The sequence below is a fragment of the Lepisosteus platostomus genome, chromosome 5 (genome assembly GCF_059453375.1).
Source record: "Lepisosteus platostomus isolate fLepPlt1 chromosome 5, fLepPlt1.hap1, whole genome shotgun sequence".
Lineage (NCBI taxonomy): Eukaryota > Metazoa > Chordata > Actinopteri > Semionotiformes > Lepisosteidae > Lepisosteus > Lepisosteus platostomus.
In genome coordinates this window covers 17,285,430-17,357,518 of record NC_142615.1, presented here as the reverse complement: position 1 = coordinate 17,357,518, position 72,089 = coordinate 17,285,430, and the positions used below count along the sequence as shown (strand labels likewise).

At 42.0% G+C, this 72,089-nt stretch overlaps 2 protein-coding genes and 4 non-coding genes across 7 annotated transcripts in view; 1 reads left to right on the top strand and 5 right to left on the bottom strand.

Annotated features, from left to right (window-relative positions):
* Window positions 1-4,459: 4,459 nt before the first annotated feature.
* trnal-caa (transfer RNA leucine (anticodon CAA)) lies at window positions 4,460-4,572 on the top strand. Its single transcript has 2 exons — window positions 4,460-4,497; window positions 4,527-4,572. It is a non-coding gene; the product is annotated as a tRNA-Leu (tRNA).
* A 14,137-nt stretch (window positions 4,573-18,709) lies between these two features.
* On the bottom strand, window positions 18,710-18,791 carry trnal-aag (transfer RNA leucine (anticodon AAG)). The gene has a single exon. It is a non-coding gene; the product is annotated as a tRNA-Leu (tRNA).
* Window positions 18,792-38,341: 19,550 nt separating this feature from the next.
* LOC148664291 (uncharacterized) lies at window positions 38,342-43,093 on the bottom strand. 2 transcript variants are annotated; one of them, XM_088631482.1, is made up of 7 exons: window positions 42,797-43,093; window positions 41,720-41,787; window positions 41,307-41,393; window positions 41,005-41,067; window positions 40,280-40,396; window positions 39,008-39,376; window positions 38,342-38,562 (listed from the first exon to the last, which is right to left on the bottom strand). In XM_088631482.1, exons 2-7 carry the CDS (start codon window positions 41,759-41,761, stop codon window positions 38,377-38,379), a joined length of 864 nt encoding a protein of 287 aa, XP_088487608.1. In that variant the 5' UTR covers window positions 41,762-41,787; window positions 42,797-43,093; the 3' UTR covers window positions 38,342-38,376. The 2 variants fall into 2 exon arrangements, with proteins under 2 accessions (XP_088487608.1, XP_088487609.1); XM_088631483.1 differs by having other exon boundaries at window positions 40,304-40,396; window positions 42,797-43,091.
* Window positions 43,094-47,081: 3,988 nt separating this feature from the next.
* On the bottom strand, window positions 47,082-67,540 carry LOC148664290 (GTPase IMAP family member 8-like). The gene is made up of 4 exons (XM_088630907.1): window positions 67,261-67,540; window positions 60,968-61,078; window positions 58,695-59,687; window positions 47,082-49,678 (listed from the first exon to the last, which is right to left on the bottom strand). Exons 2-4 carry the CDS (start codon window positions 60,996-60,998, stop codon window positions 48,402-48,404), a joined length of 2,301 nt encoding a protein of 766 aa, XP_088487033.1. The 5' UTR covers window positions 60,999-61,078; window positions 67,261-67,540; the 3' UTR covers window positions 47,082-48,401.
* A 4,362-nt stretch (window positions 67,541-71,902) lies between these two features.
* On the bottom strand, window positions 71,903-71,975 carry trnav-uac (transfer RNA valine (anticodon UAC)). Its single transcript has one exon. It is a non-coding gene; the product is annotated as a tRNA-Val (tRNA).
* Window positions 71,976-72,084: 109 nt separating this feature from the next.
* trnal-uaa (transfer RNA leucine (anticodon UAA)) overlaps window positions 72,085-72,089 on the bottom strand; it is a 73-nt gene continuing 68 nt past the window's right edge. The window contains exon 1 of the tRNA in view: window positions 72,085-72,089. This exon is cut by the window's right edge and continues 68 nt beyond it. This is a non-coding gene — a tRNA (tRNA-Leu).

Sequence of the window (72,089 nt, the reverse complement as noted above, 5' to 3'; positions counted from 1 at the left end):
TATTTTTGTTGTTCAAATTAAAAGTAAAAGACACAACTTTCCGGATGCGGCTGCTGTAAAAATAAAATGACATCAAGGGTGCTGTACGCAGAGGTCTGAAACCTGCTCCACAGAAGATCTTTATCCAGAGGTGTTAAAGAAGTCGAGATCTCGCCATGAGAGGGGAAGCATCTCAGAAAAAGCAGGTGCAGTTGGTTCCATGGTCATAACGCCACTAAGTCGGGCGACAAGAGCAAAACCCACCCGGCTTCCTCCGGGCAAGTAATGAGCAATAATATTTCAAAATTACAGTTCGGATTTATTAGAAAACTTCACAAGCATTATTAGGTTAGGACTGTAAAATTGTTTTTTAATATCTTGGTATATTTACCTTCATTTTAATATAGATATAACCATAAATTATGTTAAGCATATTGAACTTTTGTCGAACTTTTTAAAACATTTTAGCTGAGGACACACGGCGACTATTATACCTTGTGATACATGCAAGACATCTGTAAACGAAGATGTAATTACAATAAAATTGGCAATTAACAGAAAACCACAATTTGTATAATATTATTCCTCGATATCAATGATCAATTGAAGGATTTGAAGAAACTATCAAAGAAACAGCAGCAATAGCAGATGATTTTGGTTTTGAACCCATCTTTACACCTCAATAATCCATTTGTCCTCGAAAAAAGAAAAGACAGGCATATTTTGAGTCTCATAATTATCCTCTTCTCGATCCAAAAGAAACGTTGATTGCTTCTGTACTTTTTTGGATTTTCTTACGAAGATCTCACGAAGTATTGCCAGGATCTATATTCAGCGTTCGGTAGTGATAACACTGCTGATATTGATTGAGTAGAAATCTATGATGTATTGACAGCTTTATCTGAAGCGAGAAGTCCTAGAACGCCATCTATGAAGTTTTAGGATTCATACCAAGAAATGCCTTTTGTTTCCCACCCCAACTACTGCTTTTGCATTACACATAATGTGAACATTACCAGTTTTGGTAGCTTCTGGGCACGATTTTCCTAAACTAAAACTTATTACAAAATTCTTTAAGATGAACCATGTCCAAAAATTGTAAATCAGGACTAATTTTAATATCAAATGAAATTACTACAGAAGAAAAGGCTTAACTGAAATATGAATAAGACTATGCAAGCCTGAAAAATAGAACAATTCAATATTTATAACTTATTTTTTTATTTTTTGAGAAATGGGCTCACACACCGGAAGACACTAACGTTTCTCTTCGTTAGAGTATGTGAATAACAGTTTAACCCCAAATGTTTGTAATTGTGATTCTGTTCAAATTAAAAAAAGCATCTATCAATAGTAAGAAATTATTAAGAAAGTAAGAAATTGTGTTATTTCATAAACTGTAAGACATGAAGACATTTACAGGTTATATCCTTTGCTTTGTCTTTTAACGCAAGCGGTCAGGATGCAAGCCCATGTTCGGACGGTTGTGTTTCTCTTGTACTCATCAAATGTCATTGTTTTGTCCGTCAGTTCTTTCCCGAGTTGTACCATGGATATTTTATACCATCAACACTTTTCATGCTCTTTTGCATTTTTCTTCACATACGGAAAAGAACTCAAGGCGTTCTTGTCACTGTGCTACACAGTACAGGACACGCAGTGAGGAATTCGCTAACATAAGAGATACTCACATAAAGTGCTTTTACTGACCATATTACAAATCACAGGAAGTAAGGTCTTAAAACATTGGGCAGTAGTGGGATTTAAACCCACACCCCTGAGAGAGTGGAGCCTAAAATCCAGCATATTAGACCATTCAGCCACACTACCTCTGGCCCCCTCTCCTTTCCTCTCGTTGCTGAGTATAGGTGCCTTCATGCAATTGAGCCAGGTTTGAATCCCAGCCAATGCATCTCCAAATCTTTTCAAATGAATCTGTGATCTTGTAGCACATCCTCTGAAACCAGCAATCGAAATTGGAAACATCTTCTTCAACACTGAAAAGCTCAATTAGGATGAAGCAGTTGTACACAGGACAGCAGTACCATATGTGTTCTTGATTGATTCAGACTCGTTCTCAGTGGTTCTTGCTCACCAAAAATCTTAAAAGCTAAATGAGGCCCCATCTCACTCTCCCTTTCTGTGGTGCAGCCACTGAGAAAGTATTCATGCAGGCTGATTTAAGATGTTTTCTTTTGATAAGGGACAGCTCTTAAACGGAGATGCACTTAGCTAAGCCTAACTATCATGATCAATGGTCATCCATTGGCGCCTATCTGTCTAGGGAGTGCCGAATGGACATCTGGACTGTATTCCTAAGTGTCAGGAGTAAGTGACTCATATCTCACCTTGATCAACCAATCAGGGATTGGCAGGGTGTGGTAACACCACGTGGGTCTCCAATGCCCGCCAAACTCTCAACCAATCAGCACACATCTGTGTCTTGGTCAAAAAGGGAACGCAAGCTCAGATCGGGGCGCTCCTTGGCCATTTCCGCGCATCCTCAGAGACAATCACGTGACAACTGCTGTTGTCTGCACTGGGACTTGGACTTTGTTCTAAGCGCGAGGCCGAGGATCCCGTACGTACTCAGAATTCTACCAACGTGAATGCTCTGCTTGATCAACGGCAGCCTACAGTTGGACCCTCGTCAACAACCTGAATAGCTTATTCAGAAGCAGCGCTGGTCCGGGAACGAACCAGCTTCTTCCCGGGCAAAAGAGTGACTTGTGAGGACTTGCGGTCACACTCTGTGCATAGATACTTTCTACTAGGCAGCCGGACTGCTGGTAGATCCCCTCGGAGCAACAACTGCCCTGCGCGCCCGTCCAACTCCGAGCTGCACCTCGACTGGTTGGCCGGTAGCCAGAGGACGCCGGGACAACGCCCATTGGACAACCGCTGGAACCGAGGCTGCAACAGAGCCTGACAGCTGGTTTGGTGTTCGTGCCGGGAAATTTCAAATCCATACACAGTGGATAAGTAAACCCCATGTTCTACATTGCGTCTCGAGAATTCAATTGTACCTCAACACAAGTTGTTATCAATTTAATTCATGAGTATTGCATTTACTTCCGAGTTTAGAGTAACAGTGGGGAATAACACTGATTAGAGATTTGGTAACCGAACGATATATATTGACATATATTCTCTGTTGTCTATCTCTTTGTGTTTGCATCTCTTCGAGATTATATACCTTGTATATTGATAACCCTCACAGTAAGGTCTGCTGCTTGTATCCAGGCAGACTGGTATATGTTTGGTGCACAATTTATATTAATCACTGTATCTCGTGTATTTAACCCGTGTGTGTGCGTTGTTAGTTGTTCTGACGATTGATTTTCTAAAAGCCACAACGAACCACCTCGTGATTACTGCTACAATGAATAATTGTCTCAGTAAACCCATCAAACCTCTACACAGCTAAGGAAGAGTAGCTCGGAAAATACCCAACTCAATAAGCGAGAGCGTTGGTTGCTCTTGCTCTTAATGCAAGGAGCTGTTTTTTATTTCGCATTAATCATTATTAACCAGAAACAGCTGCACAACTGGTCGCATTTGTGATTATGTCACTTCTCTGCTTCAGCAAGGTCAATAAAAGACTCTGAAAGTAGTAGAGAAAAACTGAATTAAAATCATATTAGCAATTCTGAGTGATATCTGCATACAGGCAATCCAATAAGAACGTTGAAATCTTTGAATATCATCTCTCTATATATTGCGCTGCTTTTTACTGGGAGTAAAACTATTGGATTGAAGGGTTAAAATGTATTGTTGTTATTTGGAGAAATCAATGAACTCGTGATTTTATATGTTTTAAAAGACGGTCATGCGCACAGAAAAAAGACAGTGCTGATTATTTTTCTGGAGACGGAGCACTGATGACCTATCCGAGCCAATTGATAAAGCCCACCCAGTGGATACTCTAGCAGAACGTGGAAGAACGTTCACCATTGTAACCAAGGCAACCACAGGAACAACATCAAGAAGCACAATCAATTCCCCATTTAAATCTTTCGTGTAAGTTATGCCATGTGAAAGCATGAAGTTAATCCCCTGATCTCTTTTGAACATGGACAAGGTATTTTTGATGGAGCGCTATGAGCAAAGATTTAATAAGCTACTCCTGCCAATGATTCAGCTTAAAGATACGTAACGCTACGTAAAGCTGAAAGCGCCAAAGAGCATTTCCATTGAGAAAAAAAATCTTTCTTGATGTTAAACATAGAGAGCCTGCCTTTTAGAAGTTCTCCCTCTAAACACCTTGTGCAGCCTCCCGACAGACTAACAAAAAGCGCCTTTTCACCAACTCAATTTATAATACGCCCCTCAAAACTCACAACCGAATAACAATCCATCCGTATATTTGATTTCCAAGATCCATTCAAGGCAACTTGGCTCTTCGCAAGCAAATAATTTCAGGGAAGAAACTCAGTTTAGTCAACTACTGGTGCATTCAGCACACCAATTGCTCTCGCTTGTCAGGGTGGCCGAGTGGTCTAAGGCGCCAGACTCAAGGATGTGTGTCTTTCCAGCTGGCTTGGGAGTTCTGGTCTCCCAATGGAGGCGTGGGTTCAAATCCCACTCCTGACAGCTTCTGTTTTTACCTCTCTTGAATTGTTCCAGTGCTAGCTGATAGTGAATGACTGAAATATAAAAGCAGCAGAAGAAAGCAAGCAACTCAGTGCATTTTGTGAGTATTCGCAGGCGGTGCTTTCCGAGTCTGCTACTGCTACTCCTTCGTCCTCGAAAAAAGAAAAGACAGGCATGTTTTGAGTCTCAAAATGATCTTCTGGATCCACAAGAAACATGTAAATTTGATTGATTCCGCAGTATTTTGGATGTACTGTACTTATAACTTCCATCGAAGAGAGATTTCATCAGTTGCATGAAATTGAAACTTTCGACTTTTTGTCTGGTATTGAAAATATGTTTAAAAAAACCATAAACAATTTTCTAACAAACAACTCATGAATTATTGCCAGGATCTATATTTAGCGTTCGGTAGTGATAACACTGCTGATATTGATTGAGCTGAAATCTATGATGTATTGATAACCTTATCTGAAGCGAGAAGTCCTAGAAAGCCATCTAGGAAGTTTTAGGATTCATACCAAGAAATGCCTTTTGTTTCCCACCCCAACTGCTGCTTTTGCATTACACATAATGTGAACATTACCAGTTTTGGTAGCTTCTGGGCACGATTTTCCTAAACTGAAACTTATTACAAAATTCTTTAAGATGAACCATGTCCAAAAATTGTAAATCAGGACTAATTTTAATATCAAATGAAATTACTACAGAAGAAAAGGTTTAACTGAAATATGAATAAGACTATGCAAGCCTAAAAAGTAGAACAATTCAATTTATATAACTTATTTTTTTATTTTTTGAGAGATGGGCTCACACACCGGAAGACACTAACGTTTCTCTTTGTTAGAGTATGTGAATAACAGTTTAACCCAAAATGTTTGCAATTGTGATTCTGTTAAAATTCAATAAATCGTCTATCAATAGTAAGAAATTATTAAGAAAGTAAGAAATTGTTTTATTTCATAAACTATAAGACAATGAAGAGAGTTTACTTCACTTTTGTTCTTTTGACTTAAGCGTTCAGGATCCAAACCCATCTGCGGACGGTTGTGTTTCTTGAATCTCTTGAAATCATCAAAAGTCGTTGTTTTGTACTTCAGTTTTTTCTCGAGTTGTACCATGGATATTTTATGTGATCAATACTTTACATGCTTTTTTGCATTTTCCTTCACATACAGAAAAAGTTCAAGGTGTTCATGTCACTGTGCTGCACATTTACGCTGGACCACCTGTAACAGTACAGGACACACAGTGAGGAATTCGTGCAGCTTTCAGCTCAATGCCATGTCCAGAGGGAGGACTCGCTCGCTGAATGATCTCTCAGGAAATCCTGGGTGAGATTCAAAAGGTAAACCTGGCTCTCTATGAACATGAGCAAAGAGTTCTCACTCAACAGAAGATTGTGATGTGAGTACAGTAATATAAAACACCTGAAGATGCCAGGGATTGAACCCCGGACCTGTGGAGCAGTAAGTGACTTGTAACACTGACATAAGAGATACTTACATAAAGTGCTTTTACTGACCATATTACAAATCACAGGAAGTAAGGTCTTAAAACATTGGGCAGTAGTGGGATTTAAACCCACGCCCCTGAGAGAGTGGAGCCTAAAATCCAGCATATTAGACCATTCAGCCACACTACCTCTGGCCCCTTCTCCTTTCCTCTCGTTGCTGAGTATAGGTGCCTTCATGCAATTGAGCCAGGTTTGAATCCCAGCCAATGCATCTCCAAATCTTTTCAAATGAATCTGTGATCTTGTAGCACATCCTCTGAAACTAACAATCAAAATTGGAAAAGTCTTCTTCAACACTGAAAAGCTCAATTAGGATGAAGCAGTTGTACGCAGGACAGCAGTACCGTATGTGTTCTTGATTGATTCAGACTCGTTCTCAGTGGTTCTTGCTCACCAAATATCTTAAAAGCTGAGGAAGAACGCTACGAAAAATACTAATCAAAATACAAAATAATAATCATTATTAACCAGAAACAGCAGAAAAACTGATCACAATTGTGATTATGTCGCTTCTCTGCTTCAGCAAGGTCAATAAAGGACTCTCTGAAAGTAATAAAGCACTAAAGCACTGCAAAACTGAATTCAAAATCATATTAGGAATTCTGAGTGGTGCCTGCCTTTTCCCTGGAGTGAAACTATTGGATTGAAGGAATTCTTATGACAGGTTTACAAGGTGCTGTTGATATTTGGATAAATCTATGAACTCGTGATTTTTATATACTTTAAATAACGGCCATACGGCCAGAATAAAATTACTGATGATTTTTCCTGAGACGAAGCACAGCTTATCTTTCCAAGACAGCTGATAAAGGCAAGCCAGTGGATACTCTAGCAGAACATGGAAAAACATTCACCTTTGAAACCAATCAGGTATGCTTTGTGATTGCTTGAAGTGAAACCCACAATCTCTTTTGAACTTAGACAAGTTATTTCTGATGGAGCGCTATGCGGAAAGACTTAATCAGCTCTACCCCTGAGGATGACTCGACTTGAAAATGCAGAACATTAACGTTTCACAGATAAAAGGAGCACAACCGACATTAAAATTGAGGGCGCACTGTGATTTGCACTGACTCAAAATTGATCTTGGTAGACAAACTTCCCTGCTGAAGGTGGAACAAGAATTTGTGTTGAGAAGAAGAAACACTTTTTTCTCCCTGCTTTGATGTTAAGCTGATAAAGTAGCTTTTAACACATTGCTCCACTTGGCGGTTGTAACACAAAAACTCTTAGCAGCAGTGGGATATAAACACACACCTCCAACGAGACTGGAGCCTTAATCCAGCACCTTAGACCACTAACCACTGTGTCCTGTCTCTTTGTCTCATTACTTGCCCGGAGGAAGCTGGGTGGCTTTTGCTCTTGTCCGACAGTGGCGTTATGACCGTGGAACCGACTGCACCTGCTTTTTCTGAGATGCTTCCCCTCTCATGGTGAGATCTCGAATTCTTAAACACCTCTGGATAAAGTTCTTCTGTGGAGCAGGCTACAGACCTCTGCGTACAGCACCCATGATGTCGTTTTATTTCTATAGCAGCACCCATCCGGAATTTTTTTTTGTTTTACTTTTTATTTGAACAACAAAATAGATTCAATATAAACAAGAGCACATATAACGTATTAATAGACTCGTGAGGGGCACATAAATAATACAATTAGACTTTATGGAAAAAAAGATTAAACAAAGTAAATAAAAACAAGGTCCACACAGCTTTCATGTTCCTACATTTCGAAAGAGTCTGTAAATATCCATTTACGTCTATTTAGAACTATTCAAACGTAGAACTCTTTGCTGATTTAGGTGGTATATTTCCTCAATTACAGGACAGCACAAACAGTTCTTAATGCAGAAATGGAAGCCTGTCTAAATTTTCCTTTCTGTTAAAGACATTTTGGGAAGCACTTTTTTTGGGACACTGATTTTTCTCCTTTGGGGAACTAATGAAGACTATAGGGTCTGGCACAGTGGTAGTGTAGCTGATTCTAGCTCAGAAAGTTGTGAGTTCAAATTAGGTTGGGGTCAGCTAAGAGTTCTTTACCATCTGCTGGTGCTGAACCCAGACTTCTCACCATGTAGTTGAGTTCTTCTCAGCATCTCCAAAACATCATTTCCAACTTTAGAGACAGCTACAGATGCAGCCATTCAAAATGGGTGAGGTATTTTGCGGCATACCATGACACGCCCACCGGGGTATCACACAGTTCACGTGTGTCACGTGACTAACTATCCGGCGTCGCCTTGTAAAACCGCCAGGGGGGGCTTAACCTCTCATGTACAGCATTTGAGCCTTTAATTTTGAACTGTGTATTACAGCATGTTAATCATCAGTCATTAAAATGTTGGTATATTTTATGAAAGCAAGATTGCTCAGTTGGACAAAAGTACACAACCTACCTTTATCAGAAATATTTATGCATCAAAGCCTTTACGGAAGATATTACTAATAGTATTAATAATGGATGACTTTGGACAAGCTGTATACTCAAAGTATAATTTCTTTAGCACATTTGCCATACTTTGTCAGGCATTTTGTTTTACTTCAACGGGCATAAAAACTTCCTTGCTTTTAACAGGGCGTTTCATAATTTCTAACTACGAAAATGATTTAAAATGCGACACCTATCATTCAACTAGAGCTTAAAATATCACAAGGATCCTCAAGAGCACAGCAAAGAGTGTATTAAAAGACACTTGTATTTATCAACGCTTTCCTTTCCGTATACCAGATTTTATGGAACCACTTCAGAGGGGTGTTCCAGGAATCGGCACTTTAAAGAAAAAAATACACACCAGTATTCCATTTCTCCCTAAACATTGTAAGCTTCAAAGTCTTTAACTAACGTGATACCGGAGTCAACAAGCATACTTTTAGAATTTGATTAAAAGGGAATATAATATGGAATCGCGTATCTCATGAATTTAATAACGGTATGATTATATCCGTGTACTGCGGTAGGGCTGTTTCGCCTGCCTGTTCGTGCAAGCTGTCTTGTAGCCTACTGGTCTAGGTGCGTGACTACCAACTGGCAGGTTGTGTGTTCCAATCCAGCTGGTGTTGGACTTTTCATTTTTATTTATTTATTTTTTAATCGTGTAACATAAACATATTACCGTATGCAAACTGTACTGTATACAGTATGTATATGTATATTTAATGTCTTAACTGTGCCCGTTTAAGTATTGAATATTCATATCTAATTTTACCACTGAAGGGAAATCTTAGTAGCTGAGCATAAAAAATAGGAGCATACTGTAACGCGTGTGAAGGCCATAAACGATATTAATTTTGGAACATACAGTATATGGCTGGTCTCGGTACTTTAAAGAAAAAAATACACACCAGTATTCCATTTCTCCCTAAACATTGTAAGCTTCGAAGTCTTTAACTAACGTGATACCGGAGTCAACAAGCATACTTTTAGAATTACTTTTGAGCAACTAATAAGAAGCGAGAAACGGTATGCGTTTTAGTTTCGTTTTGTGCTGGGACCCGTGGATTGATTAGAGATATCAAGTACATACAAGTCATTTTTTAAATGTTGTAGTTCGTCTTGAAAAAATGTTACGAGTACATCATCTATCAACAATTACACAGGTTCTGTTTCCATATTGCGGATTTTGGTTACGTAATATTATTTTCTAGATTTCACGTTGTGAATATGATGGGATGTCTGATGGGATGTTTCTAAAAATCCATCCTCTGTAAAACGTCTTCTCTAGTTGTCCTGCATATGTATTCGCTAATGAAGCTGTGTGTTCTGAGCCTGGATCTCTACATTTCTGTATGAACCAGCTTAGAGGGCTAAAGACAGCTTGTGTTTAAATTGAGTGTAAGGCAATTTATGCTTCTAAAGTCATGGTCAGCATTTATTTTTGTACTGTGCTGTAAACTTGTTCTGTGCCAAGTCACATTATTTTATAGCGTTTTTATAGCGTTATCAAATCTGGTGGCGCTGTGTGTACTGTAGTTACCTGTAGTTTCCTGACTCCCATGTCACATGGTCTGTGATTGAAACCTGTAAAACCGGTTTAATTCATCACAGCCAGCACTCTTCAGGTGTGAGGGTCTTCTGCTCAGAATGAAACGCTAAAATGTTTGTGTATATTCTAATGGTAGTGGGGGCAGGGTGTGTGGGAACAGGTTTGGTTGAAATTGCATTGGAGATCTATGTTCTTCACACCTGAAACATTTTCTCTGAAAGTATTTTCTTCGCAGTTTAACCGATCTTGTTACAGCATGTTACAGTTTACTATTATTAACCATATTAATTTTAAGTGCTGAATGTAAAATCTTGTAAAAATATATTTTCATTGTTCAAATATACATTAAGTCTGACTATCATATAATAAGTTAAATACAAAACTAAAGAAAAAATAGGGTTAAATATAATTCAAAATATTTTGCTAACAATGTTAACTGTTTATGAATAATAAAATGTATTAACTAAGGAGTAGGATGGCAAAGCTGTTAGTATGTTTTTTGTTTTGTTTCTTTTTCATAAATACAACAGTAGTACCTGATGTCTCAGTGGCTTTCAAAATTAAATTATGCATGCAAACCTGTGAACTAGAAAGATAACTAAGATATCCATCCATTATATTCCATAATATCCATGAAATATATGGCGCTGAAATATGTGTGACGCAGTGGTGGCCTGACACGGAGAGGTGCCCTGGCAGCTGTATGATGCAGTGGTGGCCTGGCACGGTGAGGTGCGCTTGCAGCTATGACACGCAGTGGTGGCCTGGCACGGTGAGGTGCGCTGGCAGCTGTGTGATGCAGTGGTGGTCGGGTATGTAGAGGTGCACTGGCAGCTGTGTGTTGTGACGCAGTGGTGGCCTGGTACGGTGAGGTGCGCTGGCAGCTGTGTGGTGTGACGCTGTGGTGGCCTGGCACGGTGAGGTGCGCTTGCAGCTGTGTGATGCAGTGGTGGCCGGGCACGGTGAGTTGTGCTGGCAGCTGTGTGGTTTGATGCAGCTGGTGGCATGGCACGGTGAGGTGCGCTGGCATCTGTGTGATGCAGTGGTGGCCTGGCACGGTGAGGTGCGCTGGCAGCTGTGTGATGGAGTGGTGGTCGGGTATGTAGAGGTGCACTGGCAGCTGTGTGGTGTGACGCTGTGGTGGCCTGGCACGGTGAGGTGCGCTGGCAGCTCACCGTGCCAGGCCACCACTGCATCATACAGCTGCCAGGGCACCTCACCGTGTCAGGCCACCACTGCGTAACACCACATAGCTGCCAGCGCACCTCACCATGCCAGGCCATCACTGAGTCAGAGATTAAATAAAACCTCACTCGCACCAAACAAATTTATATTTCTAAATATCACATGATCGAATTTAAGTCATTTTAATAACAATGAATAGTCACCTAGGCGTTACAATATAAACATTTATATTGATTTAAATAACGTTTTGATTTAAATCGCAAATGCGGGTTTAAATATATGTGTTTTTTGATTCACAATCAGACAAATGCAACATAAATTGATATCTTTGTCTTCTAAGTATCTTAATAAACTTTCAGCATAGCTTTCTCCCCGTTTAGATTTATTTTGGGATCAAACGTGGAAAGATTAGATTGTAATCGTTTTTATTTTTTAAATACATTTTAGAAAAGTGTAATCTATACTAAAAAGCTGTACACCACCTGCTATAAAGATACATATTGTAATACTTTCGGGTTCGGATAGGACAGACACAAGAACTCAGACTTGCGGAGTTAAAGCAAGTTAAAGCCTTGATTTTATATATCACCTTTAAAAGTGGCATCTCAAAGCAAAGTAAATACCCAACACTGATTGTACCCATCTGTCTGCTAATAAAGCAGCTTGAATTGAACTGAGAGGGGGGGGTATATTTGCTTTGTGTATAAAGTACATTGTGAATGTTTTCACAGCCTTCACTTTGTCGTTTTTATGCCATTTTTTGACCACGCACGAATATTCCTATGTCCGTATCTTCGCAAGGGAATCAGTGTGAATTTTAATACTAATTAAATGACCGCGGGCACTTTCCACCCCCTCTACATTCTCAGAGTAGAACAGACTAACCTTCTAATGAAAGACAGTCCACCCCCCACGGACAGGAAAAGTGCCCACAGGCACTTAAACTTAATATAGTCAGTAACAGTAAACAGTAACATGGTCAGAAGGAGCACGTACAAACGTTTCCGAAATAACCACATGTAAGACTCTGATGCTTAAAATGTTTAGGGAGAAAGTGGAATACTGGTGTGTATTTTTTCTTTAAACTACCAATACCAGCCATATACAGTCTGTAACGTAGGGATTTCTATATGTCTTTATTTAGTGGTTACATTAGTGACAAAGGTTAAGCTTTTAGCTTCAGTAACGTGTACATATCTCCCCTTTTTATAAAACGACTTGGTTGAAAACTGTTCCAGAGCCACTGTTGTTTCATCAGTGAAAAGTACATTATGAAATGCCTCTCCCTGTTCAATCCACTGGAAAAAAGAAAAGGAGCATAAAGCTTCTGATGGTCATAAACGATATTCATTTAGGTGCAGCATCAGAGGTTTGTTTTTAACTGCACTGCATTGGAGAGAGTACCATAGTGTGTTTTTTTTTTACTCCCCGGCGGAAACTGGCTTCCAGAAGAATCAGTATGGCTCAGAGATTAAATAAAACTTCACAGACATTAACGAAGAGCATAACGCGTGTACTGTATACACTGCAAGTACAACCCCCCTCTCTGCAGGAGTGCTGGCTGTGACGAATTGAACCGGTTTCATGGGTATTTTCAAAGTAGGAGGCGAGATTTCCAGCGAAAGACACCTCCCCGCCCTCAAAAACCCAGTAAGTACAGTACTTACTAGTTAAAGGCTAGGCTCCCGACTACGGCGAAAGGAACCCTTCTTTCATTAGAAGACAATGAACATATTTTAGCCCTGAATTAATTAATAGCAAACAAGGTTTACATAAAAGACATTTTTCCAAGAAAGTTTAGCCTTTGTCACTAATGAAACCACTAAATAAAGACATAAATAGAAAAATCTTAAGATTTTTAAAATACATGACTTTGCTAAAATTTATTTGAAAATAAAAACAATTACAACCGCCAGGGGAGAGAGAGAACAGGGGAGGGATGTTGGTTTTGCATAAGGGGCGGGGCTATGGAAATTAGGTCTGTTTGGGAATGTGTAGTTACATGTTCTGGCTGTTTGTGAATTATCGTTGTTGAGTATGGAGTGTTGAGGTATTGATTTTGTGTAATGCTTTATGTTGAAAATTGAGGTGGATTTTGTTTATGATAAACAGGATAAACTGGGATGGGAGTAAGGTTTGGTTTTGCATAAGGGGCGGGATTATGATAATTGGAAGACTTTGCGAGAGTAAAATGGTTTGATTATTTGATTTTGTATTGTGGTTGTTATCTATGTTTTTGGTTGGTATTATGTTTATATGGTTGTTTTTGTTGGTTGGTTGTTATTATGGTTATTAATAATACGATCTATAGTTGAAATCTGAGCCTAAATAAAAAGAAAAAGCAAGTGATTAGGTTTATGAGCAATCTAATTACTTATTCGTTTATTATTAATTTGCTGGACAGAGCGGTGAACATTATTATGCATAAGACAAAGATAACGATCCTGATCAGTTTAGAAATCTGTGTACGCTGTAAGGTTTTTACTTCTTAAACTTTTAAAATACACGTTTTGAATAGAAAGAAATCCTCTTCCTGGTACAGTATGTATAGCAAACCAGCACGTCTTTTTTTCTCCAATCAGATGGGTGTCAGATGGTGTCAGCCAATCACCATTCTGAAGCCCTACCATAATCTCTGGTATGGGGAGACCCCAGAATTCTGTCCCATAGTTTAGACAGATGATAGATACTTTTATTGATCCCGTGAGTGAAATAAAGTAAATCATTTTCATTTTAGGAAATTATTAAACGCTCGGTTAAAAGCAAAGGAGATTGTCTGTTATAGTGGACATAAAAACAAGAGTTCGCTGGCATTATATCCTGGAAGACACAGACCGGCGCCAGACCGGTAAATGCTTGATGAACTAGGGATTGGACAGTTTCCAAGTACTTGTACAATCGATGGAAATGTTCAAATAAATGTGCAAAAGAAATAAACAAAATAATCATTTATTTCTTTATCATATTGGGTAGCTAATGTCCTCTCTTTGCTAGTTAGTGGCTGTGTTTCTGCGTTGGGTAGCAACGGGTGACTGTTCTCAGGCGGAAGATGTAAACAGCTCAATGTTCGTGTTAAATATTTTTTTTAAATTCAATTAAACGGGCACAGTTAAGACATTAAATATACATATACATACTATATACAGTACAGTTTGCATACGGTAATATGTTTATGTTACGCGATTAAAAAATAAATAAATAAAAATGAAAAGTCCAGCACCAGCTGGATTCAAACACACAACCTGCCAGTTGGTAGTCACGCACCTAGACCAGTAGGCTACAAGACAGCTCACATGAACAGGCAGGCGAAACAGCCCTACACAGCCCTGCCGCAGTACACGGATATAATCATAACATTATTAAATTCTTGAGATACGCGATCCCATATTATATTCCCTTTTAATCAAATTCTAAAAATATGCTTGTTGACTCCGGTATCACGTTAGTTAAAGACTTCGAAGCTTACAATGTTTAGAGAGAAATGGAATACTGGTGTATATTTTTTTCTTTAAAGTACCAAGACCAGCTATATACTGTATGTTTATGTTCCAAAATTAATATCGTTTATGGCCTTCACACGCATTACAGTATGCTCCTATTCTTTTTATGCTCAGCTACTAAGATTTCCCTTCAGTGGTAAAATTCAATATCTACAACGGGCACAGTAAAGACGTTTACAGTAAGTCTTTCTACGACAGACCAACGGACCACGAGTGCCCCTGTCGGTCAACCAATCACGTACCGCGGTATTTTGCGTCATCGCGCGTCACGATGCACGACGCCGTAGCCAATTACCTCTGGTACGTGTCTGTACCGCGCACTTTGAATGGCTGCATCAGTACATCAGACAATGAAAGTTTGAGACCACTTTATTATTACAGGTTCTAGCAAACCTGAAAGCTAAGGCATTTCAGGTCACTTTTTTAATTAAAAAATTAAGCTTTTTTAATTGTGTATGAAATTCACTCCCATGGGCTCTGAAAGGGGAAATATACTGTTGGGATCCTTGCAAGTTAGGTGTCTCTTCTTGTGGTGAAGCACAGTCATACCTGACTTGTTCGGAATGACCCAAGACAGACTTTATCCAGAAGTGACGGCACCACTCCAAGTAGAATGAAAGAGAAACACAGCACGACATGGGGAGTCAAGAGGCTCCCACAATTCACCTTTCCTCACATTACTGATTTCTTCACTAACATTTTGACCGTTTTACAATCACAATGACCGTTTCACATTAAATAAGTTTTTAAACCATCAATATTTAAGAAAAAAAATAGTACTTTTTTTTCCAATTATTGAAAAAAAAACATTAAATGCCTTGATTGCATAAAGTTTCACAGACAGAAGCAGCACGCCAGCACAACCAACATTAAAATGGAGGGCACACTACGATTTGCATTGACTCAAAAGTGATCTCGGCAGACGTTATTCCCTGCATAACGCAAAAGGTGGCAAACCGCATTTGGTTTGAGTGGACGCAAGAAAGTTTTTCTTTTCTGCCTTGATGTCAAGCTGACAAAGTATCTTTAAACACTTTGCTTAGTTTCTCGAGAGACTGCCAAAAAGCAGCTCCCTCCCTTTTGAAGTCAGTTGGAAGGGGTCTCAACAGAAGCACCTAACAAGGTGAAATTCAAACCCAAGCCCCTGAAGGGGCTGGAGCCTTAATCCAGCATTTTTCACTGTTTAGCCACAGTTACCACTGTACTGTGTCTCTTTGTCACATTACTTGCTTAGAGAAAGCCAGGTGGCTTTCGCTCTTCTGGTCCGACTTAGTAGCATTACGACTGTGTAACGAACTGCACCTGCTTTTTTTGAGATGCTGCCATTCTCGTAGTGAGATCTCGACTTCTTTAACACCTCTGGATATAGTTCTTCTATGAAACAGGCTTCACACCTCTGCGTACAGCGCCCTTGATGTCATTTTATTTTTACAGCAGCCGCATCCGGAAAGTTGTGTCTTTTACGTTTTATTTGAACAACAAAACTACATACAATACAAACAAGAGCACATATAACGTATCAAGAAAATCGTCAGGGGCACATGCTATAATACAATTACACTTTATGAAAAACGATTACACAAGGTAAATAAAGATAAGATCCGCACAGCTTGTTCTTACATTTCGAATGAGTCCGTAAATACCCCTTTACGTCTATTTTGAACTGTTCAAACGGACTCTTCCCAGACCATTTCACTTTATACCACTTTCCTAAACGAGGATGCATCTCCTGTTTTAGAACTATTTTGGGTGGTATGGTTTATACAACACACCACAGTATTCTAATGGTGGACTGCAGATCTGTGCTATAGTTCAGTCGAATTCGAAGGATCCAGCAATCGTCCTGGATTGGACTGGGATTCTGAAATGTCTCTTGCAAAAGTATTCGGGTTTGCTTGAACCTTTGATAAAAAAAGTGATCTGATCTGAAACTACCCAGCTTACAGTCTCTGAGGTAGTTGTCACTAAAGTCGGACGTGATGTGGCACACATGTGCCGTGTGCCTTTACTTTTGTAAAAAACTGGTATCGGGAAAAGTTTCTTAATATTTCTTTTGATTAGCATGCAAGAAAATGTGATCATTACCTATGGAATTTCCCGCCAGCGTGGAGCTTGAAATCACAACCTTGAGACTCAGTGTTCAAGAGTCACAGAAGAGGTCAGCCTGGTCTTCAGTTTGCCAACGATAAGCTCCGGCAGTGCTCCTCTGTAAAGCAGATTGTTCGGATCGGTTATGTGGGACGGCACTTCGATACTAAGATCGTTTGCAGCACACGCATGGTTTCCCCCTTCACACAAAAAACATAGACGAAGGAAGCTCTCTTGTCTTGGGCTGCTGACTCCCGGATTTAAAGCGCTCTGGGTGCCAGCTAAGTCTCTAACAAGCACACTATAAAGACAGGAATGACACTTTGCTCACCTCACGCATGGAATGGCGAGGCTACTTGTTCCAATATTATCTAGTCTCACCTCATATGGTGCCGATTCCTGGTTTTCATTTAAGAAAGAGCACTGCAAACACCGTAAACAGTGCAAAACGTGTGATGAAAGAAGTTTTTTCCCCCCTTTGTCTAAAGCAGAACACAGCGGAGTAATGCCGATGGTTGTGAGATCAAGATTTCAGTGGAGCACTGTCGTCTACGTCTTTAGCTACATGAGTTGGACATCCTCTTGTACACGGAAAGCAGATTGAGATCCTCTGACATGAAAAGTGCCAGATAAAAGCCATTTCTCATCCTTTCTCTTAGTGGTGGAGCTATCGCATGTAAATGAGGCAACTTGCAAGGCGAGCAGGCTCGGTGCACACCGAACGCAGATGTCTCAGAGCAGTTGAGACGTGTCCAAGTGGCTGTCAAAGGACAGCACTTTGCCGGCGCCTTGGCTTAGTTGGCTAAAGCGCCTGTCTGGTAAACAGGAGTTCCTGGGTCCGATTCCCAGCGGTGACTTTCTTCCTGTCTTACTGTACAGAATTTATCCTCACGGGCAAATCCCATGCCTTTTAATTCAGGTGAATGCAAGTGTCCGTTTCCTTTCTGGAACAACTTGTTTTGAAAGAAATCTATACAGCTTGCGAAAGATGAAACACAAATCTTGCTTATCAGTGAAGAAGAGGTACTCCCAGCAGGCCAGCTAATACCAGCAAAGTTTTTTTTTTCACCCTAACCCAGAGAATGGAGAAAAGCGAGGCGCCTGTGGCTCTGCAGTGTAATCAGTTCGCGAGTTCGGCGGTTAGCTGAAAGAGTGGTAAATGGAGCTCGCCCCAGCCCGTCCTTATTCTTTTAAAGAGGATAAAAAATTAACTTCGCCGCCATTACTACCAGCTTTAAAAGACTGCCATGGGCACGGAAAAAAACACACTACAGAGGACTTTTCTGGAACCGAAGCAGAGATTCCTTTACGAACCAACTGATAAAGCTCAGCCAGTGACTACTGTTAACAGAATGTGAAAGCACGATCAACTTTGTAACTGCAACCACAGGAAAAACAGCAAGAAGCAGGCTCCATTCCCCATTTAAATCTGTCGTGCGAGGCATGCTTTTTGCACGCATGAAGTAAATCCCACGATTGCTTTTGAACTTGGACAAAGTACTTCCAAAGGAGCGCTATGCGCAAAGATTTAACAAGCTCAACCCCCGCCGACGATTTGGTGTGAAGAAGCAGAACATTCAAGTTTCACAGACAGAAGCAGCACGCCAGCACAGCCAAAATTAAAACGCCGGGCACACTACGATTTGCATTGACACAAAAGTGATCTGGGCAGACGTCGTTCCCTGCATAACGCAAAAAGTGGCAAAGCGCTTTTGGGTTGAGAGGACGCAAAAAGGTTTTTGTTTTGTGCCTTGATGTCAAGCTGAGAAAGTATCTTTAAACACTTTGCTTAGTTTCTCGAGAGACTGCCAAAAAGCAGATCCCTTCGTCTGAAGCCAGCTGAAAGGGGGTCTCGACAGAAGCACCTGGCAGCGGTGGGATTTGAACACACGCCCCCGAAGAGACTAGAGCCTTAATCCAGCGCCTTAGACCGCTCGGCCACGCTACCCGCTGTGCACTGTCTCTTTGTCTCATTACTTGCCCGGAGGAAGCCGGGTGGGTTTTGCTCTTGTCGCCTGAATTAGTGGCGTTATGACCGTGGAACCGACTGCACCTGCTTTTTCTGAGATGCTTCCCCTCTCATGGCGAGATCTCGACTTCTTTTACACCTCTGGATAAAGATCTTCTGTGGAGCAGGTTTCAGACCTCTGCGTACAGCACCCTTGATGTCATTTTATTTTTACAGCAGCCGCATCCGGAAAGTTGTGTCTTTTACGTTTTATTTGAACAACAAAACTACATACAATACAAACAAGAGCACATATAACGTATCAAGAAAATCGTCAGGGGCACATGCTATAATACAATGACACTTTATGAAAAACGATTACACAAAGGTATTCGGGTTTGCTTGAACCTTTAAAAAAAAGTGATCTGAAACTACCCAGCTTACAATCTCTGAGGTAGTTGTCACTAAACTCGGACGTGATGTGCCACACATGTGCCATGTGCCTTTACTTTTGTAAAAAACTGGTATCGGGAAAATTAAAGTCGAAACCCAAAACAGTAACATATTTAAGAGTAAATGCCTCCTAATAGCTAGCAAGCGCTCCTAGTTAGTAAAGTTGTTTGTGTCCCAGCCTGTCACGCGGGAAACCGGGGTTTGATTACCGACGGGGAGACAGCTAGTTTTTTTATGATCAGATTCCAGTCTTTAATGCTGTGTGTGAGAGTTTACGTAACTTTCCTTTTCTCACATTTTCTGACGACTATTCCGAAGGAGCGCCCTATCAACTCCTAATACTTTTCAAAAATCTGCCTGCATGTTTGATTAGTTTTGTTTTACTTAGAAAAAGTTCAATATTGATCATAACTAAATAAAATTATGATCAGAAACAAAAACAAAATGTTGAAGATGCAACTCGATCTTGAATCAGAGCTGGGTGACATGGGCTTCTGTTCTGATATGGTTGTACGAGAAACAGGAGGAATCTCTTCTCTCCTATGGAACATGAGCTGAATCAGGAATATCAACGCATGACCTACATCGTAAAACTAAAATAAAAACTAACATTAAGTTATCAGAGACATCCATTTATATACAAACAAGAGACAGACAAAGCAATAATTCTACATTAACTTGTCCTGCACTGATCAGACTAATTGAAATGGTCTGATTCAGAGCCTGTGCAGCTCGTGGTAATACAACAACGACAGTATTGAACCCTCAGCACCATACTGACTACTGAGCACAAGTTCAGCTGCTCTCCAGCTTTGTTACGCACGTTTTTTTATTGCAAATGGAGCTGATCTCCAGACAGTACAGTGTTAGTCAGCAGCCTCTACTAGTAATACATCGCCCCTGTCCAAAATCTCTAGGTAAAAAAAACACATTTTATACATTTGTCTGTTTAAAGATATAATCTCTTTAAAAAAGACAAAGGGTTTGTGTGTCAATTGTTTCGAATTAATTTCGAACGCAAAGAAAAGTAGTTTTCTTCCAAGAAATCACACATTTGTCGCATCCTCCATACTATACTTCTCTCTTGTAGTAGTAAAGCATTTTGATTTAAACTGAACAATATATTAAATGTTTCATCTATACACTTACGATTAACATAGGCAGCCTTGAACGGATTGCGGAAATCAAATATACAGATGGATTCAGAGTGTGCTTTCCAACTTTTGTGTAACATTTTCCTTTGATAGGTCGGAGTTGTTTTTAAAATCTGGATTAAATAAAAAGGAGTGACGTCAGTGTAAAACAGCTTTCCTTCATGGGGAACAACGGTTGTGTTCCATATTTCTAATGATTTTGGTTTCAAGATAGCAATTTAGTATGAAACATAAAAGCCAGCTGGATAAATCTGTTACACGTCATTTACAATGGTCTTTCAACTAATAGCCCGTGCAGGGATCAAACCCCAACTGTTGGTATGAGTTGCGTAAGGCTCTGCAACATGCAGATTAGAAACTAACCTCCGCTTCTTCATTATATACACAGTGAGCTATATATGCGGGCTTACTGCCCCCTACGGGCTCTGTATTTGATTGCGGTACAAGACCGGCCATGGAGAAATGAAGTGAAGAGGGTGTGTTCATTAAAAGGCTCATAGCGTCCCAGGGAGGTCTCAAACCACCACCCTTTTGGTTAACAACCGAGCCACAAAGACTCATGTACAGCTTAACACTTCTCGGTCTCAGTGAAAGTGATACACTCCATCTTAAAGGAAAATCGCCAACAGTGGCCGATATCTATTGGAGTTTTTTTCATTCTATACTGCAAAGAGATGGACATATAAGGTCAGCAGGCTTGGGGAATTGGACCTTATGGTGAAGGCTGCGGGCTCAGCATCAGCAGAACCTGATCAGTATCGGTTGACTCCGATATACTTTGACAACTTAACTTCTGGATTTAGAGACATTTACCTTAGTGTCGGTATACTAAGATGTTTTGGTAACGAGGAAGGAGGGACAAAGCAAATTCGCAGAATGTGTGCTATTTTTAGTCCTCACATGCCAGAGGGTCAATATTAAAAAAAAAAGTAACAGTATAATCTCTTGTACTTCACAATTTAATAGTGTCTGTTACATTGTGTCTCACACCTCAGTGTCAGAATTGTGAGACAAGTTTGTAATCAGGAGGGAGGGCCATAGCAATTCAGCAGAAATTGCATTCATCTTTTCCCAATGCATTCTCACATGCCATTTTCTCACATGCCATGCTCAGAGGGTCATATTTTTAAAATGGTATCATAAAATGTCCTGAAGTTCAGGATTTTGACAGTCTGTTATATTGTGTCTCACACCTTGATGTCAGAAATATGAGACGATTTTAAAATCAGGAGGGAGGGCCCTAGAAATATAGCAAACATTGCATTTACCATTTGACAATGTATTCTCTCATGCCATGTTCAGAGGGTTGTATTTAAAAAACGGTACAGTACAATGTCCTGAAGTTAAGGATTTTTATAGTCTTTTCCATTGTCTCTCATACATCTGTGTCAGAATTTTTAGACATTTTTATAACCAGGAGGTAGGTTCGATCACCCTCTGCTCATCCTCAGTTAACCATATAGTCTCATATACCATGTTCTAAATGTCCAATTTAAAACTGCTATATTAAAATTTCTTGTAAAATGCAAGAGTTTGAGTCTTTTTATGATCAGAAGGCAAGGTCGTGGAAAATATGCAGGAAGTGCCGGTGAATTTACGTTTTGCCTTTGTCTTATTTACTCGTGGTATAACATGCCAGTTTGTTTTATTGTGAGTTGTGTTTCTGAAATGTGTTTCATACAAAAATGCAATTTGGACAGTCTCTACTTACATATTCCCCTTTACTGAGGAAATATACAGCAATACATCGGGATAAGTATTTTTAAAAATGACTGTAGAGAGCCATCTACAGGCGAAAGACGACATAACATCACAGCAGCAGCATTTAATATGGAACGAAAAACGCAAAGCAGCAGCTGGCGAATAAGAAGCCAACTTCAGCCTCGTTAATGCAATAGCATTAGGTGAGGTGGAAAAATATTTCTTGCTCTGAATCTTAACATTTTTATAGGAGGTGTTCTAGGACCTCTTACCTCAGAAAAAAAACTGCCAGTACATCACTTATTTCTACTCCATCAATAGCAGCAGAGTTATCAGTACTGAGCCCTAAATGTAGGTCCTATCATCATATAAAAAGTCGAAAGTATCGACTGCATTCAACTGATAAAATGTATCTTCTATGAGAGTTATATCTTATCCAAAATACATCGGAAACAAATTTGCACGTTTTTTGGGGGGGATCCTGAAGACTGAGACTCAAAACTTTTTTTTTCCTTCTTTCCAGGAGGAAGGATTATTCAGATGCAAACATTGTCCCAAAATCGATGTACTCTTCAATGATATTCAAATCCTCAAATTCTTCATCTGAATGTCGATATTGAAATATGATATCGTACAAATTGTGGTTTTCTTTTTAAAGCAAATTTTATGCTTTAAATTAAATTTTATTTATTATGAAAGTGCCGGAAATTTTTCAGTACTTTAGAGGGTTTTGCCATTTTAGATGTTATGCAGTTCCTGTCTGATTTATCAAATGTGTCATTTAAATCTCCAGTCATTTCTATATCAGTCTGAAGGCCTTGTAGTAAAGATTGCAATTCATCCAAAAATGCCAAGTTTCCCACTGGTGATACATACAAGGAAATGAATGTATATTTTCCCCCAAAATCAACAAATTTAAAATCAAATACCTCCCTCATCTGCAGGTGGAGAGAATAATGTCAGAATAAATACAGGTTTAAAAGTCAGGACCATTGATCGTCCTATTTTAAAATGACACTAAAATGCTCACAATATATTAAAAAGCTCTGTAAAATGCAAAAATAATAAAAAATATTAAAACAAGGTAAAAAGAAATAATACACAGTTATAAAGCTCAGGAATTATCAATGTGAAGTTACAATGGGTTGATTGTGTTTCATGTGATTTAAAAAATAAAATGTTTGCAAAAAATCCACTTACAATATGCTAAAAATGGCAAGAATACTTAACCTTTTACTACCAGTGACATATTTAGCCAATGTCTGCCTGGAATTTCCTCCCCCTTAAACATTTGTTATATCTCTGCAGCAGAACATAGCAGGAGCCTGGTTCAGGTCTTAAATTGAAGCTAGCCCCCATGGCTTTGAGTGTGAATAGTCAAATGTCTTGTATTTCTTAATGTGTCCACTCAGCAGACAAACATATGAAAAAAAAAAAAAAGCTGGCGAACATTTTTTTTTTTTGGTCTTCAGATGTCAGATTTTTCAACTATATGCATGTCAAGGGCCTGGGAATGATTTGAAAACCTTGTTCTAGGTGGCTTCTAGCTTGGATAAAATTTGGGACAAATTGATCAATTAGAAAAAATTCTACATCATGTTTTGTGAAGACTGGACCTGGAATGAAATTTCACGCCTATAATAAAAAATCATAAAAATATTGAAAATAATAAGAATAAAAACCATTGCAATTGCTATAAAAACCTTAAGACACTGCTAGAGAGCCTTTATCTGCTGTTATGCAATGAAAAAAAACCTCAGAGTTGCCTTCTGGTGTGAAAAAAAGGAGCACTGATAAGAAACTGATAAAAAACTGATTGATTATCCCTTCTGAGTCAATGATTGACAGCTAAAAATGCAGCCTGAAGCTTCTAGAGGAAGTCTCACCCCCTAAGGGCTCTGAATGCCTGAAAATACAAAGAATGACAGCGGTTTTTACCAATCAAATCGCCTTATTTCTGGCGCTCGTTCTTCAAACATTTACTATGTAATCAGTAACGTTTACTAGTCTCTAGCTCTTGAGATAAACTAGTCTGGGTTATTTTGGATATATATCATGCTCCAGAATAAGGTAAAAACATGGGATATATATATATATTTGCTGGTTTTTGCTTTTGCGGTTTTGTTGGTAAAAATGTATGATATTGACATGCTGTGCTTGCCGGGTTGCCATGTGTTTTGGGATTCTGCTAGTTCATTAATTTATTGGTTTATTGCATAATAGTGTCATGTCTGTGGAAACAAACTTTATGGTTTTGTTGTGGTGATATTGGAGAATACGTGCATGTGAGAAAATTTGTGGAGCGGTTTCAAACAAACGTTTATCTCGCGTTTATCTTAAAAATAAAAAGTGTCACCTGGGGAGACAGGAGTGGTCCTCGGTGACCGCGATCCGGACTACGTTAACAGGTGTGTAATTTAAAAAAAAATAAAACAAGTTAAAAATAAATAAAAATAAATAAATAAATAAAATAAATATAAGACTAAATGGGTTTAACATTCAGCAATGTAATTGGTCAGATGCTTACGATAAGTGATGCTGGTGTTTCGTGTGATTTAGCGAATTCAAAAAAATATTCATTTTAAAAACAGCAAGAGCTCGTATGAAAAAAAAGTTCGTAAGTATCTTTGTTACAACAGCCGCGCCAGAACTATTCAGATACTGTACATCAGAAAAGTACCTGAACTGTTCTGTCCTATATAACCGTTGAGCACGGACACACAGAGTCTCCAGCCAGTGTTGGAGATTTATGATTTCAATGTTTTTTTTCCTTTTGAGCAGAAGCTGGGTTTCTTCCTCTAGTTAAAGTTATTGGAGTTGTGGTTACTATCAAGCAGTCTGTTGTATACTGTACGTGAAATAAAGATAAGAGTGCTTTCTTGATACTTCACAAGAGTATACATAATTCATGAGCTGTATTAAAAAAAATGAACTGGAAGAAAAGCAATAGGGCTGGAGTTTATAGACTGTGATGCAAATACGAGAGTAGGAGAGGAGGGGACTAGTTCAGGAGCACAACCGGCCCTCTCCTGCCCATTCTCCCACCAGGGTCTGTTGTAACCCAGTGTGAAATTCAGCTCCTTGCAGTTCAGCTTTGGATCACTCAGCTGCTTTGCCCTGGGAATATAGGGCAAATAAAGGAGATAGCAACCAGACTAGAGGGAGAGTTTTTATTCCTAAGGGATGACTTGTTTTACAACAGCAGACAACTTAAAGAAACAAAAACCTCTGTTCTGCTGCTCCAGGTTGGTTCCACTGGGAACAAGTGTGGCCAGGAGCTCATGAACAGTAATTAGGGGTTGTTTCCACAAGGGGGGCTGGAGTAAGTTAGATGTCAAGGGCAATAAAACTCATTAGTGTTACGATCCCTGCCTCCCGGCAACGGAGGAGGCAGAAGTAGGCGTAGCCCCTATCCATCAGTTCACCTATCAGTTTTCCCATTCAACACCACACCCCCGTCTCATCCTACTTAAACACCTGTCCTTCCCTACCTCATTGCTCAGTATTGGTTTTCCCTTTCGAGCTTCCTGGTTGCGCTACTTCTACTCTGTGTTCGTCTTGGCTTTCGGTTTGCGGTTTTTCCCTTTGGACTTCGGCTTTTCGGATCTCGGCTTGGATTGGTTACTTTCGCTCTGTTTGGATTACTGGCTACCCCTGGATTCTTGGATTGCTCTACGGACTACGACTTCAGATCTCGCTTCGGCTTCGGTACTCGTTCCCTTTCGGATTTCTGGCTTCCCCTGGACTCTCGGCTCGTTCCTACGATTATGGTTTGCTTTCGGATTACGACTTGGTTTTGTTCGCTCCTGCAAGTGGGTTCACTCACTGGTTCGGTCCCTATTACCGAACCCATAACAGAATACTGAGCCACTTAACAAGGACCCAGCGGAGCAAGAGGAGATTCGCTCGGCTTTGGATCAGCACGGACAAGCCTTACTCCAGCTCCAGGCTTCTGTCCAACAGATCTCTGCGCACCTGTCTGCAATGCCGCCCATCGGCAATTGAGGAAGCAACGCTGGAGCTGCCACTTCGGCTCCGCCTCCGCCAGCTCCTACACCTGCCCCTCGACCTCTTCCACTAACTCCACCTGACAGGTTTGACGGCAAACCTACGAAATGTTGGGGCTTTTTAGCACAGTGTGCGCTGGTTCTCAGGCTTCACCCGGAGACTTTTTTTTCTCCTCAGGACAAGATCGCCTTCATAGTTTCACGGCTAACCGGCCGCGCTTTGGAATGGGCTATTGCTCTGTTTGATCGCGGGGCTCCTGAAATTCAGGATTATGATTTTTTTTTAGAACAATTTAAGGGGGTTTTTTGTCGTCCCATAGTTGGCCAAGACTCTGCCTTCCGCCTCTCCTCCATCCATCAAGGCCGTCGGTCTGTACATGATTATGCTATTGATTTTCAAGTAGCAGCAGCAGAGACTCACTGGGACGATGAGGTCTTTATTTTTTTTTTCCGTCAAGGACTCAGTGAAGAAATTAAGGACCATCTGGTAAATATGCCGCAATTGGGCAATACCTTGGAGGAAGTTATTTCACAGGTACTGCAATTAGAACTCAGAATTCGTCATAGGAGTGCTGAGAGATCTCGGTCCCCTATACTAGAGGCTCCTCGGCTATCACCTTTCAGATCTGCCGACTCAGAACAACCTTTGGAAATAGCCCGCACCCGGGTAACCCCTGAAGAACGTGAGAGGCGCCAAAGAGAGGGTCGCTGCCTGTACTGTGGGAAATTTGGACACTTTAAAGCGGCCTGCCCTGCTGCATACTCATCCTTGAAGCGCCGCCCACCTTCTCAGAATCCTAAAGTGAGTGAGAATACTCAATTCCCTCACCTTTCCTCAGGATTTTTTATTTTTTCTACACTATTCTGGGGTAATGAAAGGAGACCCCTTCTTGCTTTTATAGACTCAGGGGCGGCGGGTAACTTTATAGACGCCGCCGTCGCTCGAGCTTGGAAACTACCCTTCACCCTTCGTGTCCAGTCTATTGATGGCTCCCCCGTATTTCCAGGACTTATTAGGTGGCAAATGGAAATTATAAGCCTGCAGATATGCGCCACCCATGTGGAAGACATCTGGTTTTATCTCCTTGAGACCCCAAGACATCCTCTGGTGCTAGGCTTTCCTTGGCTACAGCAGCATGACCCACACATTTCTTGGTCCCGTAAAGAGAAAGTAGCTTGGGGACCCAGATGTATTAGAAAATGCTGTCGCCTACCAGTGAAGATTGCACTCATGGCGACGTCCCCTTCAGGGGTTCCTACCATACCCCCTCAATACTCTGATCTACAGGAAGCCTTTAATGAGCAGGAGGCCTTGGCCCTCCCCCCTCATCGACCTTACGATTGTGCCATTGACCTTTTGCCTGGTACTATCCCTCCCAAAGGTCGTATTTTTCCACTCTCCAATTCTGAGTCTGAGGCCCTGAAAGTCTATATACAAGATTCTCTGAAGGCTGGGCTTATACGTCCATCCACTTCACCAGCATGTGCCAGTTTTTTTTTTGTGGAGAAGAAGGATGGTGGGCTCCGTCCCTGCATCGACTATCGTGGCCTCAATGAGATCACCATCAAGAATCTGTACCCTTTGCCTCTAATTCCAGCAGCTCTTGAGTCTGTGCATGGAGCCAAGATCTTTACAAAACTGGATTTACGAGGGGCCTATAACCTAATCCGCATTCGGGAGGTGGATGAATGGAAGATGGCATTTATGACAACCCATGGACATTACGAATATTTGGTCATGCCCTTTGGTTTGGTTAATGCTCCAGCAGTGTTTCAATCTTTTATTAATGACATCTTTCGTGATCTCCTACAAAGATTTGTCTTGGTTTATCTAGATGACATATTAATTTTTTCTGATTCCTTCCAGGATCATGTTCTCCATGTCAGAGAAGTACTCTCCCGGCTCATTAAGGAATAAGCTATATGTCAAACTAGAGAAGTGTACCTTCCATGCTTCGAGGATTCACTTTTTAGGGTACGTCATCTCGCCGGAGGGGGTGGAAATGGATTCGAGTAAAGTCTCGGCGATTACTGATTTGCCCACTCCCAAGAATCTAAAACACATTCAACGATTTCTCGGCTTTGCTAACTTTTACAGGAAGTTTATTCGAAACTTCAGCGCGGTGGTCACTCCCATAACCTCTTTGACCCGTAAAGGACCTAAACAAGGCAAATGGACCCCTCAAGCCGAAGATGCATTTCAGCGTCTGAAACACCTGTTCACTACAGCCCCCATCCTAAAACACCCTGATCCAACTTTGCCCTTTGTGGTCGAAGTGGATGCTTCTGGCCATGGTGTGGGTGCTGTTCTCTCCCAATGTCATGGAGAAAAACAGGTTCTTCATCCCTGTGCCTTCTTTTCTAAGAAGCTATCCCCTGCCCAAATGAACTACGACGTCGGTAACCGTGAGCTCTTGGCCATTTAGCTGGCATTGGAGGAATGGAGGCACTGGTTAGAGGGTGCTCATCACCCTTTTTTAATTTACACTGATCATAAAAACCTGGAGTATCTGCAGTCGGCCAAACGTCTTTGTCCTCGCCAGGCTAGGTGGTCCCTTTTTTTTTCCAGATTTAATTTCTTGATCACCTACACTCCAGGTTCCAAGAACATCAAGGCAGACGCCCTTTCACGGATCCACGACCCCCCTGAGGCCGAATTGATTCCAGAACCCATCATCCCGTCTGGTAAGTTCCTGGCAGCGGTAAGATGGGACATTGAGGTAATTGTCCCACGAGCCTTGGTAGGGCAGACGGTACCTCCTCAGTGCCCTCAGGACAAGTTATTTGTCTCTAATTCCGTCAGATCGGCAGTTTTACAATGGGGACACGACTCCCGCTTCGCCGGACACCCTGGATTCCACTGTACCTTGGATTTCATCTCCAGAGACTTCTGGTGGCCAACTATGGCCAAGGATGTCAAGGAATATGTCCAGGCCTGCTCTATCTGCTCCCAAATGAAGTCTTCCCGGATGAGGGCAGCGGGCCTTCTTCAACCCTTACCCATCCCGGACCGTCCTTGGACCCACCTCTCAGTAGATTTTATTACTGACCTTCCACCCAGCCATGGACACACGACTATTATGGTGGTGGTAGACCGTTTTTCCAAATCTACCCATTTTATTCCACTACCATCCTTACCTACTGCTCGAGAACTAGCAGAATTGTTTGTACAACATATCTTCCGACTGCATGGCATCCCTAAGGATATTGTTTCTGATAGGGGCCCTCAGTTTGTCTCCCGATTTTGGAGGGCCTTCTGTAAGTCACTGGGCACCTCAGTCTCACTTACCTCAGCTTATCACCCTCAGGCCAACGAATGAATCAGGAACTGCTAACCTATTTACGGACTTATATCTCCTCTACCCATGATAATTGGGTGTCCTTGCTCCCATGGGCAGAGTATGCACACAATTCTTTGTATACCACATCTACTGGCATGTCTCCCTTTAAGTGTGCTTTAGGTTATCAGCCTCCTCTTATCCCTGACTCCCATCCCAACACAGAGGTACCTTCGGTTCAGGACTACATCTCTAACCTGAAGACCTTCTGGAGGAAGGCCAAAGCCACCCTTCTTCGCACCTCAGCTCAGCAGAAGAAGGTGACTGATCGGCGCCGTTGTATCCCACCCAGACTTCGACGTGGTCAGTTTGTTTGGTTATCTACTCGTAACCTTCCTCTTAAGCAACCTTCTTCTACGCTGTTGTGTGCTGGGGCAGCAGCATCATGACTAGAGATGCAAATAGGCTCAATAAACTCACCAAGAAGGCTGGCTCTGTGTTGGGGCTGAGTCTTGACCCCCTGGAGATGGTGGCTGAGAGGTGAATGCTGACCAAGCTCACAGCCATCATGAACAGCACCTCTCAGCCACTTCATGGGACTGTTATTGGGCAGCGGATCACCTTTAGCAACAGACTGCTCCAGCTACAGTGTTCAAGGGAACGTTTCCGCAGGTCTTTCCTCCCGGTGGCTGTCAGGATGTATAACACTGTCCTAGGCTTAGACTGTTAGCCCTTCATATGCTCGTCTATGGATAGCATGTTGCTCCATTGTACTTTTTGGACACTCAATCTGTATATACCTATGCATATACCTATATATTTATTTTATATGTATGTTGTATTACTGTACGTATTTTAATTTTTTGTCTATTCTGATGTCTGTTTTTGCCTGTCTTGGGCTGGACTGCTGTAACACATCAGTTTCCCTTTGGGATCAATAAACTCTTTATCTATCTATCTTTATCTCCTCTCTTCCTCTCACTGTATCTCCTGTCCTGTTGTTGGTGTTTATTACATGGAGATTCTGTGTTTTCTTCTTTCAGTGTATCTTCTGACCTCTCTCCCTGGTGAGACTCTTGGCTCTGTTCTGCCTGCTGTGAAGGATCACTCCTTAAAAACTCAATAAAGCTCCAAGCATTCAAACTCCTGGTCTGCAGTAATTACTGATCTGTAGTTTATTTCAGTCTTTTAACTGGCTATCATGAGGTTCAGAAATGCAGAAGAGACGCTGAAGAAGTTTTTTAATGACTTTTGTAAATAAACTTTTATATCATCAAGATTATACTGAATTTTAGATTATAATACAGATTTGGCCCACGACTCTACATCTGTTTTGTGAGTCACTGGAGAATATGATGTGGACACGACTTAAACTCTTTAAAATGCAGAATTAGAGATTAAATTTGTCCCTGACCAATCACGTCAAATATTGTGGCCATGTACAGTATTGATGCGCTGATCACTGCTGGGGGCTTTTTGTTAAAGTGTAGTAAGAAGCTACAGTTTTTTAGGTAGTCAAACAAAATCTGTAAAATGATTGAGCTTTATCTTAATTTCCATACTATTAAACCGAGTTCAGGGGAGCGCAGTGGCATAGTGTTCAGTGTTGCTGCTGCCAGAGCCTGGCCTGGGCCTGTGTGTCCATCTGTCTTGAGCTGGACTGGCGTCCTGCCATGGGGTGCCCTGCCTGGGGCCCTTTCTTGCTGAAACAGGCTTGGCTGCACCCACAGCCCTGGACTGGATAAAGCAGACTGCAAATGGATGGATGAAATAAGTAACATGATTTTTTTTTCTTTGTTAATGTAGTTTAATATTGTACTGTAGGTAAAAAAAAAATTGAAATTAAAGTTGCTTGTATATTTTTAATTTGTGATTCATAGTTTTTATTGCAGTAAAAGCGTCACATGGAACGTGAGACTGGGCTCTTGTGGTGCTGCAGCTCTGGACCACTAGGTGTTGCTGTGCCCAAACTCTGTCTTTTTACAGTCTTTACAGGACAATCTTGATTATAGTGTAAACAATAACCCTGCAGCTCTTTAAGAGTTTTAAGATGGGGTAATCTTGTTTTCTTTGCATTTAGATATGTGAAACAAGCACATTTATTTGAAAGGAATCGCATTAACACCTGGTAAAAATCTTAAATTCAGCCCAGAGCCGGACTGCAGTGAAAACTACCGACAACACTTGATTTCCAGCTGTTGCTTTGCGTGTCATGAATTATTTAGTATGCACATCGCCCCACGAATCTAATGGTCCAGATTCTCTTTAGTCTTGAACTGTGAAAACTGCGGAGATAGAAAACTATGAGGGATCACGGTTCGAAATATCCTAAATCCTCAAAAACACTGACAAAGTCAGTCCAGCGGACTTCAGAATCAACATGAGCCAGAGGACACACGTTTCAGTATATCTGTGTATCTGACTTCCTGTGATTGGCGTGTGTGGAACAGCGGGAGGCGAGACCCGCGGGGGGCGTGTCGTCCAACTTTCGGAATGATCAAAAAATAAACCTTTGTGCACGAGAGACAAAAGGTACCTTTAGAGAAGTCGTGTACTGATTGCAAAGTAGCTGATTTTGACAAACAGATAATTTTGTTTGAAGAATTAAACATCTGTCTGTTATGTAGCTTTATTTTTTATTTACGTGAGCAGAAAGTCACCTTGCTCTTGTTTTTTATTATAATGGGGTGTGAAAATTGCCTGAACACCGGGGCGCACAGTGAGATTACTGAGATGGATAATTTTAGTAAATTTAGTAATGTTGATATGTCTGGATTTTGTTTATATGTCTGGATTTTCGGTTTCAGGAGGGAAGATAAAATTGTATCCAGCCATGATTTAGCTACGTGACGCTGCCCCTGTGAAGTCGCGGTGTGGTGCCCATAGAGTGTTAGTTTTATTATATCAGTGGATTACTGTGATCTTGCACGTACGGTTTTTAAACGTCTGTAATTGCTATTCTTGCAAAATACATCCTGTATTGTTATTCGGTTTGTCTGCGTGCTGGTGGGCAAACGTTCGGCGTGAAAATTCTTCTGCGAGGACGGTACCTTTAAAGCAGAGAAAACGGCACCAGACCTTTTCGGCTCTGTTCGGCTTATAGCTTAAGCCATTCCTCTTCGCACTTTAGTCATAGAGGTTACATTTACAATCATGTTATATTTTTATGTTTTTTGAGAGACTTCAGAAGGCTTCAACTAATGCATAAAAATGTAACATCATGTGTTCTCACGTTATGAACTCACTTTATTCAAACTAAGTTTTCTAAATATGCAGCCAGGTACTGGATATTGTTTAAATAAAAGCTGCGACACTTTTCACAAATCGCGATCTCTTAAACGCGTGTGATTTAGTTATTGACATCTGAAAAATAGTGGTCTCAAAAACAGTCATTTTAATAAGCGAAGGTTATGAAAACCGGAGAAAACAAATGACTCTGAACTACAGTATAACAGGGTTTCCTGTCTCCTTTTACAGTTGGACGATAACATACCAGATTCACACTCACCTTTTTTCTATACTGTATACAGATACAGCCATTGAAAATGCACAGTACGACCCCGTACTGTGGAAATTTTCTACAGTTCACCGAGTTGTACCGCAGTAAGTGATTGGCTGGCCAAAATGACTGACAGGCAGCACTCATGATGAATTGGTTGTTAGTGAAACGATTGCTTCATTTGATCTCTTTACTGTGCATGTTTAAATCCGCTTAATATTGAATATTAATATGGACATTTTACAACTAAAGGAAAATTTTAGTAGCTGAGCATTAAAAGAAGAGGAGTATAACGCGTCTGAAGGTCATAAATAATATTAATTTAGGAACATAAACATATTATGTAAAATGTATATGTCTGGTTTTGGTAATTTAAATAAAAAATACACACCAGTATTCCACTTTCTTCATAAACATTTTAAGCATCAGTCTTTCATTCGGTTACATACTGTGGTTATTTTGGAAAAGGTTTTACGTACTTCTGACTGTATTAAGTTTATAGACAGAACTTCATAAAATGTATATAAAAGTATATACTAAGTAAAAGTATAAGTATTAACTTCATTAATATTTATTCATATTTAATTGGGCTCGATATCACAGTAAAAAACCACATACGTTTTATAATTTGATTAATAGGGAATATAATATGGAACCGTGTATCTAAATAAATTGATAACAATATTATTTTATTCATATAGCTCAAAATATTACAGTAGTAGACTTTCTTTGTAAACATCTGCATCAATTTGACTCATTCACCCGCGATTACTTGGAAACTTTTGGCCTGCCCTGTTCAGTTATAACTTGAACTGTCAAGCAGTGTGTTGGTATAATGGCTTAGGCATCTGACTTGTATGCTGTAAGTTGGAGGATTGAACCCAGCTCTTGCCATGAGTTTTCTTTAAACAGATAAACATTTCTTTGAAAAACTAAAATAGTAAATATTATTGAAAATATATTGAATTTGATGGTATTTCTAAATATCACAACACATTTAAAGTTAACTGAGTTAAGTGATTAACCTTTTCTATGAATACTTGTGCTCGTTATCGCAGTAAAAAACCTCATACTTTTTAGAATCCGCTAAATAGGAAATATAAGATGGAATTGCTTATCTAAAGAAATTAATAATGATATTAATTTACTGTACTCCACATTCTTTGTAAACATGGTTTATTTTTAATTTGACTCAATCGCGCATGATTACTTTCAAAACATTTTAAAACTGTTCGTCTCAGCTGTGTTTTCGAGGAGCCCTTGACAATCCAAGTTCAATACCTGCTTACGGCACAAGTTTTTCTTCTAACAAATACTGAAAAAAAAAAAATAGTAAGTATTATGTACACTATATTAACATGTTTTTATATATATATATTTATATATATTTATCATAACATATTCAATGTTAATTTATATTAATAATGAAATAAAAACGTGAATTATCAAACGGGAATACTGTCAACTGTTCAACCGATTTGATTCAAAACACTTTTATTCAGTTGGGCAGTTAAACAGACGCCTCAAGCCTTAAAATGAAGTTGTATATATTGTAATTAGAATCGAGAATAACAAATTAAAAATACCATTGAAACTATAATAATGTGTCTGGTCATTATTAACAGTATTAATTTAATAATAATAATTTCAAGTATCTTTTTCAGAGTCATTTTTTTCTTCGGTTTTCATAAGCTTCGCTTATTAATATACCTGTTTAAGAGACACAATGTTTCAGATGTCGATAATTTTGTGAACAAATGACAGAGCCTGCAACCTACAGTTTTAAAGATTGTGATTTGTGAAAAATTTCACAGCTTTATTTTAAACAATATCTAGTACCTGCTTGCAGTTTTAGAAATCCTAGTTTGAATAAAGCGGATCCCAGGTGCAAGTGATAACGTGAGAAGACATTATGGTATATTTTTTATGCATCACTTGAAGCATGCTGAAGTCTCTCAAAAACATAAAAATGTAACATAATATTGTGTGGCACGATGGGCAACCGATTCTTTTAATTTTAAAGAAAATCAAAAATAGGAAACAATAAAGTGTGTGTCTCAAATAGACATTGCATGGTTTTAAAACCCATAAAAACTGGTTTAGTTAAAAAAACATTTTTCTTTTGTGTGATCAGCTTAGAATCTTTGTGCAAGCTGTACATTTTTAAAACTTTTAAATTAAACATTTTAAAGACTTTAATATTGTAAACGCAACACAAATTTCTTACAGATACAGAACAATCACAATCTCCTGTTTTCCCGTGGTGTGAAATGAATTAGCAGGAGATTGAGAAAACGGTGCACCCACTGAGCTCAGTCAGAGAAAAGGAGGGCGCCGTAAGGACACCATTCTGCAGCGCAGTGTTTTTGGCTCTGAGTGCGCCTGCCTTTAAAACTTAATAATAGAGTGTAAATAATTTATTTTAACTTGAAATATTTTACTATTAAACATAGCTTTCTCACCAGTTCGTTTTATTTTTTAAATGATCTTTAAACAAAACAGGGACTTATTGTACTTTCTAATGACATTACACATGGAAAGATTATACATTTTAATCATTTTTAATTTAAAAATATTTTAGAAACATTTAATCTACACAAATATCACATATTATTTTATTTCTGATTGTTATGACAACAGATTACAATCTAATCTTTCCATGTGTGATGCCATTAGGAAGTACAATAGTCTCTTGCTTTGTTTAACGATGGTATGAAAAATAAATCTAAATGGTGAGAAAGCTATGCTTAAAGTTAATTAAGGAACTTAGAAGACAAAGATAATGATTTACATTGTTTAATTTTAAAAACTAAATAATAAATGCAGACGCGATTGGTGCCATTTGCACTGCGAAAGCTCAGGCTGTGCTGCTTCTCCCCCCGTCTTTGATGGGGCGCAGTATTTTCACAGCCTCTGACTGGGAAAAAAAGACCAGCTGATGTGTCCTACATAACAGGAAGAGAAGAGAATGTGATTTTTTTTCAGTATGAAACGTGTGTTACGTTTATGAAATTCGAGTATTTTAAACATTTAATTAAAAAGTAAAAATCTTACAGCTAACACAAAGGTTCAAAGCTGATCACGAAGATGAAAAATCACCCATTTTTTGCGCATAAAAAGTGGTTTTTAACTGAACCAGTTTTTTACAGATTTTAAAGTCATGCGATGTTAGGCAGGGACACGTTATTGTATCTTATTTTTTATTTAATTAAAAAAAATAAATCGTTTGGCCATCTGGTTGATAGGCTGTTCTCCAATTACTGGCAATTGTAAAACAAAATAACCATTCCACCCTCCCTTGATTAACTTAAAGATTTCCATTAAGAAATGCTTAAACATAAAACCATTACGTATAGTAATCAATCCAAATACACACGCAGGAGCCAATTTTGCCAGACACAACATCCCAGAGCAAATCAGGCACTTGGGCTGAGATCTCCTTTAGCCCAGCCAGCTGGTTTCCTGTTGAATGACGTGACAGACTGGGTTCAATCCCAGGTGATGTACTATATATTACAGTTAATCTTTGGTTTTAATTCCAAGTTAAATTGTTGGCTGATTACTGGCTGATGACATTTGGATGAAGACAAAATATAGATTTTCTCAATTCAGGTGTAAACCTGAAAAAGACACATCATGTTCACAATAAGCTTTAGTGGACTATAGTAGTAGTAGTAGACTATAATAATAAAGGACTTTCTTTATGCATTCAGCTCTGATCGTGCCTAGGTGCACCTAGGTACATTACTGTCATGATCGCAAACCCCTCCTCTTAAGGGCACTCCAGCCCTTCCTTGTTTGCCTTATTCCCCACACCTGTCCCTTGTTCCAGCCCCTTTTCTGTTCCCCCTTATAAGCCAGACGCAGACGCCAATCTGGGCTCTGCATTGGTTCCTGTATCATGCGAGCCCGGGTCCTGGATGTGTCTGGCTCTGTCATGGTTTTAAGTTTCTGTTCCTGTTCCCCTTGCCGGTCCCAACCCGGTTCTGGTTTCTAATCTCCTGTCTTGGATGGATCTCCTGGCCATGGACTTTTGGCTTGTTTTTGTACTTCTCTTTGGACTCGTCCCCAGATTGTTTGCCTCGCTACACCTTCCCCGACCGCCAGCACTCCATGGACACGCCCCCCTGTTTTTATTCCCGTATCCTGCATGACTTTTTCCCTGTGTTTCCTCACTCAACCCCGGATTGTGTCGTCCGCATAGGGTCCGGAAAGAAAGCTTTCGTGACAATTACAGTGCTCATTACCACTACAACGACAATAGACGTTTTTTTTTAAAAGAAACGAATGTCAAAATGTTTCCAAAACGTCCACTTGTGATACTTTAGCTGCTTAGTTACACGATCCCATATTAATATAACTATCAAGTGATGTTGAATCACTACAACATGTATTTTTTTACAATAACAGCAAGTGGTGTTTTTACTACGTATTCTTAGAAAAGGATAAAACGTTATAACTTTTTATGAATTACAGAAAATAAGCTTAATAATGTTAGAACAAGCATGTTAAAACCAGAACCCATGTTAGTTACCAAGTTAAAGACTTTGATGCATAAAATATTTATGCATAATTAAAATATTTATGATGAAGGTGGAAGGTTGTGTACTTTTGTCTACAAGAGCAATCTTTCTTTTATAAAATATACCTACTTTTTAATGTTTAATGATTGACATTCTGTAATACACAGTTTCAAATTATTAAAAATCTAAAGAGTATGCAATTTAAATTCTTAATTGTTAAAAGACTGTCAGCAGTGACTGGGATTCGAAACCAGGCATTTTCTGGTGACAGCTCTAATGCTGTATATGAGATGTTAAGCTTTATTAGCTCCACCTGGTGATTTTACAAGGTGCTTCCAGATACTATTATCATATTTCATTTCAAATGTGGTATGATTCGCCATGCCCACCGCGTTTTACCGCCATGTACTCCACACATTTTGAATGGCTGGATCTGTAGGTGCCATTGCTCCAGGTGAGGCGTGAACACACAACATCGCCATGACTCTGCTGTGCACGCTGACTGATTGTGCCACTGGGGCTTCGCAAGTCGCAAGTCAGTCCAAAGACTTTGAACAAACAAATGGTGAAACAGGGTTTCGTCTGTGGATCCATCTCCACATGGGGGAAGGGGACAGTGAAACAGTAAGGAAAATACAAGAGAAGAAACTGAAAGAATTATAATCACTGCAAAATAGGAAGAGGTGGCTGGACATGTTAAACAGTTTGGCGGTTAATTTGTAACATTTTTGGTGACAATCAGCACACGGATTTCTCTTCATGTTCCTTAAGATGTGCAGTATATATTTTCATTGTAGATTGGTTACTTCAAAAGTCCAGTAAAGTGACAGTGGAGAGCTATCCGATATACATCTTAAAGAAGACTCCCTGTGAGTCGATTAAACATTTCATTTTCAAGTCAAATCCTTTACATGAAATAGACACCAACAATAGAAGGGGATGAGAAATGTCTTTTATCAAAATAAACCTGCTATTCACAGACCTCGGCCACAACATCTCCCAGGTACTTCTGCAGAATAAGGTCAAGCTCAGCTGCAGCCTGGCGGAAGCACTTGTCCACCTCAGATAAGTCACACCTGGCCATTGTATTTTCGAAGTAGGATTTCAGCGCCTCTTTCACCTCCTCATAGTTGTCCTGCTTCATGATTCCTGTGCCCTGGGAGAACAAGAAAGGTGAATATTCATCATCATCCCTCAACGATTCTCCAAATTGCCTGACTGCAGACACCACCATGAGGAGGAGCTGGAGTGACATAACATCATCAGTAGGCAGTGAGTCAAGAGAGGGGGAGTCATCCCACTGTTATCCTTATCCATGATCAAGAGTCTCACCCCCTGCTTTACGCTGTCCCTAGTGGTGATCTGTAGACAGTGTGTCTTCCACCTCACCCACCTCCTGAGGCAATAATCTTGAATAAACAGAGGGCTGGAGGCCCAGCCCGGCTCCTGTCTCTCTCCCCTTGGGGACAGGAGATTTTCTCAGAACCATGTTGAGGTGAAATGGGAGTGGGATGACGCAGGTGTCTTGGAGAGGTGAGTCGCCCCAGCCCCTGCATACCTCAGTGTGATTCAAGCAAGGGGGAGGGGTTTAAGGGACTTACCAATCCCGCGTATGCACCCTCTGATTCAAAGTCAGGCAGGAGCTCATTGTACAGCGCCAGGCAGTCCAGCTGGATAGATGATATCATGTTCTGAGCCCAGGTCCGCACCCGTATCTCCTCCTCCTGGAGCAGCCCCTTCAGCTCGACCTGCAGGCCCTCCCTGAGCCGCCACAGGGCCGCTGGGGTCAGGCCCGGGTGAGCGGGTGTACCAGGGGGTGGGTGAGGGGGTGTGTGAGGGGGCGAGCAATGGGGTATGTGGGCTGCCAAGGAGGAGGTCCATGCCCTGTCCTTCTGCAGATCCCTCTCCGGGCCCTTAGGGTAGTTCCACAGCTGGGTCTCGGTCTCCTGCCTGGTGATTGGCTGGCTGGCCTGAGGGGACAGGGGCACAGAGAGGGCATGAGGAGGACAGAGAGAAAACTGAGAGGGTCTTCTCTAGGAGGACCAAGCCCTGCCCCTGGTCTCCCAGCAATCACAGTCACCAACATTGCAGCTGAAACCAAACTTTCGACAGATGTCACAGACATATCAGGCTCACAGACTTGCAGCTCTCGGCTGCCCGGGGTGAGACGCAGGGGGAGTCTGCTCCCTCTTCCTCTGACAGTCTTATCAGATGACAGCGGCAGACCTGATCCAACCCCACCTTCCCTTTCACACACAGCCACACACAGGCATGACTGTGTCACCATCATCAACACCTCCACCATTATAATCTCCACTATCTTCGTCACCATCATCTTCATCACATTTCTAATAAATGATCTCCACCATCTTCATCACCATATCCTTCTTCATCATGACAATCATCATGTCCACCATCATCATCATCAACACCTTTCCATCAACATCATCATAATAACCACCTTCATTATCTACACTACCATCTGCATCACCATCATCATCCTGAGCAGAACACATTGGTTGTCTTACACTGGAAGAATCTTTGCTCAGTGCCTCAGTATCGGTTGCCCCTCTCCGGCCTTTCAGGGTCACATCCACCTCTGTCAAGACCCGTCAGCAAGTTGACTGCTTTAGTCTCACCAGCAGAAGCCAACCAAGTTTGTGTCTCAGTACAGGTTTATTCTTAGTCTAACAGTATTAATACAGTATTCTTTACATAGAGGAGGGTGGGTGTGTGGAACAAGCTGTCTAGCCATGTTGTTGAAGCCGATAGGGTGGCTTATCTTAAGAGAGAGCTGGATGAGACCCTACAGTCAGGACAGGAGGCACTACTGTATGTAGAGGGAGGTGGGTGTGTGGAACAAGCTATCCAACCATGTTGTTGAAGCCAATACTCACGTTCCTGTGGGATCTGCCCCAGGTCTCGGTGTGACACCCTTCTCTCTGCTCAGCCATTCCTCTCTCAACTTGAGTGAGTTTCTCCAGGCGGTGCTGGGGAGGAGAAAACAGAGTTACCAGCCAGTCAGACAAACACTCATCATCATCATGGGCCAAGATGACCCTACATGACAGTGGCCTGTCATCCTCGATCCAGACGCAGTGTCCAGCCCTCAGCTATCCAGCTTCATGATCCCCAACATCCCTATTGAGGGGCCAGTTCTGCTAGACCAGGGGTCTCAAGCCCAATCACAATCCCTGGAGAGCCAGGTGCATCTCCAGGTTTTCTTTCCAAACCTAGCCAATTAAACAATTAATCTAATTATTTTCATAAGAAGATGTGGAAATAATGTGTTTAATAATATATTTTGATGTCTCTCACTGTTGAAGACTCAAAATATTCAAGGCACAGTTGGATATTTAAGGTCTGGATAAAGGTACAGTATTAGAATATTTTTTGTTTAATTAAAAAATTAGATCAACTTTGTAACCAAAACCTCTGGGCAGGAAACCAGATGATTCACCAGACCCTCTAGGAATGGAGTTTGAGACATGCTCACCCTCTCTCACACACAACCTCACACACACTCACCCTCTCACCACTACTACTACTACTACTACTAAAAATAATAATAATAATAATAATAATAATGCAGACTTGCTTTTCTTGGGGTCTTGGGTTTGGCTCCTGTGTTGGCTGAGTCTCCTGTTACCTCCTTCCTGATCTGGGGATGTCAGACACAGTTCTGTTACAGACACGGGCTGGACTAGACTCACAAGCACACACACCCACAGACACACACTCCCACACACTAACACACACGCAGATGCACACACTGTCAGGTAGAGTCTTTCTCCTCCTCAAGAGAAGACAACAGAGCCCTGCTACTGCGATGAGCTTTAATTTCAGGAGGAGGAAGAAGAGGAAGAAACACAATATGAAGAAGACCAGCAGTGGACTCACAGCTCTCTGGGTCTGGGGCCTGACTCTCAAACTTGTCTCCAGTCTCTGGTGAGTTTGGACATCTTCTCTGTTCACCTCTGTTGACATCTGTGGACAGGACAGTTCAGTTAGACAAACAAGTTCGACCAGACTTCACTCTCATAGTCAATCAATCAATCAATCAATCAATTTTTGTCTTATATTTTGCCTTTTAATCCAGAACATCACAGCACTTTACAAAACATACCTGGAAAATAGAGTATAAATGTGTAATACTGTAGTTCCTGGAGTAAGTGCTTGGATAATCCAACTACCACTGTTGTTACTTCTGCTGCTACTACTATGACCATGACTACAAATTCTAATACTAATTCTGATATTAATACTACTACTGCTGTCATTACTAGTAATAGTGATAAAAACAGAGCACTCACAGCTCTCTGGACATTGGTCTGGAATCTAGAAAATGGTTCCATTCTCAGGCGACTCTGGACCTCAACACCTGTTGATGGGTCACTTCTGTCAGACACACGAGTGGAGCCCAAGCCCACAGATATACACCCACACAATCACACACATTATAACACACTGACAGACACCCACCCACACATATTCACACACAGACATTACACACACACATACACTACACACACTCACAGACACACATTCACAGACACACACACAGACACAACACACACTCACAGACACGACATACATTTATACACACAATCAGACACTCACACACATACTCGCACACATTCACAGACACACACATAGACTACAAATACTTATAGACACACACCAACACACACACACACAGACAAAAACACACACACTCATAACTACAAATACAGTATAACTAACACCAACACAAATGCCACTAACATTAAAACAGTAACACTATCATTTAGAATTACACTATCATTATCACTGACACAAACTACTACTACACTACTAATACTAATAATAACAATAATGCTATCACTAAAACTAACATGACTACTAGTGTAAATACTCTAACAGTAACTCTATAATTATAACTAATATTAACATGAATACTGGCATCAAAACTATCAGAAGCGCAATCACCATTAATACTGACATGAACACTAGCATTAATATTAAAGCTACCGATTGTACTCTCACTAATATTAAATATGAATACACTCGCATTAGTATTAGTCCGTGACGTCAAACCACTCTTTGTGACGAAGGCGAGACACCTAGCTGGGCACAGTGAAGTGGCACGTGTCGCCGTGGTTACCATACTTATAATTTGTAAACAGTGGAAAAATGCATTTAAACTGTTATCTACACAAATTTATCAACTTGGAATATAATTTTCAAGCTCTAGAATACGATTTCTAAACAATCATTTGAATAATCATTCTTTAATTTGGGATTGAACATTATGAACACTAAACGCACTATGGTATTTGATCGATACAGGCTGTATTGACTCTTTTCTAGATATTTAAAGAATTTAAAGAAAAAAAAGAATCAGTACTCACCAATCGGTGAAGTTAATTGATGATTCTAAGGTTTTTTAGTTGAATTAAGTGGTTGTCGATACATAAGTTATCAATATCTCTCCTCCGTGCTCTCAGCGCTCCTCCCGCGGTCTCGCTCTCTGATCCCGGCGCTCTGGCTGGTGTCTGTGACGTCACAGCGCTCTTTCTGACAGAGCAGAGCGCGTCTCCGCTGGAGGAGACTCCTGTCCGGAGCCCGGGGGGCTTTTCTTACAGATATACTGTAACATCTCCAAAAGAAAAAACACCAGGCTGTGAAGAGAGGCGATTCATAACAGCTGGAAAAGGAGACCGACAAACAGAGGAATACAATTTATTAAACAAAAAAAATAGTTTACTTCACAGACTAATGCGTTGTAAAGCATACTCCGGTAGAGCAGAAGAGAAAGGGCACAAGTCCCTGTAATAAGCGCTTTTAAGGTTGAAGATCATCATATCCTGGCTTTATTTCCACTCAGTTTGGTGATTTAATTAACTGTATAATTGTTATCAGACTCTGTTTAACTGTATATTTATAAGACTCCGTGAGAGACGTGTGGGAGACGCTGAATCCCAGGGCTGGTGTGGAATAACACACAGACAGGTCTTCTGTGTGATCTGAGTCCCACTGCTCAGAGCTACAGACTGGTCAACTGGTCACTATCATAGACAAGACCATCGGTCTGCTGCTGCTAATAATCATATTACACTTATAAGAGTAGCAATACTGCTGTTCATTAAATCAGTAAAAATAATAAAAAGAGATAATCACATATTGCTCAATTTTCAGTAAAACACTTCTGACAGAGGGATGGAGGCTGACTTACAGTAAAGACAATGAATCAGGGCAGTAATACTGAAGGGCTGGAGGGCCTGGAAAGGGTTAATAGAAGCTTCTTGCTTCTGACCTGGAACAGAGCTCACAGCTGCCAGATCAGTGACCCCTGAGCCCTGTTCATGGAGAGGAGAACCAGGAGCTCTGCTCTGTCTCTAAGAGGCTGTGAGGAAGGAGAAAAGGGGGAGATGTGACTTGAGTCCAGGCTATTCTGTCTGATATTGTTCATGTAGCAGCACTGATTGTCTCAATGTCCTCTGGTTCTGGATTGTCAGGATAAAGAGAAGAATGGAGATGAGCTTCTGTGTGTTCAGGAGGGAGGAGTTTGGGTAAAGTACTGAAGGACCCAGAGCTCTGTGTGTGAGTCTGAGCTGTGAATCTGACTGAGAGGAGATAAAGATTTTTTTATTATTCTGCCTCTGAGAAGTCTTTTCCTTTGCCGATCAATGTTACAACCCCTTCAGATACTCTGCACAGACTGTCAGAGTGAGAGAAGAGGAGAGAGAGATGGACAGATAAGAGCACACACAGCGAGAGAGACAGGAAAGAGGAGAGAGAAGAGAAGGAGCAGGAAGACAGCGCAGGTGTTCAACCACACTGTGACCTCAGGAGACAGGAGGCTTTTCTCAGCTGCTGAGGAGCTCAGGGCTCATGGCCACTCAGGCTCAGAGGCTCTGGCAGCAGTCAGGTCTGAGAGCTTCTCCTCACACTGACACTGGAGCTCTGAGAGTCAGCCTCCATTCTGGTACTACTGCTACCACAACTGCTGCTGCCACTGATACTACTGCTACCACTAATATTTTACTGCTGCTCCTACTGCTGCTCCTACTACCTATCATAATAAGGAAGAGGATGTGGGCTGTGCCTTCACACTGTTCAGACTGGGGGTGTATCAGTCCATCAGTATCAGTTCAGCTCCACTGTGCTGTTAGAGAGTCTCAGTCATGCAGTCGGCTCCACACAAAGAGACACTGGGGTCACAACTGGAGGGGCTGGAACATCTGTTTGGATTGTAGCTGTACAGAGACAGACTCAGGGTCTGAGGGAGTCAACTGGAAGAGCTGCTGTCCAACAGGCTCAGTACATAAGGGACAATCACTGCTGGGCTTTTCTTTCTTTTTCATTTAAATTATTGATCACAGTCACAGGACGGCCAGTTCTTATTCAGTCCACCTTGTCTCCATATTCCTGTGCTGACCTGAATGACCTCACTGCCACCTTGAGCACAGGCTCTCCTCACACTGCCCTTGAAGAGGACCAGAAGACATTACTGTCTGGAGACACAACAACTCTGTGAGTCACTGCAGGACACCAGTCATTGGACACTGCCTGACACAGACAGCAAGGCACACAGGACTATATTCAGGACACCAGTCACTGGACACTGCCTGACACAGACAGCAAAGCACAAAGGACCACATTCTGGACACCAGTCACTAGACACTTCCTGATACAGACAGCAGGAATTACAGGACCGTATATGCATAATTAATTATCTTGATACTGATTTAAAAATATAATACTTGTCTACAATTTTTTCTTAGTTTAATATCTGATCTCTTCCTGCCCCTGCAGCACCTGCAGCCCTGCTGTCTGTATCTGTATCTGTGTTTCCTCCAGTGAGACACAGAGCTGCTCCTGTCTCTCCTCTCCTCCGCGCTGCTGGGAGTGTCTTCAGGGAGAGGAAACAGTGATGTGTTTCTGATATATATGGAGAAGACTGAAAGGGCCCTGTGTGATTGGCCGTCCCGCCTGTGTGAGAGGTTCCTGCTGTCAGTCTGAAAAGGCAGTGCTGTGTGACTGGCAGGGCGGGGGGCTGTGTTGTTACTGGGGGTCTGGGGTGCAGAGCAGCAGCTCAGTTGCCCTGTGGGCTCAGGGGTGAAGACAGGGGTCTCAGCTGCGCTCTGTCCTGATGACAAAGGAGAGCTGCCTGTCCATCTTCTCTCCTGCTAGGAAGTGTTCCACTATTATTTGACCTCTGAGCTTGGTCAGAAGGAGGCACTGATTCTGTTTCTGACAGGCAGTCAGGATGATAAGCTCCAGAGGTTGTGTCATAGGTGGTTGGTGTTCCATTTTTTTAGGATACATTTGATGTATTACTGTCTGTGTGCTTTTGGGTAAAGCCTCTTAAATATTTGAAGTAAAATTAAACAGAGAATCAGGGTGAAAGTCCACATTATATGAAACAGTGACAGTAGATAAGACAGATGTTGCTTTTATATATGTTAAAAGACATACTTTGTTTATTTCCATTTTGATTTTCTGAGTGTGACTATTTTCTAAAAGGCATTTTAGAGACACAAAACAAATACAAAAAGAATCAGAAGAGCTTAAAATAATAATAGAATATTGCTAATTTTAGGAAATTCTGATGTTCTACTCGCTATTCTTTCAATTACGGATACTAATACAGTTAATGCAGAAGTTTATCTATGTGTAGAGTTCTAGGTTTAAATTAAGGCATACAATGATTCAATATATTTGAATGTGTACAGTTTCAGTAAACTGTCTGTGAAATGACTTGTGTGTTGCAGCTCTGCAAGAACTCAGGTGTTAAATTCCATCTGCACTACTTAAAGATAATACAAATTTAACTTGATAGAAAGATATCAAAATATTTCACAACATGGAACTATACATTTTATATTCACAAATGTATTTCATTTAACTGTATGTGTTATATACAAAATAAAAATTCAGCATTTCTTTATTGTGTTCTAGCCCTTTGTTCTTTTTACAGTATTTTGTAGCTATTGCCGATAATACTAATTATATTTTTATAATTATATATATATAATTAGCAACTATATATATGAACTAAATGTATACCAGTAATTATAACATTATTTTTATTACTATTAGCAGCTTTCTAGACAGAATATTTCTTCTTTAAAACAGAAGAGAACAGGTTACAGAGCATTTACTGTAACACCTGGAATGGGAAATAATGTACAATTTGTTAATGTAAGTATTTTCACTCATAAAATATCTCAACATTATTTCTTATTACAGCACAAGTGCAAACACAATTGAATCACTCCTTATTTTAAAATTCAAGAAATACATTAAGTTTTATACCATTCAATTTATACCATGCTTTCACATGTAATTATCGTTTCAGTTTAGCTACTCTTTCGATTATAAAACTAGCTATGGTGTGAAAAGGCAAACGGATACCATTGTTTGCATTTAAAAGTAAAATCTCAATGTTAAGGTCACAGTTTCAGAAAACCAGATCCAGTAGTAAAGATTTTAAGGTCAAAATCCACTGATAGATTTGAAGTGGATGTCAGTAGTGTAGGCATCCTCTCACGAGGCACCAGTAAATGTAGGGTTTTGTGCTTAACTGGGACAATTATTAATTGTAGCAGTAAGTCACAAAATGATTCTTCTGATGGCTAATAGAATCAACCATGCGGGATAACTCAAACAACGCACACACACAGATACTAATACATGAGAATACATTTATTAATACATAAAATGTGCATATAAACATAACAGATCTTATAGTGAGGGTTAGCAGAATACAAAACGTATATATTCAATAATAAAAAGTTACAAAGCAAGAGGGACATACGTTCAGTATATCATTAATTTAGACCCTTTCCTAAATTAACTTTGGTTAAAAGTTCTACACTAGATACTGAAAAGCAAGTACATCACTCATAGGAATTAAATTGATGTCAACTGTGGTTGAGGTAACAATTGAATTCTCGAGCTGTAATGCAGAATGTTGAATACTCATCCAATCTGTGTGGAGTCAGATCTCCCGCTGACACAAACAGTGGTGGCAGGCTGCTGCATCCAATCAGCATCCTCTGGCCCAGTGACAGGCAGTGCTGGTGCGGCTGGCGGTGTGGGAGAAGGAGGGAGAGATTCCTGCTGATGCTCTCTGAAGACCGGCTAGTTAGTTCTGGCTTTACTAGCAGAGTTTCTGCACAGGAGTTTCTGCGTGTCCAAGCAGGTCACACTCTTTAGACAGGAAGAAGACCAGTTCGTTCCTGATGTAGCACTAGTTCTTAATGCTGATTTCAGCTGTCCACAGTTCCGACCGCAGTTCACTTGTTGATCAGGTGATCTTTCGCGGTGGGTTCATGAGGCTTGCTGCTGGGCTAACCTCGGGTGGATCCTTTGGTTACACGCTGGCAACCTCCGTTCTCGACTCTTAGAACAAAGGAAAGTCCTGCCACTCGGACACACTGGCCGTTACGTGGTTGTCTGGGCTGGGTCTGAGGATGTCCAGGAGGCGCTGAGTCGAGAATGTCCAGGAGGCGCACTGACTAAGTCCTGTGCTGCCTGTTTTACCCTGGAGGAACTACGGCTGTTCATTGGTTGAAAGTTTCATGGGCATTCAAGACCCATGTGGGGTTAACCTGCCCTACCAGTTCCTGATTGGGTGATGATGAGTAACCATGCACTCTGACCTTAGAGTTGTAAACAACTTTGAATAAGACTCTCCCTTAGAATCTCCAACATTGAGGCCCCAGAGATGACCATTTGTTAGGGTGGTTGATGTGTCTTAGCCTTGGGAGTTGTTCCTTATCAGGAAACTCTATCAGCTAGAAAAACACCTTAATTGTGAACCAAATGGAATGGCCTCTCTGTATCAGTGTCTGTCTGTATCTCTCTGTCACTCGAATAACACTGAGCTCCTCCTCTCCCTCTCCTGCTCCTGTCTCAGTGTCTTCAGCTCTCTCTCAGCTCAGACTGTGTGTGGTCTTGTGTGTCTGTGGGCTGTGTTTGCTCTTGTGTGTCTGTGAGCTGTGTGTGTTATTGTGTATCTGCAGGCTGTGTGTGCTCTTTTGTGTGAGTCTGTGCTGCTCTGGTTTCTCCTCCCAGTAAAGCTCCTATCTGAGCTCCTGCTGCAGCTCCTATCACTGTTCCTGCTGCTGCTCCTGTTAGGCCCCTCAGGGCTCCTGCTAGGGCTCCTGTTGCTGCCCCAAGTCCTGCTCCCAGTATCACTGCTCCTGTGCTGAGGTGCTGCTTCACCAGGTCTAGGTGTCTCTCTGCCTCCTCTCTGGCCTTTTCCTCATAGTGCTGCCTGAGCTCCTCCATCTCCCTTCTGTGTGTCTCCTCTCTCTGTCTCCTCTCCCTCTCCTGCTCCTCTCTCAGTTCCTCCATCTCACTCTGCAGCCACTCTCTCTCCTCTCTCTCTCTCCTCAGCTCCTCCTCCAGCTCTCTCCTCCTCCCCTCATCCCTCACCTCCCTCAGCCTCTCCTCCAGCTCTGCTATCCACTTCTCTAGCGCTCTGATCTTGTCCTCTCGTGTCTGGATCTCCTCCTCCATCCTGCGGAGGTAGTTCTGCAGCTCCTTCTGGTGCTTCTCCCTCAGTCTGTCCTCCTCCCTCTGTTTCCTCTCCTCTCTCTCCCTCAGGATCTGCAGTTGCCTCTGTATGATCTGGGACTCGGCCTCCTGGTACATCTCACTGCTGTAGTAGCTGCCCTTGTTTCCTCCTACCAGCTCCTCTATCTTCTCCAGCAGCTCTGTGACCTGAGTGCTGCCCCTGTCCTTGTTGTTGAGTGCGTGATAACTGTTCCCACACTTCTCCAGCAGCCTCTGGAGCTCCCTGCTGCCTGTGTGCACAGACTCCTCCAGCGTCCTGCTGGTCAGCTCATCAGCGTGGGTGAACAGGACCATGGTGTGTCTCAGGGCCCCCTCCCCAAATATCTCCAGGACTGTCTCCAGTGTCCTCCTCTCCTCCCCTGTGGATCGGCCCAGGGGGGTCACCAGGAGGAAGGCGTGGGGTCCCGGGGCAGACAGATTAACACAGAGCCCCACATCCCGTCTCCTGTCCCCCTGAGACAGTCCGGTGTGGAGCCAGTCTGGAGTGTCCACCACAGTCACCCGTCTCCCGGACACTTGTCCTGTCCTCTTCCGGCTCTCCTGAGTGACTGCGGAGCTGCTGGCTTCAGAGGGAAACTCCTCTGAGCCCAGGATGATATTTCCTGCTGTGCTCTTCCCGGCACCAGTCCTGCCCAGCAGCACCAGTCTCAGCTCAGAGGGGCAGGGCTGGAGTCTGGGTTCGACTGTAGGGTCTCCTTCACTCACTGCAACAGGGGGAGAGACAGGAGCATCAGGGAGGTTACACACTAACCTTTCCACAGATAAGAAGGGTTCAGTTTGCTCAAGAGTCAAAACTTAAAAGTCATTATAAAAGAAACTTATCGTTTTTGACATCAAGTAACTACAAAGTTTTACCTGATGTTCATGATTTTGTGAACTTTTGTTCTTTTGTCAGAACTTGTGTCAGAACTTTTTTTCCAAAGTGACTCAAGTTTCATCTTAAAATTTGTGTTTATATACTGTCCACAAGCAACAACAGTCATGCTGTAGTACTGTACTGTTACAGGGGAATGAAGATAATTGAAGAAGGAAAGGTAATCCTTTCAATCCAGTGAAGAACAGCACTCTAGGAGAGTGTGCAGTCCAGTGCAATCATCCTTCTGGTATTTCACTCTTTGTACAGCCCTCCTACGAAAATTATTTAAACTGCGACACTGATCATTCATCTCTAAATAAACTTTATTTTATATAGCATTTTAAGCGAATAGGTAATTAGATTGCTCATAAACCTAATCGCTTTTTCTACATAAACAGAGCGTGATTACTCTCTGAAAATGCTTTTCCTTTATATTTAGGCTCAGATTTCAACTATAGATCGTATTATTATAAACTTTCTTGGAAAAATGTATTTTATGTAAACCAAGTTTGCTATTAATTCAATTAGGGCTAAAATACGTTCATTGTCTTCCAATCGAGTCGAGTTGACATTGGAAGCTTGCCACTCCAGGACTGTTACACCAACGCATTAGCATGTTAAAGCGATTTCATTGAGGAGCCCAGCTACCAGTTAACACTGTACTTCCTACTTTGAAAATACCTGTGAAACCGGTTTAATTCGTCACAGCCAGCACTCCGGCAAAGAGGGGTTGTACTTGTAAAGTAGAAGCAGGCGAGATTTCCAGCAAAAGACACCTCCCCCCCCCCTCAAAAACCCAGTAAGTACAGTACTAGTTAAGAAAGGCGAGGCTCCTCAATGAAATCGCTTTAACATGCTAATACGTTGGTGTAACAGTCCAGGCGTGGCAAGCTTCTAATTTCAACCCGACCACGGCGAAAGGAACCCTTCTTTCATTTGAAGACAATGAACATACTTTAGCCCTGAATGAATTAATAGCAAACATGGTTTACATAAAAGCCCTTTTAGCCTTTGTCACTAATGAAACAAAGGTCACTAGCCTTTGTCACTAATGAAACCACTACATGTTCTGGCTGTTTGTGAATTATCGTTGTTGAGTATGGAGTGTTGAGGTATTGATTTTGTGTAATGCTTTATGTTGAAAATTGAGGTGGATTTTGTTTATGATAAAGAGGATAAACTGGGATGGGAGGAGGGTTTTGTTTTGCATAAGGGGCAGGATTATGATAATTGGAGGAATTTGCGAGAGTATAATGGTTTGATATATTTGATTTTGTATTGTGGTCGTTGTCTATGTTTTTGGTTGGTATTATGTTTATATGGTTGTTTTTGTTGGTTGGTTGTTATTATGGTTATTAATAATACGATCTATAGTTGAAATCTGAGCCTAAATAAAAAGAAAAAGCAAGTGATTAGGTTTATGAGCAATCTAATTACTTATTCGTTTAAAACGCTATATAAAATAAAGTTTATTATTAATTTGCTGGACAGAGCGGTGAACATTATTATGCATAAGACAAAGATAACGATCCTGATCAGTTTAGAAATCTGTGTACGCTGTAAGGTTTTTACTTCTTAAACTTTTAAAATACACGTTTCGAATAGAAAGAAATCCTCTTCCTGGTACAATCGCATGAAGAGAGAGGCGAAACAGCCCTACACAGCCCTGTGGCAGTACATGAATATAATCATATCGTTATTAATTTCTTTAGATACGCGATTCCATATTATATTAGCAGAAAAGCTTAAAACTGCCACTTTTTCACACGCTATTTCACGTTAGTTAAATTTAATTTATTTATATATTATATATTTATATCTCTGACCAAGGGAAACATCTCATTTTTTCAAAGAAATGTTTGTTTGTTGATTGTTATCAAAAATGACTTAGAATCGATCATGTTGTGATATTTTGAAATGTAAAAGTCAATTGATTGTCCATAATATCGCTATTCTATTTTTTCAAAGAAATGTTTGTTAAAAGAAAAGTCCAGCAACAGCTGGATTTGAACACACAACCCATCAGTTGGTAGTCAGGCACATAAACCAGTAGGCTACAAGGGAAGACGCATGAAGAGGGAGGCGAAACAGCCCTACACAGCCCTGTCGCAGTACACGAATATAATCATATCGTTATTAAATTCTTTAGATACGCGATTCCATATTATATTCCCTATTAATCAAATTCTAAAAGTATGCTTGTTGACTCCGGTATCTCTTTAGTTAAAGACTTCGATGCTTAAAATGTTTAGGGAGAAATGGAATACTGGTGTGTATTTTTTACTTTAAAGTACCAAGACCAGCCATATACTGTATGTTTAAGTTCCAAAATTAATATAGTTTATGGCCTTCACACGCGTTGCAGTATGCTCCTATTCTTTTTATGCTCAGGCACTAAGATTTCCCTTCAGTGGTAAAATTCAATGTCTACAACGGGCACAGCAAAGACGTTTACTGTAAGTCTTTCTACGACAGACCAACGGACCACGAGTGCCCCTGTCGGTCAACCAATCACGTACAGCGGTACCCCGCGTCATCTTGCGTCACGATGCACGACACCGTAGCCAATTACCTCCGGTACATGTCTGTACCGCGCACTTTGAATGGCTGCATCTGTACAAAATATTCAACATCCTCAGTGACAGTTAGTCATCATTAAAGACCAGTTAGATATTGACACCTCAGTGTTCCTCAGAATTAACACTGAATCTCAAAGCAACACTAAGACTTAAAATTAGGAGTGGGAGGCTCTACTGTACAAAGAGGGGCGTGGGAGAGGGGAACAAGCTGCCCAGCCCTGTTGTTGAAGCCGATACCCCGGCTTCTCTCCAGACACAGCTGGATGAGCTCCTCCAGTCAGGACAGGAGGCTCTACTGTACACAGAGAGGGGTTGGAGGGGGGAACAAGCTGCCCAGCCATGTTGTTGAAGCCGATACCCTGGCTTCTCTCCAGACACAGCTGGGTGAGCTCCTCCAGTCAGGACAGGAGGCTCTACTGTACACAGAGGGGGGTGGGAGGGGGGAACAAGAGGCCCAACTATGTTGTTGAAGCCGATACCCTAGCTTCTCACCAGACACAGCTGGATGAGCTCCTCCAGTCAGGACAGGAGAAACAGCTGCATGAGAACCTGGAATCACTACTAATTATGGGCCAAATAAATTCCTCAGTTGTTCATCTGTACTTATTCCTCTCTGGTATTATCAACTGTACAATAAACATGGTCTCTGAGCAACAAACAGGAAAACAGACAGGTTTTACATCAATCAATTTACCTTAAATAAACACATTATTAAAATATTTAGTGAATTCCAAACAGCTTGAATTATAACATATTCCCCAGTTTCTCTCCCAGTCTGTGTGTCTCATGGAGAGCAAGCTGGGGTATGTGAAAAAGACAGATTCAGAGCACAGGGGCAGCCATTGTACAGTGCCCCTGGAGCAGTTCAGGTTAAGAGTCTTGCTCAGGGGCCCAACAGAGTAGGATTCCTCTGCCAACTGCAAGATTTGAACCAGCAACCTTTCACCCACAGGCAAAGATCCTTAGCCACAGAGCCACAACTCTGCCGATCTTTATAATATCAATCTCTGATATCTTCACTGGAGAAATTTAAAGTAAATCAGCTCCTGTCTGTTTCCTAGTTCAGACCCTGTGTTTTTGACACACAGAACAAACTCTCAACAGACAGGAAGAAACTTCTCCAGCTGCTGCTGTGCAAGGACATTGTTGTTATCAATCGGTGAATTGCTTTGAGAAGACACCTTAAAAGGTGCTATATAAAATAAAGTTTTTTATTATTATTACTTCAAATGAGATCTGCTGAAAATCAAGAGTCAATTTTATTGTTGGACATGTGCAGCTATATAAAATCTGTTGATGTATTTATCACTCGTTAGTAATTGACATTAGTAATCAATTAATTTAAAATGATCAATGATGACCTACAATGTGTTAGGTTTTGCACCAATTGAATGATTTTTCTAAAGTTCTAATTAAAAAACAAATATTTCAAGGACAGCATGATGTGACCTTGATAGTACTGACCTGTGACAAGACTGTGAAAGTGAAAATGTTTTTGAAGTTGATTAGATTATTCTTTATTGCCAATAGTTGGTGGAATTTGCTATCAGTACAGCAAAAAACACACACCTCTACTCCCACACACAGTGTCCTGGGATCTGTACTGACCAGCAGTCGGGACACTGGGGTCCACACCCCTACTCTCACACACAGTGTCCTGGGATCTGTACTGACCAGCAGTCGGGACACTGGGGTCCACACCCCAGGGATGGTGGAGTCTCTTTAAGGTTATTTAGTTTGGCTGGGAGGTGGGCTGTAGAAACAGACTATTAGTCCCCAAAACCATCTTCATCCAAATAATCATTACCTGTAAAGAGCTTTGAGTGGAGTGTCCAGAAATGCGCTATATAAGTGTAACATCACCAGGGCTCCATAATCCAGAAGCATTTCACAAAAAATAATTACTTACACTCATTCAATTTCCTATGTGTAGAACAAATCTGACCAGAAATTGACTTTTATGTTTGATATTGACTTTATTCTCATGAGCTGATAATAAAAGAGCAAAACTGGCGCCAAAACCCGCTTCCGGCTCGTCCTCCTGATACTGCTGCTGCACCGGGAATCTCCTGTGGGCTGGGAGGGATGGCGGAGGCTCTTCCCTGGTGTTTCTGCAGACGAGGGGAGTCCTGGTGTGGCGGCGCAGCTGGTAAAAACGCTCCCTGTGCCCTGGATGTTGTGGGTTAGCCAATGTTTCTGAGAGAAACGGGCTGTTTGTGTGGGAAGATGTTCTTTCCTCATGAGGGGAAAAGTCCGTCTGGGGCTCAGCTGGAAGAACCGAGCGGGAAGGAAAGTTCTGGAAGTGCGCGTCTCCTCTCCGTCTGCTTCAGTCCCAGTTACTGCGACACCGGGACAGAACAGGAGTGACGAGCGAGTCTTCTTTCCTTCTTTCCTACATGGGGTACTAGTGGGTTTTTTAGGAAACAGGACAGAGAGATAGACACCAGTGGAAAAGAGTCCTGAGACTGATGAATCTCTCAGTTCTTGTCTTGATCCGGGTTGTACCCAGTCCCAGTTTAAATGGTTTACAATGTGGGACTTCTGCCCTGACATGACCCCACATGTGTCTCCACATGAGACAGGAGTCCTGTAACGTGTTTTTAGACAGAAACCTGCCAGAACAGACACATGAGAAGCGACCTGGAGGAGAGGTCAGAGCGGGGACAGTTTCTGGACGAGTATAAAAACCGGAACTTCGCTTTTTACAGCAACACTTTCTAATTAAAGTCTCCCGTTACTTCACTCTCAAGAAAACAATTTAAAATAACAGAAATGCAGTAGTCCCATTTTATTAGAAAAGGATTTGATCTCCTGACTGTTACTCTCACTAATATAATACTGTCTGTGTTGTTATCAGTTACAGTTACTCTGACACCGGGACTCATTACAGCTCATGACATTAATTACAGTTAATTAACTCTTTATCCTGAGTGTCTTCAGTCGTGAACAGAGGTCCATCCAGTTTCTATGTGCTGTATCCAGTACGGAGTCGCGTCTCTCACACTAATGAAATGTAAAGAATGAAAACTCATTGAAATGAATTTACTAGATAAACAGCGGAATTTATTCAAACGAGACTGTATTAATACGAGTGAAGTTTATATGTAAATATTTATTAATACCTCATATTGTATTTCTGTACCCCAGCAGATATATGAACCTGGTATTTTCACCCACGGCTGTTTAAATAAGTTCATGGAGGCAGGTAGTTCGCTCTAAGTGTAACCCTGTCTGAACGCTTCACCACAGCAGGCAATAGCTACTAGTTACAAACTACAATTCCCACAACCCCCCTGGGCGACTTCCTGCGGGCGTCTGCACCGCGAGTCCCTCACAGCCTGGACGTGGTGACGTCACGCAGGTCCCTTCCTGTGCTGGCTGCAGTCAGAGACGCGTGCCGAGAATAAACTCACACTGGATCCCTTTTTTAAAAGTTTTTCTAAGAAGTTAGTAACTATATGGGAGCGTTTCCAGAGGTTCTTATAGAACAGGAGAACTGCAGCTGGTATCGCTGATCTTCCTCTCAGTCTCGTACATCCTACACTCATTACAGGTGATGTTACACTGTCCCGTTTAAAAACTGTCTCACACTCTGTAACACACACACGACTGAACAGGACAGTTCCCCACACTCCACCTACACTTCACTGAACTCACAACACTGTTACACACGAGTGTGTTTTTCTCTTTTCACTCCGTGCTTCTGAAAGCTTCTTCAATTAACCCTTTTTATTCTTTATAAATACAAGTATGATTAGTGCTGAATACAGGGAGGTACAGTATTATTTAGACTTTATAGAAAGCTGGTAGTTTACTCTAATAACTCCAGTAAAATATCCACAATTTGGTAGAAATACAAGATTATTTGAATAGAAATACATTCAGCACAAGGAGTGTATTTCTACACAAGGACGGAAGACTGGGGGTTAACAGCACTGAGCTGGTCTGTGTCACCTGATAGTGCCCAGTGTAGAGTCTCACTGCCCCGACTCTGGAGTCCAGCCTCTCTGATGAGTCTCTGTTAGGCTTTACAGACTGCTGGGGTTAACGGCACTGAGCTAGTCTGTATCACCTGATAGTGACAAGTAATAGGTTAATTCCATGCTGAAAAAAAGAAGAGAGAAAACACAACGTTTTGGTGCTCACACCTGAAGAAGGCTCCACGGCCGAAACGTTGTGTTTTCTCTCTTCTTTTTTTCAGCATGGAATAAACCTATTGTTCCTTTGCAGCCTATGCATGCTGACGCAGCTACCCACCTGAATCACCTGATAGTGCCCAGTGTAGAGTCTCACTTCCCCTGACTCTGGAGCCCAGCCTCTCTGATGAGTCTCTATCAGGCTTTACAAACTGCTGGGGTTAACTGCACTGAGCTGGTCTGTATCACCTGATAGTGCCCAGTGTAAAGTCTCACTGCCCCTGACTCTGGAGTCCAGCCTCTCTGATGAGTCTCTTAAGAATATTGGTCCATTAAACTGATGAGGTATAAAAACAGGAGAAAGATCCTTATACACAAATACTTTTTAATAAACAGTGAAACTCAATAATCTCAATAATGCCTTCCAATTACTGTATATATATAAAATCTCAACATTTCAATGCAGCACATAAAGTAATACTATTGTACTGTCCCTTCTGTTGGTAATGTTCGTCTTAAAATGTTCGTTGATAAAGCTGGGATTCACTTGACTAAAGTTAATAGAAAAACCTTCATCTGTAAATGTTTTCAAGGCACTTGGCAACACAACAATCACGTCATTACACAATAATACTGGCAAAAGGAGCCTTCTTCAAGAGAAGTATTGAGCTAAGATACCGTCTCTGCCATGTTGGAGTCTCCACAGGAACAGGAAGTAGGATGAGGGAAGAGGGAGGGGCTTCAGATGGGAGGCTGCTGTGATTGGATACAAGCTGGGAGGGAGCAAAGCTGCTGTTATTGTTCTCTTTAAACATAATTTATTTAATTTAGGTTAAATACATCAGTAACATAAATTAAGATGATTAGAGATTAGAGAATGTTTTAAGCAACACCTTCTCTCAATCATCTTCTGTGGCCTTTCTCTCATTGTGCTGCTTCTGCTTCTCATTCAAACTCCTGTATCTCTTTTATGTCTCTTCTGCTTCAGGGGACTGAAATAACAAACTACTGTACTGTATCTGTCTACAATTGAGTCTCTCTACTGTCTCTCTCAGCTCCTCAGACCTCCTGCAGCTCCTGTGCTCCTGTCCTGCTGGAGTGAACTGTGTTGTTGACACACTGACCTGCTGGAGCGTTTCTGCCTCCTCTCTGGCCTTTTCCTCATAGCGCTGCCTGAGCTCCTCCATCTCCCTCCTGTGTGTCTCCTCTCTCTCTCCTCTCCCTCTCCTGCTCCTCTCTCAGTTCCTCTATGTCTCTCTGCAGCCTCTCCCTCTCCCCTCTCTCTCTCCTCAGCTCCTCCTCCAGCTCTCTCCTCCTCCCCTCATCCCTCTCCTCCCTCAGCCTCTCCTCCAGCTCTGCTATCTACTCCTCCAGCGCTCTGATCTTCTCCTCTCGTGTCTGGATCTCTTCCTCCATCCTGCGGAGGTAGTTCTGCAGCTCCTTCTAGTGCTCTCTTCGTCCCTCTGTTTCCTCTCCTCTCTCTTCCTCACGATCTGCAGTTGTCTCTGTCTGATCTGGGACTCGACCTCCTGGTTCGACTGCAGGGTCTCCTTCACTCACTGCAACAGGAGGAGAGACAGGAGCATCAGGGAGGTTAAACATGAGAGGAGATTAATATTAATTGATGGCCCTCTGTTCATTCAGACTTCTGCTCCTGTTCTGAGCTCTTCTGTCAGTGATACACTGAGGAGTTTCAGTTCTATTGGCATTTTAGACTCATTTTAGAGCTCAGATGTATCATTCACTCAACAGATAATAATTTGTTCAATTACAGTAAAGTGGACTAAGTCACCTCTTGTTAGAGTTTCTAATGATCTGCTGATGGGCTCTTTCATCCATTCCTGTCCTGCTGGACTTCAGAGCTGCCTTTGACACTGTTGGTCAGATAGTCTTGAGGAACAGATCAGAGAGGTTGTTGGTGTGACTGAATTTCGCTGTGATGGATTAAATCTGATCTCAATGATAGAAAACAGTTCAAGTACAGCACAGAAGACCAGTTTAAGTTGGTAGATATCAGTGTGTTAGTAATACAGTACAGAGTGGAGCACAGTATGATTTTAATTCCTTATAGGACACCAGATGGTTGAATCCCTGGGTTTGATGACAAGTAAGATAAGTGACTCAGTAATAGAACATCAATCACACTCACTGGCAGGAGGAATCCACTCCACACTGTTCCTCCTCTTGACAGGCAGTCTGGGCTCCTCTGTCTCTTTCTCCCGCTCCTCTTCCTTCATTGTTTTTCTCATCTTCTCCTTCAGCTCCTCTTCTCTCCTGCTCCACTCCTCCTCCAACCTCTGTCTGAGCTCCTCTTCTCTCTCTCTCTCCCTTCTTTCATACTTCTGTCTCAGCTCCTCTGTCTCTCTCTGTCTCTCCTCCTCCCTCTGTCTCAGCTCCTCTGTCTCTCTCTGTCTCTCCTCTTCCCTCTGTCTCAGCTCCTCTATCTCTCTCTGTCTCTCCTCCAACCTCTGTCTCAGCTCCTCTGTCTCTCTCTGTCTCTCCTCCTTGCTCTGTTTCAAATAATCAAGTCTGATCCTCTTTTCAATCTCCTGATATGTCTCAGTAGTAAAGTGCCACCCATAGTTTCCTTCCACCATGTCCTCTATCTTCTCCAGCAGTTCTGTGACCTGAGAGTGGTCGCCCCTGTTCTTGTTGTTAAGAACATGATACCTGTTCCCACATTTCTCCACCAGCCACTGGAGCTCCTTCCCTCCTCTCTCAATGTGCTGCTCAATGGTTGTGTTTCTTAGTGTGTCCCCGCAGGTAAACAGCACTATTGTGTGTTTCCAGGCTCTGTCAGTGAGGAGCTGCAGGTGTTCCTCCAATGTGTTCCTTTCTTCCTCTGTGAATGAGGAGTCTACAGGTATGGCCAGGACGAGAGCGTGGGGTCCTGGGAGGCACAGAGAGACACTGCACACAACCTCCTTTTTGATAACTTCCTGTCTGACCTGCTGTGGATCCCACCCTGGAGTGTCGACCACAGTGACCTGCCTCTTAGCTATTTCACCTTGACTTCTCACACAATGGTTCCTAGTCTGAAACTCCTCTCTGCCCAGGATGGTGTTTCCTGCTGAGCTCTTCCCAGACCGTCGTCCCCCCAGCAGCACGATCCTGATCTCTGAGAGATGCTGTGGTGCCTCCCCTGTCAGAGACAAAGATCATTGATATTTCACAAATTCTTTTCATAGATCTCTTGTATACATTCAATTTCTGATAAGTTTAAATTAGTATTATTATTTGTATTACAGGTATTGTTTTACTTTTATCAGTTCTCTCTACAGAACATATTTCTTTTGTCATTAGATACTGGCATTTTATTAATTTCACTGTTGTTTCATGGGGTTTCATAAAATTTTGTAGAAAAACTAAATTGTTGAATATGAAAAGACCTCTTTGTCATAAAGAACAGTCCTGCTAGCACTAAGAGTCCACCTGTGATTCCTGTATTTATAGAACCTTTACACCTGCCAGTCTGAAGGGAGTGTCCCACACTGATAGGCTGAAGAAACTGAGTCTCTTTAGTCTGAAGGGAGTGTCCCACACTTACAGGCTGCAGGAACTGATTCTCTTTAGTCTGAAGGGAGGGTCCCACAATGACAGGCTGGAGGTACTGAGCCACATACATACAAAATATTCAAAATCCTCAGTGACGATTAGTGAACATTTAGATATTGATATTTCAGACATCCTCAGAACTAACATTGAAACACAAAGGACCACTAAGACTTAAAATCAAAAAGAGGTTTTGTGTTGTTGAAGCAGATACCCTGGCTTTTCTCCAGACACAGCTGGATGAGCTCCCCAAGTCAAGACATGAAGCTCTACTGTACACAGAGAGGGGTGGGTGTGGGGAACAAGCTGCCCAGCCATGTTGTTGAAGCCGATAACCTGGCTTCTCTCCAGACACAGCTGGGTGAGCTCCTCCAGTCAGGACAGGAAAAACAGCTGCATGAGAACCTGGAATCACTACTAATTATGGACTAAATAAATTCCTCTGTTGTTCATCTGTACTTATTCCTCTCTGGTATTATCAACTGTACAATAAACACAGCCTCTGAGCAACAAACAGGAAACGATCATATAGCATGTCTGAGCATCATTAATACTAATGGTGTGAATCCAATACCATCAGCAAACAGACAGGTTTTACATCAATCATTTTTGCCTTAAATAAACACTTTATTTAAATATTTAGTAAATTCCAAACAGCTTGGGTTTTACAGTACCGATCTCTGATCCCTGACAAGAGAAAGTGAAAGTAAATCAGCTCCTGTCTCTCTCCTAGTTCAGACCCTGTGTGTTTAACAGACAGAACAAACTCTCAGCAGACAGGAAGAAACTTCTCCAGCTGCTTCTGTGCACAGAAGAGACCCTCAGGGACTCTCTTACAGGCACTCTCAGTTAGAACAAAAGAAAACTCACCAGGGCTGAGCGCTGAGCTCTCAGAAGCCATCTCTCTCTCTCTCTCCTTCTCTTCCTGCTGATGTGGGGTGGGGGTTTCCTGTCCTTGCTGTGACACAGATCTGGTGTCACCTAGTGGATTTATAAAGTTAATTATCAACTGAACCGGTTCATCATTAAGACCAAAATAAATCACCAGAATATCCAGGTCAACTCTTACCAGCAGTCAGGACACTGGGGTCCACACCCCTACTCTCACACACAGTGTCCCGGGATCTGTACTGACCAGCAGTCAGGACACTGGGGTCCACACCCCTACTCTCACACACAGTGTCCTGGATCTGTACTGACCAGCAGTCGGGACACTGGGGTCCACATCCCTACTCTCACACACAGGGGTGATATTTCTTATAGTGAGAGTGCTGCTGGAAGAGGTGTTAGTGGGGCCAGCAGGGGACATTCACCCTGCGGTCTGTGTGGGTTCTAATGCCCCAGTTTAGTGACGGACACTAGACTGTAAAAAGGTGCCATAAAGAATTATTATTATCATCTTGTACTTCCTTTATTCTGAGGACAGACATGTCAATAAAGGGGAACTTTAACGCTATTCTTAAATTCCAGGGTTAGAAAGATTCAGCATTGATGGGTGCATTTCAAACACAATTAAAGTAAAATGGACACAGAAACATAAAAAACCCCAGTGTTCATCACAACGCAGTGAAATTTTCAGGTCTGCACAGCGCCATGTTCTGTGATTTAGAATGAGGCAACAAACCTTCCAGTGAGGTGAAGCAGCCGTGTGACACTGTAAACAAGCTGGCTTGTAAAAATATCTCTTTTGATCCGATGGAAATAGTCCTCTCCTCTTCCTGATGGTTTTACTGACAAACTCTACTTACTCTGCATGCAGAGTTGAAACATTTCTGCAGGGAAATGTCTGCTGAAAAACCTGTAATTATTCACTTGTACATCAGTAATTATAGAGACTAGTGAGCAGGAAGGGCCGCATCACATCAGCATTCGAGATAACTGGAATGGGAGTTTGTGACAACATGGTGAATGACAGTACTTCCACAAAGTCCAAGTTATTGTGCTTCATTTCAAAATATGTAGATTTTTTCTACATGATCCATGAATTTATTTTGTTACTGAGATTTAATATCCGGCGATCTATGCCTCAGAGAAGCAGTCAGGAGATGTGATGTAATGGCGCCCACTCTTGACCACAGGGTGCCACAACAAGTGATGGTCAGAAAGCAGAAGGTTTTTTATTGCAAGAAGAAACAAAACAAGCAGAAAATAACATACAATACAAACAAGGACACATATAACATCACCAGGGCTCCATAAAACAGGAGCATTTCACAAAAAAAGATTACGTTCACTTTTTCATTCAAGTTCCTACACGTAGAAAACATCTGGAGAAACAGCCTTATGCCTGTTAAAAATTCTGTGTCAGCAGGCTGCACAGGAACAAGTAAAGGTTTGAAAGGACAAGACTAGAGACACAATGTTTCAGTTGTGAATCTTCAGTACAGTAGAAATACAGGTTCAGAATAGAGAAGTTCAGTTCAGTTTCTTGTCATCTGCACAAGTGCAATGAGATGCTTATTTGCATGTGTGCTCCTATACAAGACATCAAGGAATCACCAAAAGCACAGAACAGCAGCAACAACAAGTTAAATAACATACAACTAGAGAATAAAACACATCAGTATGAGCCAGTGGTGTGGGTGGAGTTCAGTGATCTGACAGCTTGAGGGAAGAAGCTGTCTGAGTCTAGACGTTCGTGCCTTTATGCTCCTATAACTTTCACCAGAGAAAAGGGAGGAGAACAGTGAGGAACCAGGATGACTGGTATCTTTAACGATACTCCCAGCCTTCCTGAGACAGCGACTTGTAAAGATGTCTGAAACAGAGGGGAGCTGTACTCCAGTGATGGACTGGGCTGACCTGATCACCCCCTGTAACGAGCTGCTGCCAAACCACACTGTAATCCCACACCTGAGCCACTCTCAACAGCACACCTGTAACATGTGGTAAGGACAGCTGAAGACAGTCCAAATTTCGTCAGCTGTCTGAGGAAGTAAAGGCACTGTTGTACCTTCTCAGTAGCTCCAGTTACATGCTGGGACCACGCTGGCATTGAAGGTACCCGGGAACTTGAACCTGCTAACCATCTCTACAGCACCCCCATTGATGTGAAGAGGGGTGTGGTCCCCACCCTGCTTTCTGAAATCAATGACCAGCTCTTTTGTTTCGCTGACATTGATGGAGGTTATTGTCAGTGCACCACTCCCCCAGGTTCCTGACTCATCCCTGTAGGCTGTCTCCTTATTAGCAGTGATTTGGCCAGTGAATGTAGTGTCATCAGCATATTTGAAGATAGAATAGGACCTGTGTCTGGCCACACAATCGTGGGTAAACAAGGAGAACAGCAGGGCGTTAAGCACACACCCCTGAGGGACACCTATATTGATAGTCAGTTTGGAAGAAAGCTGTCCATCTACCCTCACAGTCTGTGGTCTGCTGGTCAGGAAACCCATAATCCAGTTGCACAGAGAGGTGGCGATGCCCAGGTCATTAAGCTTCCTGACCAGTCTGGAAGGAGCTACTGTTTTAAAGGCAGAGCTGTAATCAATGAATAGATTTCCGACATATGTGTCTTTGTCAGCCAAGTGAACCAGGGCAGTGTGAAGATACAGGAAAATAGCGTCGTCAGTGGACCTGTTGCACCGTATGCAAACTGCAGGGGGTCTAAGCACTCAGGTACAAGTGTGTTAATGTGCCTCATGAGCAGCCTTTCAAATCACTTCATTATGGTGGATGTGAGTGCTACTGGCCTGTAATCATTAAAACAGGAGTATTTTTCTTTGGCACTGGAATAATGGTAGTTTTCTTAAAACACATGGGAATGGTAGATTGTAAAAGTGAAAGATTCAAAATATTCATAAACACCGTGGCCAGCTGGTCCGCACAGGACTGCCAGCATACAGCTTCTGCTTGTGAGCTGGCAGGAGAAGCTCTGACAGATGATCTGACTGTCTGAAGAGTGGGTGGGGGATGGAGCGGTAGGCATCTTTGATAGAGGTGTATCAGTGATCGAGAGTATCTGCACCCCTTGCTGGGCAGGAGACATGCTGGTAAGATTTCAGAAGAACCTTCCACAGGTTGACCTGATAAAAGTCTCCCACAACAACAGATACAGCATCAGGGTAACTGTTTCACAGCTGTTAATGTTGGCATATAATACACTGAGTCTGTCCTGTATCACGTCTATCTGTACTGTATATAAGAGCTGAGAGACCCGAGCAGTGTGTCTGTCCTGCAGGACAGTCCCAGCTCTATGTTACTGTGTGTATTGAGCTCGATATGAAACTGCCCAAGACCATCTCCTGCTCACTGTACACAGGACACCAGGTGAACATCTGTAAGCAACACTTATAATTTTTGTCACACACCACTCCTGTTTCACTTTCATTCTCAGAGTAGGGGAAACACATTGTGCAGCACATCTCTCTGTGGTTTCTGTGGGCTATTTCTGCTGTACTGTGACCTGCAGACCTGTGTTCCTGCACGTCTCCACACCTCTCACAGCGTTGTCGTTTCTGAGAAAGGTTGTCATTTCTCAGAACCATGAGTGTTTTTACTCTTCATAAGAACCTCTGTAGCTGCCATTTTGTTTGTCATTTTGTGCTGGTGGCTTTCTCAGTTATAAGCACACACAACCGAACAGGAGACACAGTGAGAGAGAATAGATCACAGAGAATCCCTCAGTAAAAAATGAAATCCCAGCTCACCAGAATAATCACGGACACGTCGTCGACAGACAATTTCCCCGCAAAGACAGAGGAGCGTGAAGCAGCGACATTAAGCAACTCTAACTTGGCGGCACCTTTCAAAATAAAAGTCAAACAAAACTGCCGCAGGAAATGAAATCCTGGATCAGGTAAAGTCTCATGTATAGCACAACAACACTTTGTACATCCTCAGAACTGGGTGGAATGTGATAAAGAGACCCACAGCTAACATGAAATTGCCGTTCTTTACTCATTTTTGGTGTTTTTATATCGCTTCCTCTTTGCACATTGACACAGCGTTGTGCTGTGCTAGATAGGAAAAAGTCTAATTCCTGACCAAACAAAAATATGTGCCTCTCCAAAAGTGGCTCAGATCTATTCTACAGACCCTCAGCTAATAGAAAATCACCATGGTTTTGCCAGATCAATGTCTTAGCCGATGTTGCTGGGGTTTATAAACTACTTTCTGTTCCCAGACTGGGACTGTGCAGTGATGGACAGGGAGTGGTCTCACTCCTGTCCCGACCAAACTCAAATCTGTACAACATCTGTACTGTACAGTATCTAAATATCCACTGTACTACATATGTACTGTATCTGTACTACATCTGTACTGTACTGTATCTATATCTCCACTGTACTACATCTGTACTGTACCTGTATCTATATCTGTCTCTCTAATATAATATTTCTGTACAGAACTATATCTATATCTGTATTGTAATATCTGTCTCCTGTATGACATGTATCTGTACTGTATATCAGAGCTGGGAGACCAGTGTGTCTGTCCTGCAGGACAGTCCCAGCTCTGTGTTACTGTGTGTACTGAGCTCAATACAGCCTGAATCTGGACTGACTGTCTCCTCTATCACATGTATCTGTACTGTATATAAGAGCTGGAAGACCACAGCAGTGTGTGTGTCCTGAAGGACAGTCCCAGCGCTGTGTTACTGTGTGTATTGAGCTCTATTCAGCCTGAATCTGCACTGACTGTCTCCTGCATCACATGTATCTGTACTGTATATAACAGCTGGGAGACCCCAGCAGTGTGTCTGTCCTGCAGGACAGTCCCAGCGCTGTGTTACTGTGTGTATTGAGCTCAATACTGACTGAATCTGCACTGACTGTCTCCTGTATCACATGTATCTGTACTGTATATAAGAGCTGGGAGACCCCAGCAGTGTGTCTGTCCTACAGGACAGTCCCAGCGCTGTGTTACTGTGTGTATTGAGCTCAATACAGACTGAATCTGCACTGACTGTCTCCTGTATCACGTCTATCTGTACTGTATATAAGAGCTGGGAGACCCCAGCAGTGTGTCCGTCCTGCAGGACAGTCCTAGCTCTGTGTCACTGTGTGTACTGAGTTCAATATGAAACTGCCCAAGACCATCTCCTGCTCACTGTACACAGGACACCAGTTAAACATCTGTAAGCAACACGTAACATTTTAAGAAAAGAAAGTTGTCACACACCACTCCTCACAGCGTTGTCATTTCTGAGAAAGGTTGTCGTTTCTTAGAACCATGAGTGTGTTTACTCTTCATAAGAACCTCTGTAGCTGCCATTTTGTTTGTCATTTTGTGCTCTTTTTCTAACAGCTGGTGGCTTTCTCAGTTATAAGCACACACAACCGAACAGGAGACACAGTGAGAGAGACAAGATCACAGAGAGTCCCTCAGTAATATACATAAACAGGACAGGAGACACAGTGAGAGAGAGGAGATCACAGAGAATATCCCTCCGTCATAAACACACACAACAGGACAGGAGACAGAATGAGAGAGAGGAGATCACAGAGGACCCCTCAGTAAAAAAACACACAAGAGGACAGGAGACACATTGAGAGAGATGAGATCATAGAGAATCCCTCAGTAATAAACACACCCAGCTGGACAGGAGAGACAGTGAGAGAGAGAGGAGATCACAGAGAATCCCTCAACAATATACATAAACAACAGGACAAGAGACACAGTGAGAGAGAGCGGAGATCACAGAGAATCCCTCAGTAATAAAAACACACAAGAGGACAGGAGACACAGTAAGGACAGTGAGAAAGGAGATCACAGAGATCAGAGTGAATCACTCAGAAATTAGCACTCTAACTAACAGGACAGGAGACACAGAGAATCCCTCAGTAATACAGTGCCTACAGAAAGTTTACACCCCCCTTGGACTTTTTCACATTTCACGAAGTTACAGCATGGAACCATTATAGATTTAACTGAGAATATTTGGCACCCATCAACACAAAGTCCTCTATAATATCAAAGTGAAAATAATCCAGACTTTTTACTAAATTAATTAAAAACAAAAACAGAATATAACTGAATGCATAAGTATTCACCCCTGTGCATTGACACGCGGTGTGATCATGGTGTAACACAGCTCGCACTATGAACACGAAGATCATCGCAGCTGTCAAAGCATTTCACGAAAAGAATTCGGGAAAACTCGAGCGGTTGTTTAAAGTAAAAACTCTCACGAAAAGATCACTTCTGAAATCCCTGCTCACCAGAATAATCACGGACACGTCGTCGGCAGACAATTTCCCCGCAAAGACAGAGAAGCGTGAAGCAGCGACATTAAGCGACTCTAACTTGGCGGCACCTTTCAAAATAAAAGCACCCCAAACCTGCCTCAGGAAATAAAATCCTGGAAGTCACATTTATAGCACAACAACACTTGGTACATCCTCAGAACTGGGTGGGATGTGATAAAGAGACCCACAGCTAATAGAAATTTGCCTTTCTTTACTCATTTTTTGTTCTCTTGTAATCTTTGTGGTGTTTTTATATCGCTTCCTCTGTGCAAATTGACACAGCGCTGTGCAGTGCTGGATGGGAAAAAGTCTAATTCCTGACCAAACAGAACTTTGTTCCTCTCCAGAAGTGGCTCAGATCTATTCTACAGACCCTCAGCTAATAGAAAATCACCATGGTTTTGAAAGATATGTATCTTTGCTGATGTTGCTGTTTATAAGTTTATAAGGGTTTATAAGACCACTTCCTGTTCCCGGACTGAGAGTGGGAACAGATATAGTACAGTAGTATCTATCTAGTATAGTATATATCTATATGTCTACTGTAATATATATGTACTGTATCTCTACTGTAGCTGTATCTGTATCTATAGATATATTCCTTAGATCTATATTGTATTTATTGTATATACAGTACAATATACAAAAAGTACAGTATAGATATAATACTGTTCATATATTGTACAGGAGAGATACAGGAACAGTATATTACAATAAAGATATAGATATAGTTCTGTACAGAAATATTATATTAGAGAGACAGATATAGATACAGGTACAGTACAGATGTAGTACAGTGGAGATATAGATACAGTACAGTACAGATGTAGTACAGATACAGTACATATGTAGTACAGTGGATATTTAGATACTGTACAGTACAGATGTTATACAGATTTGAGTTTGGTCGGGACAGGAGTGAGACCACTCCCTGTCCATCACTGCACAGTCCCAGTCTGGGAACAGAAAGTAGTTTATAAACCCCAGCAACATCGGCTAAGACATTGATCTGGCAAAACCATGGTGATTTTCTATTAGCTGAGGGTCTGTAGAATAGATCTGAGCCACTTTTGGAGAGGCACATATTTTTGTTTGGTCAGGAATTAGACGTTTTCCTATCTAGCACAGCACAACGCTGTGTCAATGTGCAAAGAGGAAGCGATATAAAAACACCAAAAATGAGTAAAGAACGGCAATTTCATGTTAGCTGTGGGTCTCTTTATCACATTCCACCCAGTTCTGAGGATGTACAAAGTGTTGTTGTGCTATACATGAGACTTTACCTGATCCAGGATTTCATTTCCTGCGACAGTTTTGTTTGACTTTTATTTTGAAAGGTGCCGCCAAGTTAGAGTCGCTTAATGTCGCTGCTTCACGCTCCTCTGTCTTTGCGGGGAAATTGTCTGTCGACGACGTGTCCGTGATTATTCTGGTGAGCTGGGATTTACAGTTATATACAGTACAGATAGACGTGATACAGGAGACAGTCAGTGCAGTTTCAGTCTGTATTGAGCTCAATACACACAGTAAGACAGAGCTGGGGTCTACTGGGGTCTCCCAGCTCTTATACAGTATACAGTACAGATACATGTGATGCTGGACAGACTCAGTTTATTATATCAGGTGGGTAGCTGCGTCAGCATGCGTATGCTGCAAAGGAACAAGTTATAGGTTTATTCCATGCTGAAAAAAAGAAGAAAGAGAACACAACATTTCGGCCGTGGAGCCTTCTTCAGGTGTGAGAGAGACAGGGCAGTAGGCAAAGGTACTGTAAAGTAGCTGGAGAACAAAGGTTGGGAGGGAGGAGCAGTGAGAGGCGGGAGCAGGGGACAGAAAGAGAGGCCAATCAAGAGGTGTGAAGTCAGAATGGGTGCAGAGAGGTGTGAAATGAAACTTCCAATGAATGGAGAAAATTTAAAAGAACAGTAGTCGTTAAGGGAATGTGTGATCCTAGCTGCAGAATAATTTTAGTTTCGGTGGTCTTTCTGATGGATGAGTTCGGAAAACCGTCTTTGAGAACACAGACGGAGAGATTAGAGTGGTCGTGGCCGTCAGAGGTGAAATGAGAAACAAGGGGCTTGGAGAGATCTTTAATCTTCACAGCCCTGACGTGTTCTCTGAAACGGTCTCCAAGTCTCCTTCCTGTTTCTCCAATGTAGATGGCTGGGCATTTACTGCAAGAGATACAGTAAATAAGGTTGCTGGAGGTACAAGATGGTGTCTGGGTGATCCGGAATTGTCCTGAGGGGCCTTGAATGATTGTGGTGGTGGCTGTGTACTTGCAGGTGATACAGCGAGCTCTGTTGCAAGGGGAAGTGCCTGGTGTGGATGGTTGTTGACGGCGGTCAAGGGAGCTGTGAATAAGGAGGTGACGCAGATTAGGTGGTCGGCGATATGAGATGATAGGGCGATCAGAAAAGAGGGCCCCAATGGAGGGATCATCCTGTAGGATGGAAAAGTTCTGGTTAATGGTCCTGGGGATAGGAAGTGTGTTAGGGTGGTAAGGAAGCACCAAAGGAATGCGGTTGTTACGGCGGGAGTTCCTGATCGGGTTGATGTTCCGGGGGGTGTTTTTGGCTCAGGCAAGGGCCCTGTCAATCACACTGCTGGGGTATCCTCTGTTGATGAAAAATGAGTACATTTCGAGGGCTTGGTTCTCGAAGTCGATGTCGTCGCTGCATAATCGTCGTAACCTAAGGAACTGTGAAAAAGGAATAGAGTTTTTAGTGTGGTTGGGGTGAAATGAGCTGTACAGGAGGTAGCTGTGTGAATCCGTGGGTTTGTAATAAACTGAAGTGGACAGTCGGGGGTAGTTGATAGACAAGTGGATGTCTAGAAACGGAAGAGTGGTGGAAGATATGTTAACCGTATATTTGAGGGACGGGTGGAAGTTGGTGAAATGGTGCAGGAAGAATTCAAGCTGTTCGTTGGAGCATGTGGCGGCACCAACGCAGTCATCAATATATCGTTTGTAGAGGTCAGGGACATAGCCAGTGTAGGAAGTGAAGAAGCGTTCTTCTACCCAGCCGACAAAAATGTTGGCATAGCTGGGTCCCATTCTGGTGCCCATGGCAACTCCACTGACCTGTTGGTAAAAAAGATTATTGAAAGAGAATGCGTTCAGTGTGAGGACCAATTCTGCATACCTGTGGATGTTCCATGATGAGCCGGTTTCGCCTCTGGGGGAGCTCGTTACTACTGATAAGAAGGGAAATGGTGGATACCACTTCCTTTTGGTAGTCAGTGGTAGGGTCCTGTTGGAGAGGGAGGTAGGCAGAAGTGTCAGTTACTTGTCTAGAGGCTTCAAAGATATATAGATCCTTACGCCACACCACAACAGCACCTCCTTTGTCCGCTGGTTTGATGACGATATCATCCCTGTTGCGGAGAGACTGGAGTGCCTGATTTTCTCCTTGGGTGAGTTTAGACCTATGTTTACTGGGTATAGAGAGTGCCTTGGGAGCTTGATTAGTGCATTGGTTGATGAAATAATCAACTGGTGGAAAACAGCCAGAGGAGGGAGTCCAACAGCTCTGTTTGGGATTAATGTTGTTAATGACATCAATAACCGGGTTGTTACTAGCTGCCTGTGAAGAGGAATTGTCGGCAAAATGTGCTCTGAGACGGATCCTGCGGTAAAAGCAGTTAAGGTCGACATTGGTCTGGGGGATGTCCAGCTTCCTGGGAACTGGTACAAAACTGAGCCCTTTGCTGAGGAGGGATCGCTCATCCTGTGAAAGGGAAAGGTCAGAAGGTATGGTGACAACAAGGTTAGGGTTGGTGAGGGTGTCCGGGGTGTTGATGGTTTTCTTCTGTAGAAGATGACTGAGTTTTTTGTCCTTCTCTGTAGTGAGAAACTGGTAGATTTTAGAGTTGAGAGATCTAATGAGGTTAGTTATGAAGGGAAGATGATGTGGAGCTGTCAGCCGTAGAAATTCCTTAGCCTTTTTGATGTTATCGGAAAGGATAATCTGTTTTTTGAGGGAGAAAATGGTAGTGATCGTATAGTGCTCAGTACTTTGCGTTGTGGCCGCAACAACCCCGGTTCGAATCCGGGTCACGGCAGAATAGGGGCGTCTGCTTTTACTACTTGCACAAATGAAGGCAAAAAAAAGCCAATCGATGTGAACGAACGGCGCTTTACAGAAGAGTACTGCCAGACTGGATTGTTGATGAACGACAGAGGCCACTCCGACCTCTTCTCGGTTTTCTTCACATTCGCCCATGCAGGGGAAGCCAGTTACACCAAAGCAAACGCAGGAAAGTGCATTTCAAGCAGAGACCAGGAGGGACTTGTTTACACCGAGAGTGGTCGGAGAATGGAACAATGCGCCCAGCCCTGTTGCTGGAGCCGATTCTTGATGAGATCTTGGGCTCACTAAGAGGCCCCCGCTGGATGCTAATCTTTCTGTTGTTCTTGCAGGTCCTGCGCTGCTTTTGAGCCGACAGAGCTCGTGCTGGTCTGTCGGCACAGCCCAATTACAAATGATCGGCTCCGCGTACAGAAGGAACGTGCGTTTGGTACAAGAGTGCACGGAGGCACCGGAAATACATTGGGAACAAATGACCGGTCGCTCAAGACCTCTGTGAAGTACAGGAGCGTGCAAAACGAGGCTGTTTCCGCCCGGTCTCGAACCCGGGACCTTTCGCGTGTAAGGCGAACGTGATAGCCGCTACACAACGGAAACCTGCAGGGACCGCTGCTGGTGTCTCGCTTGCGTTTCTGGCTGAGAAAGGGACGCGTCACTTTAGGCAGGGGGTGCTGGAGAGAGGAACAAAGGGCGCGATGAAACAAAATGCCA

Bases quoted from the DNA above. Each gene is read 5' to 3' on its own strand.
- LOC148664291 (XM_088631482.1), bottom strand. From the start codon at position 41,761: ATGGAACCATTTTCTAGATTCCAGACCAATGTCCAGAGAGCT. The intron at 40,397-41,004 runs GCAAGTCTGCAT...TCTCCTCCCCAG, and splicing joins AACCCAAGACCCCAAGAAAA to CACCGCCTGGAGAAACTCAC. The intron at 39,377-40,279 runs GTTGGATAGCTT...CTGTCCCCTCAG, and splicing joins GTATTGGCTTCAACAACATG to GCCAGCCAGCCAATCACCAG.
- LOC148664290 (XM_088630907.1), bottom strand. From the start codon at position 60,998: ATGGCTTCTGAGAGCTCAGCGCTCAGCCCTG. The intron at 59,688-60,967 runs GTGAGTTTTCTT...TGTCTCTGACAG, and splicing joins GAGCTCAGCGCTCAGCCCTG to GGGAGGCACCACAGCATCTC. The intron at 49,679-58,694 runs GTGAGTGTGATT...CCCCTGTTGCAG, and splicing joins GGAGTGGATTCCTCCTGCCA to TGAGTGAAGGAGACCCTACA.